General features: G+C 50.5%; 1 protein-coding gene across 3 annotated transcripts; it reads right to left on the bottom strand.

The window, feature by feature from the left end:
• Positions 1 to 61,488: 61,488 nt before the first annotated feature.
• Positions 61,489 to 66,747, bottom strand: LOC123137968 (uncharacterized). 3 transcript variants are annotated; one of them, XM_044557861.1, is made up of 4 exons: positions 64,829 to 66,746; positions 62,630 to 62,861; positions 62,438 to 62,468; positions 61,677 to 62,001 (listed from the first exon to the last, which is right to left on the bottom strand). In XM_044557861.1, exons 1-4 carry the CDS (start codon positions 66,656 to 66,658, stop codon positions 61,968 to 61,970), a joined length of 2,127 nt encoding a protein of 708 aa, XP_044413796.1. In that variant the 5' UTR covers positions 66,659 to 66,746; the 3' UTR covers positions 61,677 to 61,967. The 3 variants fall into 3 exon arrangements, with proteins under 3 accessions (XP_044413795.1, XP_044413796.1, XP_044413797.1); XM_044557860.1 differs by lacking the exon at positions 62,438 to 62,468 and having other exon boundaries at positions 61,489 to 62,001; positions 64,829 to 66,743; XM_044557862.1 differs by lacking the exons at positions 61,677 to 62,001; positions 62,438 to 62,468; positions 62,630 to 62,861 and adding an exon at positions 62,900 to 63,697 and having other exon boundaries at positions 64,829 to 66,747.
• Between the last annotated feature and the right edge of the window lie 4,683 nt (positions 66,748 to 71,430).

Raw genomic sequence — 71,430 nt, 5'->3', positions numbered from 1 at the left:
AGTTCCGGTTCATAAGAATATTTAAACCGGAGCACAACCCGCCAAATTAGTTCTTATGTTTATGTTGCAGATCAGTTTAACATGGATAAATCCAAATTAAACTGGGGGCTAATGTCAGGGATATACCCCGCGGTGTAAACTGGCCGGAAGTATAAATCGGTCGGACTTGGCGGTTTACTTGAGACCCGGCTGATACTTGGCGTTTCATTTGTAAAGCCACCCGAAGATTAGTCACTCACTAATGACCCGGCGGGCGGGTCAGACGGATGACAAGGCCCAAGTCCCAGAAGGCCGGTTCATACTATGGTGGGCCGATTTAAGAGGAAAGGTGTGAGGAATATTTGTTTTACAAGGAGGTAAGACCTGGACTTGTACCCGGTTTGTACTAGAGATAGACTAGTCCTAATCCTAATAGGATTCCACATGTAACCCGCCCCTTCAACATATATAAGGAGGGGTAGGGCTCCCCAAAGAGGGACAGGGCAAGAGGAAACAATCGCTAGGGCTAGACACAAAGAGCCGGTTTACCGGCGACTCCCTCATGATCATAATAAGACCTAGCCACAAACAGCATGTAGGGTTATTACCGGATGATGCTTCCTGGGGCCCGAAGCTGTCTAAATCCTTGTCTTGCGTCGCGTCTCTCTATTCCGCCCAACCCCTCTCAAGCTACCGCATAGACCCATGGTGAACCGGCATCTTTCAATCCGGCCTGGCATTGACTACAAGTCGCCAGAATGATCATCCGGTGTTTACAAATACCCGGTATGGCTTATTACGCACCAGCATAATGTGGTGAGTACCTTCCAACACCCAAAGTTTGGGTTTTCACCCTTACTAAACGAGTTGGTGGATCAACAAAAGTGATTTAATATCACAGGTATGATATGATTCATATTTTATAACCTTGGTTATGAGGATTCTGTTTCTATATTGGGTATCATAACCTGTACGACGGTAAACCGCCAGGACATGTTTAAGTATTTAACATGCAGAAAGAAGGACTTATACGGAATACCAAGGCAAATAAATCGAAGCATAGCAACATCATGCCGGATTACAGTGTCAAGTAGCATTGCACGATGGCACACAATCAAAGTATTTCATCTAGCCTATTACAAGGCGCTTTGATGCCCAAAAGAATAATTGTTTTGTTGATCACAACACATGACAATCAAACCAGCTGACGTATTATGATTCAGCACCAGGTTGACGTGACGTTGAAGGGTCATCTCGCGCCAGTTCAGCCTCCTCTTCTTCACCCAATGGCTGGAAGTCAAGGGTGGTCCAATCAATCCTGGTTAAGGCTTGAAATACAGCTCCGTCGCCTATAAGGTTGGACGGTTCAATATCAGGAGCATAAGTGTGCTTACGGATTGGCGGGATAAGATTTTGCACTTCTGTCATAGCAGTGTCAATCCGTTGGTTGTTTTCATCATAATAGGACCGATGAACAGTCAAGTTAGCCTCTTCCCCCAATTGGCTTGCCAGCGGACGCATCTCCTTTGTCAGGGCCTTGAGGGCTTCATTATCAAATGCTGACCCGTTTTCTTGTTCACCTGAAAGCCCTTGACGATATCAACTGGATCCAGGTCAGCTATCCACGCTTTGGCCCGGGTCAGAGCTAACAAAGCGCCAGCCCTGGCAGCAGATCATTTCATTTCTTCTATCTGCGCCGGCGTCATTGACAATTTGGCTAGTGTCTCCTTGATCAACATTGATGCCGGTTTGTTGTATGAGACTGCGCAGATAACTCTTCGGGCACCAGTATACAGTTGCTCAATCAACGTATATGCTGCCTTCAGTTTCATCCGCATATCAGAACCCAGATGAGCAACACGGCTACCTGTAATGGTTTAAGAATTCACTGTTAAACCGGATATTTTAGAGATGATTAATCAAGATCTGTACACAAGGTACGTACCAAATATCGCAGACGTCATAGCATTTATTTGATGTTTCAACCCGGTTAGCTCTTCTGCCACCGGTTTAAGAGCTGCCTCGGCGTCTTCAGCCCGCTTCAAGAAAGCAGCCTTTTCAGTTTCCTAGTTGGCACGTTCAGTCTTGAAACCGTCTTTCAGTTGTTCCATGGCTGTCAAAGTGCCTTTTAGTTCCTCTTTGGCTTTGGAGGTCTATGCTTGCTGGGACTTGATATTCTCTTGAAGATCAGAAATTTGGGAACCTTGGTTGTTTATATCAACCTGCAACAGTCAGATGATGAAGAGGTTAATATTTTTCTCAAAAGTCCCAAGCATATAACCAGTTATAAAATTGGCACTTGGGGGCTAATGTGGATTGCTTCTTTACTGCTGATTATTTGAAGTCCCAAAGCTCAATACAAGTATTAATCTTGGCACTTGGGGGCTAATGTGTGTTTGATCAGAAAATACACAGGCAAGGGAATTAACAAAATGCAGCATGGAACATAAAGTCCTGGTTTATCTTCAAAAGATAAACCGGCCCTTGGGGGCTACTGAGTTGAAGTGTTCTTATCCCAAAAGTCCCGGTTTATCTTCAAAAGACAAACCGGCCATTGGGGGCTACAATACAGAGGATATACAGCACAAAAAAGATTGAAGTGTTTTGAAGATTACCTCATAGCGCTCCTTCATCATATTCACCAAACCAGCTTCATAATCTCGGCTTGTGTATAGGCGGTTTAAGAATCCAGAATGAAGCTCCTGGGCAGTACGGTTAAGATAGCTGGATAAGTCTATTTTCTCTTTCCCCTTGCCCATAGCAGCAAATTCTTCCTTGGCAGTATGCTTTGATAAGGCAACCGGATTGCCTGGGACGGTGTGAGCAGTACCGGTGATAATAACATCATCATAGCCACCTTTGGACGGGCTCGGCGGATTAACAATATCTCTAACTGGGCTCGGCGGGTCAGCAGCTGGGCTCGGCGGATCAGCAGCTGGACTTGGAGGAGTAACATGCGGGCTTGACGGATCAACATGAGTAGCCGGATCAGCTTCCGGTGGATCAGCATCAGTATTTTGACCTTGTGGGGTAGAGTCATCCATGACAGTGTCAGTGTCTCTACCAGCACCTTCTGGGGTCCTCTCCGGTTCAACTTCATCAGTGGGGGTACTGGTTTTGGCTTTCTTGCTCAGTCGAGCTTTGGCACTACAATATCAAACAAAGGTTAGTATGGTAAACCGACGCATGAAGGAAAAAGCTGAAAGGCAGTATACTTACCCAGTGACGGTCTTGAGGGGAGGCAATTGCGTGGTTGATGAGTCGCCAGATGAAGAATTGGAAGTCACCTGATAATTCGAATCAGACGGATTAAGTGGGTATTGGAAGCAACCTGCCAAGGGATAAGGTTTATTAAAAGAGGAAGAGACCTCTGGACGACATTTCCAGGTTGGAGTGTCTGGTAAACCGGAGGAAGTGACTTGTTGACCGCTGTGCCGGGTTGTGCGACCTTCATGTTGCTGTGTCTTCAAAGGAAATTGTGGATCCAAATGAGCAAGAGGGTGAGAGTATTTTACTTTCCGAACTGCACGACGAAGTTTTTGAACCGGCACAAGATCTGAATCGGAGGAAAGGGAGAGTACCTCTACATGGTCGGCACGACTGGCTTCCGTATCATCCTGGTAATAGTTATTGTCAATAAGATGTACGAAAAATAAGCCAAGGGAGTCAAGTTCTACCTCTTGTTCCGATCCCTCGATATCTTCGGGCGGATCAGAGGACAAGGTTGTTTTCTTCTTGGCTGGTCACTTTGTGACTTTGCTTTTGGCGTGAGGGGCCCTCGCCGGTTTATCTTGAGCTTTCCTCTTCCAAAAGGAATCTTTGGCCTGTAAAATTAAACAAAGGATTATTATAGCAGTGTTAAAGCGGAGACGGATCAAAAAGCACAAGGTTGAAAATTTTGCCGCTGGCGGTTTGTTGGAGGTATAAAAAGGGCACAGCCCAGTTTTGCTGCATGCAGCGATTGGTTCGTCCAGCATCTTCTTCACAGATTCAGTGACTTCATCATTAGTCATTTTTATTTCATTAAACTGTTGAGGATCCTTGATGTCGCCGGTATACTCATGCATCAACCCGGAGCGGCGGCTTAAAGGTAGGATACTCCATGAAATCCAGCAGCGAACAAGATCAACACCGGTTAAACCGTTGGCTAGGAGAGCCCGGAGCTTGGCAAGTTGAGGTGCATAAGCTTGTCGTTCTTTGGCAGTGAGTCGTTGAGGTAATGGGTGGCCATTGCTAAGACGGTGAGCACGGTAACCCGGCAGAGGGTTTTCTTCAGCAGGAGCGGTATTCTGACAATAAAACCATGTTTGGTTCCAATCTTTGGGGTGGCTGTGATGTTTGGCATGAGGGAAATCAACTTCTTTCCTCTTCTGGATCGACACTCCACCAAGTTCAGTGTTGGGACCGTCAGAGAACTCAGTTTGGCAGTTTAGATGGAAAAAGTCTCGAAAAAGCTCAACAGATGGTTCTTCTTGAAGGTAAACTTCACAGAATACTTGGAAATTACATATGTTGGACACAGAATTCGGTCCAATATCTTGCGGATGGAGTTGGAAGCTAGCGAGTACGTCCCGGAAAAACTTTGATCCGGGAGGGCTAAATCCCCGGTCTAGATGCTGCATGAACATAATCACTTCTCCATCTTGAGGCTCAGGAGGGCATTCAGGGCCAGGGACTCACCAATGAAGGACATTTTTCGAGGCTAAAGCGCCAGTCACAACATATCCATTGATTTGTGTTTCTGTGATCCGGGAAGGAACCCAGTTGCAAGCGGCGAATTGCTTGGTCATTTTGGAACATAGACTATAAAGGAAAAGTGAAGGCCGGTTTACGATTGAAGGTTGATATGCACTAACCGGTGTTAAACCAGGGAATTTAATCAGGGCGTATATGTAATGTAAACCAGAAAGTACTACTCAAGTCAAGATGGCGGTTTAAGTGAGGGCTAATGGCATCTGGTGGATTATCAACTACTGAGGATTAAACCGCCTTTAATAGAAGAAGCAGATTTGAAATCTACTAAGTGTTGCAGAAACAAGTTTCACAAAATAGTGATATAATTTTGGATCTATCGTGGTTCAATAAAGATCTTTTTCTGAGCCCTACAATGGCGTTAAGCAGAACAGAGAAGGTCTAGATGGGATTTATCCAGGAACAGCAAAGTGCTATAGTACGGCAGATTAAAATCTAGGGATCTACCGCAAAAGGAAACTGTCAGGCCTAACTAAGATTCAGTAATATGCCAAGGGAAAAGTGGATAAGCATTGATGAACGTCGATGAACAGGGAAGAACATGAAGCCCTAATGGGGATCTAGGGTTACAGGAAGAAAGCTTACCGGATTCATAGGAGCAGCGGAGGAGAGTTGCGGATCTCTGGAAACGTTTAGGTTGATGCAGCGGCCTGAGATGAGGCAAACCTTCGAGGTCGACGGCGGCAGCGATGCTTGAGTTCTTCGGGTCGCAAGGAGGAAGACGATGCAAAGAGGCAAGGGGGAAAAATGGAAGGACCCCCCAGTCTTATTTATAAAGAAAAGGGGATAAACGGCAGGCGCGAGAATCGAGGGGCCTGAAGCGGCAAAAGGGGGCGCAGTTGTCGCCTCGATCTTCAGGAGCTAATTAAGAAAAGGGAATCTTCATAAATCTTTTTATGCAGAGATGACATCATGACGATTTACTGCAGAGTCAAAAGATGACGTCATGGCGGTTCACCAAAGTTTACAGAGAGATGACAACATGGCGGTTTACAAGAATCATTAGAAGACGCTCATGGAATTTTCTAAGTATTAAAGATTGACATGAACAGGTTCAAATCAATCTGGGGCCTAATGTTGAGGATATAACTACTGAGTGTAAACTGCCTAGGAGGGGACATTTCACGCTCAACTATGCTGAAGCCCATGAAGACAAGAAGATTGCGCTTTACTGATAAAGCTTAGAGGCCCAGAGCCCAAAGGCGGATTACGGCACATAGTGGTAAACCGCCATAGTTGTATAACTTGTATTGTAAGTTAGGGAAAGGGAGAAACCGAGCCGAACACTTGTATGAGTCGGCCTCGGGACTCTGTAAACCGGCCGGGCGTCAACCTGTGTATATAAAGGGAGGACCCGGCGGCGGTTTAGGGACAACAGACAACAATTCGAGGCCCAGGCAAAGCACATTTGCTCCCTGGTCATCGAAACCCCAATAATCCCATCACAACTAGACGTAGGCTTTTACCTTCATCGTAAGGGGCCGAACTAGTATAAAACTCTCGTGTCCCTTGTCCGGTTTAACCCCTTCAGGCTAATCTCGTTGCGATGGATCCACGACTAAGTCCTTCTGCTAGGACATCTGATGTGATATTTCCACGACAAAAGCTCCAAAGATAAAAAGACACACCTTCTGGTGGCGGTTAACAAATTCACAAAGTGGGTTGAGGCAGAGCCAGTTAGTAAGTGTGATGCAGCCACGGTGGTTCAATTCATGAGAAAGGTGTTGTTTCGTTTTGGCTTTCCACACAACATTATAACTGAGAATGGCACTAATCTGCCCAAGGGTGCCATCGAGGAGTTATGTCAACGTGAGAATATTCGGCTTGATGTTTCATCAGTAGCTCACCCCCAATCCAATGGTCAAGATGAAAGAGCCAATCAGGAAATCCTGAAAGGCATCAAGCCCTGGCTTATGGTTCCTTTACAACGGACACCGGGTTGTTGGGTGGAGGAGTTACCCTCTGTGATATGGAGCATCAATACCACCCCTAACAGGTCTACGGGTTACACGCCTTTCTTCATGGTTTACGAAGCCGAAGTGGTTCTCCCTAGTGACATCCGTCATGACTCGCCCCACATGGCGGCTTATGTTGAGGCTGATAATGAACAAGCACGTCAGGATGCACTTGACCTGTTAGATGAGAAGCGTGACTTGGCAGCAGCCCGCTCGGTAATTTACCAGCAGAACTTGCACCGTTATCACAGTCGTCGGGTTTAGTCCAGAACCTTTCAAGAAGGTGATTTGGTGCTCCGGCTCATCCAGGATCGAACTGATGCACACAAGTTGTCCCCACCTTGGGAAGGGCCCTTTGTAGTCAGCAAGAACTTGCACAACGGGTCATATTACCTCATCGATGTTCGAGAGCACAAAGACTCACGTAAGTCAGAGGAAGAGACCCGCCGGCCGTGGAATATCGCTCATCTTCGTCCTTACTATACTTGAGCCACCGGCACTGATGATGTACATATTTTGACGATGTATACATTATGATAAGTAATAAAACAGGATGACCTCTGTCCTTTTCATCCTCGATGATCATATGTCTTCATCATCATAATTTCAAAAGACCAATTGGGGGTTGAGCGTATTCGGATCATAGCTTAACCCCTTTTGGGTCCGACTTTGATTGTATTCGAATCAGAGTTGTTTAAAAAAACTCTCAAGGTCATTTGAGGGCTTCCTGTTCAAACATAGGTCATATTCGAACCAAAGAGAACATAGCTGTCGGTACCCTCTTGATCGGCACAATGCCAAACTCACTAGGGGGGCTTCTTGATCGTATTCGAATCATAGATTAACCCCTTTTGAGTCCGACTTTGATCGTATTCTAATCAGAGTCATTAAAAAAAGCTCTCAATGTCATTTGGGAGCTTACTGTTCAAACATAGGTCGTATTCGAACCAAAGAGAACATAGCTGTCGGTACCCTCTTGATCGGTGCAACGCCAAAGCCACTGGGGGCTACATGATCGTATTCAAATCCTAGCTTAACCCCTTTGGTCTAGTTTACTAATCGTATTCGAATTAGAAGCCTCAAATTTTTCTTTCTATTTGGTTTAAGTTTTTTTGAAAACAATCTTTGTTTTTGTCTTGAGGCTTTTGGTCTAGATTTAAGTATAAGTATGGTTTAAATTTAACCCGGCTTGGTTTTGGACGATCAGTCGCTAGTGTAGAACAATCATCATACAAGTGGAAGTGTTGGCTTCTAAAGGTTTGGGTTATCACCCTTACTATTCAGGTCACATGAACCGCTAGTGCAAATTAAAAATCACAGGTATGATATTATAGTTGTATTTCAAAGCTATAATTCATAACAAGCATACCTATGTCTCTTCTTTCAATAATAATGGTTGTATGTAAGATGTTATGACCCACCCTGCGGTAAGCCGCCAAGGGTTCTTGTGATCTATTTCTGTGTGCAGGACAGTTCAAAGAATTTCTTATGCATAAAGAAAACATATGGTAAGTTTAAAAAGGGGAGAATATAAAGGGGCGACTTAACAGTGTTGAGCACCAAAACGTGCATGATGGCACGACAAAGCAAAGTCATTTCTACCCTATTACATGACTCGCCGAGTCCAAATGATAAAATTGTTTCTCAACAAGGTACAAATATGAGCCGCCCAGCGGGTCAATTCTCTTGTTGGCCTGAAGCTTCCGGATCAACCCTTTCCGCTCCTCCGTCCTGTTCCCTGTCCTGGAAGGTTGATGATGACCAGTCAATGCCATTCAAAGCTTCAAATTCAGCTTCATCATCAATTAGTCCGGCCGGGTCAACTTCAGGGGCGAAGGTATGCTTACGGATTGGAGGGACCAGGCTAGTCACTTTATAATGCGGCATTGGAATCCTCCGATTCTCTGCGTCATAACCCGGCTGGTACCTGGTGAGATCCGCCTCATCGGCAATCAAGGTGGCCACAGAGCGTATTTCCTTCACACAAGCGGCGAATTCCTCCTGTTCAAATGATGTGCCATCCTCCTTAAAGCTTGGATATCCAATGGCGATGTCGGCCGGGTCTAACTCCGGTAGCCATGCCTTGGCCCGGCTTAAAGCAGCCATGGCTCTGGTTCTTGCAGATGACCGCCTTAATTCATTGAACCGCTGGGGTAGCATAGAAAGCCTCTTTAGAACATCCACCAGGAGTGTGTGGACTTCGTTTGACAGGGCAACTGCGGCCAAGGCACGCTGAGATCCAGTATAAAGTTGTTCCACGAGCGTGTAAACCGCCTTCAGCTTCACCAGCATGTCCTGGTTGAGGTTGGAGCTCCTGGGGCCTGCATAGCAATATCAGGTGAGTTAAATGACAAGTCATATGATCACTAGAAAGATTCAATATTTGACGCTCGCAGGGAAACTTACCAAAGATTGCTGAGACCATCTGAGATACATTGCGTTTTAAGCCGGACAATTCAGTAGTCACCTCTTCAAGAATTGTTTCTGTTGTTTCAGCTTGTTGGGTTAAGGCAATTTTTTCTTCAGCCCAGGCCTTCTTCTCAACCTCAAACTCGGATTTTAATTTCTCTTGTTCAGCCACACTGAATTCAAATTTGGAATTGGCCTTTTGAGTTTCAGTCTCCTGAGCCTCCAGGCGGTTCTTCAATTCAGATAGTTCTGATTGAAGTTGAGTAGTGGTGGCCTATACAAATACCGGGTCAAAAATCATGAATATTAGCATACAATATTAAGTCCCAAGCACTTTGCAAGCAAGAGTACTTGGCACTCGGGGGCTAATGTCTAATGAAGGTTTTATTTAAGTGGCGGTTCATGAGAGTAAGTCCCAAGCACTTTGCAAGCAAGAGTACTTGGCACTTGGGAGCTAATGCATATCACTGTTAGATCTACACAAGGACTATATTCTGCACAAGCATGTGAAGGACCAGCTCATTCATGTTGATTAAACCGGCCCTTGGGGACTACGGAGTAAGCCGGATTTTTTACAGGTTTGACCAAAGGATATTACTAATGCTTATACATCTATTCTAAGTCTACAGCATATTCATCATAACCAATAGACTTGGGGGCTGGCATAGTAAGGATAATTTAGAGAAGGGAAAGAGTTTATACCTCAAATTTTTGGTGCATTTGCTTCACCATATCAACTTCGAGGTCATGGCTGCTGTGTACTAGGCTAAGATATCCAGAAAAACTTCCCCAATGCTCATGTGAGTATAATCAGCAATGGCAAATCTAACCTTATGGCGTTCCAGGTGCTCTTCCTTGGCAGAACACTTGGCTAGCACAGTAGGTCTCCTAGGCTCAGTGTAGCCGGTCCTGGTAATTTTAACATCAGCATCTCATGGATCGTTTGTCTAGGCCAGGCTGGAAGCTTCAAGGGTTACAGAGCCGTCGGCGGCTTGATCAGCAGGCGGGTCAGCGGTTGGCGTTGGCATGTCATGAGCCGGTTCAAGCGGCGGCTTAGGAATAGAGGCTTCCGGTGTGGCCGTCTGGAGTTCTGGCTCATTGATGGAGGGCTCTTTGGCCGGCTTGCTCTTCTTCACCTTCTTGCTGGGCTTTGCTTTTCCGCTGCATAAAGATCAAAATATCAGTACAAATATAAAGAATTGAAATGAATACAGGATAAGTAAATTATCATTACCCTGGAGCGGTCTTAAAAGCCGGCATGTTGGACTGGAGTGGTCTTAAAAGCCGGCATGTTGGACTGGAGTGAGTCGCCGGAGGAAGGTGAAGTTTCCTGATAATTCGAGTCAGAAGAGTTGAGTGGTTGACGAGTGAGACCCGCCAAAGGATAAAAAGGAGTTAAATTGGAGGTGACCTTGTTTTGGCGCTTCCTTGGTGTATTTGGTAAGCCGGAGGAGAGTTCTGCGTCCTTGCTGATCCGGGTCTGCCTCCGACTCTCATGAATCTGTCGCTTGAAAAGAAATTGAGGATCTTGATAAGCTAAAGGATGTGAAAATCTTACTTTCCGGGTTACTCTTTGGATTTTCTGTCTTGGCAAAGGCTCGGAGTCGGAGGAAATAATAGTTACCTCTTCATCCACTCCGTAACTCGTTCCCGTGTCCTCCTGATGATAATCAGTGTCAATAAGGTGTTTAAAAAAAGGAGCCTAGAGAGTCAAGAGCTACCTCCAACTCAGACCTATTGTCGGGGGTTGGGTGTGACATATGCCAAGGGATGGCTTATCATGGTGGGAGCGAGTAGAACGTCGCTGATACCCGGAAGCAGGATGAGACGTAGACATGAATGTCGGCGTACTTTACCCAGGTTCGGGGCTCTCCTAGGAGATAACACCCATAGTCCTGCTCTGCGGGGTCTCCGCATGATCACTAAGGCACTAGTGAGTACAATGGTGCTCCTCGAGCTGTATGCTAGAGGTAGAAGAAAGCAGGGCTAGCTCTCTCCTCTCTCTATGTGTGAGTCTAGGTCTAACTGGTTGGGAACCCTTTGCATGGGCACCCTAGGGGGTTTATATAGGCCTACCCCCCTAGGGGTACAATGGTAATCTGGCCGGGTGTAGGACCGGGCTGTCAGCGTCTTTGGCCGCCGGCTTCTCCGCCGGATGCTGGGGTCCGCCACCTGGGGGGCCCGCCGACTGGTCTGGTACGGGGCCGACAGGCCGCTCCCGCCGCTCCTGGGTCTTGTCGGTTGCTTGTTACTGTAGCTGTAATGCTAATGATGCACGCTTGGTCGGGGAGGCATGGCTACAGTCCAGCCGTCTGGTGGGAGATCATTGTAGCCACACCGTGTCTCATCTGGTTAATGGTGCACGGACACCGAGGGAAGAGTGGGCCGCCTGCTAGAGGCTGGCCTCCCTTGGGTTCGACTGGTCAGGCTCCGCCGCCTTCCGGGCTCTCACTGCCTGGTAGGGCCTGCCGCCTGCAGGCCGTACCGACAGGCCGTCATGGGAGCAGGGCTCCGCCTGACATGAGTGACGTCAAGGGTGGAGTGGCAACAGTGTCGCGTCGTGCGGAGATCTCCGCCTGTATGGGGCACTGTGGCCACGTTGTGCCCTGGATATGGAGGTGATGGGCTACACTGTAGCCACATCCTGTCTTGTCTTCTTTATGGGGGCGCAGACTTCATGGGCGCCGTGGGCCGCCTGCTAGGAGCCGGCCTCTCTGGAGGCTGCCTGCTAGGAGTCAGTCCGTCTCGGGCCCACCCTCTGGCGCTTGCCGTCTTCTGGCAGCCGGCCACTTGATCTAGCCGGCCACCAGAAGGCGGCGCTTCATCCTTGATGCTAGAGGGGCGCAGCCGGCCCCGATATCTTGAAACACTCTGGGACTCGGGTTAGGCTACCCGTGGCCCATTACTCCGACAGTAGTCCCCGAAGCTGGTGAGGCGTCGCGGCTGATAAGTCGAGGTGCCTTAGCAGTTTTCTTCTCCGAGTGCTCTTGTTGAACGCTTTGTCCTTCTCCTGTTATGCCCCCTGATGGGAGCCGGCCGTGACCAGGCGGGCTCGTTTGATAATTTTGAAACGCCAAGGGGGGAACCAGGTGGCGTGATTGCTAGGCCTCTAGACCCGTCGCCTGCTGCAAGCACGCCACGTGGTGCCAGCTAGTTCGGCCAGCCTGCCAGCCCACGCGCGTGATGGGACGCTACAGCAGGCTGGGCCCACCACTACCGGGCCTCGGCGCGCGGGTGGATCCGCTGCGGCCGAGGCAGACGGTTGTGATTCCATGCGGAGTTACTGCGCGCAGTAACTCGCGCAATAATTGCGGGGTCGTGTGGTCGTGGGTGCAGTTAATCCCACGAACCCACGCCCCTCCCCCTCGGCTTCGCAGCCCAGGGGCTATAAGTAGGAAGAGGAGGGGGAGCGGCAGAGCATGCGCGCCCTCCTCTCCCTTTGTCATTTTCGTCCCCCTTCTCTTCTTGCTGCTGTCGCACCTCTATGCTCTGCCGAGGCGCTGCCGCAGCTCGTCGCCGTCGATCTCCTCCACCCCAAACCTCTCGCTTTGCCACGGTCTTCGCCTCCACCGCTGCGCCATTTCTCCATCCAACTCGGTCTTCATGGCGCGTGAGAAGGGAGGTGATAGGGACGGCTCGGTCGTGAACAACGACTAAGGGAGTCCTGGACTAGGGGATGTCCGGATAGCCGGACTATTATCATCGGCCGGACTCCAAGACTATGAAGATACAAGATTGAAGACTTCGTCCCATGTCTGGATGGGACTTTCCTTGGCGTGGAAGGCAAGCTTGGCGATACGGATATGTAGATCTCCTACCATTGTAACCGACTCTGTGTAACCCTAGCCCTCTCCGGTGTCTATATAAACCGGAGGGTTTTAGTCCGTAGGACGAACAACCATTACAACAATCATACCATAGGCTAGCTTCTAGGGTTTAGCCTCCTTGATCTCGTGGTAGATCCACTCTTGTACTACCCATATCATCAATATCAATCAAGCAGGAGTAGGGTTTTACCTCCATCGAGAGGGCCCGAACCTGGGTAAAAACATCGTGTCCCTTGTCTCCTGTTACCATCCGCCTAGACGCACTGTTCGGGACCCCCTGCCCGTGTCACAGCCCTAGAGTTTGCTTGTAACTAGTGGCATAGCATCCATGCATCATGTTTAAATTTTATGAAACTTGAAATGGGGATTGCCTAAACCCTGGCATCAAAGGAATTCACTAGGTTCAACTAAAATATTTTCAGTGAATTCCAAATGGCTTTCAAAAATGTTCATCATTTCTTGAAAATGCTAGAACCATAACCAGAGGTGTTGCACATTTTTCCATGACATATTTGGTCACTGAATTAAATCATATGCTATTTGCAATTGGGCATTTAAATGCTATATAATATTTTAAATGCTCAATTAATTCTGAACTTAAGTGAGGGTTGTTGGGAATATTCCAAACAGAGCCCACAATTATTTTCAGGATTTTTGAAAACGTTTTGGTATTTTAAATAAAGCCCAGAAGTTACATAAAAATAGAAAACAGAAACAGAAAGCAGAGAGAGAGAGAGTTTTACCTGGCGCTCACCTGGCCTGGCCTAGCACAGCCCAGCCCATTGGCATGTGCTAGTCATCGTTGTCCTCTCGCCAGTCGGACAGGGCGCGTGCCCGACGCGCGCGTGCGCCCCGCGCGCCACGCGAGCTCCCTGCTTGCCTGCGTCCCCGTCGCCCTTGATGCCTCCGCGCACGCCACGCAGCCTCCCCGACCGCCCCTCACTCTCTCTCGAGCTCTTCCCCTCCTCTGCTCCCTCTCCCTCTCCTGTCCGATCGCAGCCGTCGTCGCCGCCCGTCGTTACCGCGGCCACAGCCACCGCCTCACCTCCCCGACGCGTCCCAAAGCTCCGCCTCGACCTACTCTCCCTCCTCACCGCGCCAAGCGACGCCGGGAGCCCTGCAGTGACACCGACGCCGTCGTCTTCAACCTTCGGCTCCGAGATCTCCGGAGATGCTCCGACGCCGTCCGGTCTTCCCCGAGCACGCTGAGCTACTCATCGACCTCGCCGTGAGCTCCTCTGCCGGACCCCTCTCTCCCCGTGCTCTATTTCCCTCTGTAGCCGCCGTTTCCACCGCACCCGAAAGCACCCCGCCGCCGGCCATGGCGCCGTCGTGGCTACAGCCACAGTGGCTTGAAGCCAAGCTCACCGTTGTGCTCAGGGCAGCACCAGGAGCCCGTAGCCACCACCAGCTCCTCCTCCCGTGCACCGTAGTGTCGAACCCAACCCCGTCTGAACTCCGGCCGCCGCATTCGTGCTCGCCGCCGTCAACCCAGACCACCCCAGCCCCTCCCTCTTGGCCTACCAGATGCGCGCGAGCCGCAGCTACGCGTAGGACCAAACCGCGGTCGATTTGGTCGACCGTGGGCAAATTTCGAGCCCCTCCGCCGTCGCCCGTGGTCGTCGCCGGCGCAACTCTGGTGAGCTGACGTGGCGGCGTCATTAGCCACTAACAGTCCCACTAATTAAGCTTAGTGACACTGACAGCTGGGCCCCACCACCTAATTAAACGTAGCTTAGTTGCTGTTTAGCTTTAATAAACCTCAGTGGGCCCACGCGTCAACTTTGACCAAGCTGACGTGGCCGTTGACTAGCCCCACAAGTTAGCGACACTAACCAGCCCCAGCCACTGACCAGTGGACCCCACTGGTCAGGTTTGACCTGGACGACCCTGCTGACCTGTTGACGTCACGATGACGTCATACTGACGCAGTAAATCCTTTTTTGGATTTATTCTTATATAGGAAATTCCATAAAATAGCACAAACTTCTAAAATTCATAGTAAATCAACCGTAACTCCAAATGAAACAAATTATATATGAAAAATGATCAGAAAAATCCAATCTATCCATCTGTACCAGTTTTATGCATGTTAAAACAATTTAACCTTGCTGTTTAGGTGAAACAAGTTAATGCACCTTTATGACTTCATATAATGGGTTTGCATTTGAATCTTTGGCTCAAATGGACTCATTTCAATCTGTTCTAGCTTGCATTAGCCCAAAACACATTCATATTGCCATGTCATAGCATGCATCATATTGTGCATTGCATTGATCGTGTTTCTTCTCTGTTTGTCGGTGTTGTTCCCCCTCGGCAGATGTTGTACCGACGTTGTGATCGTTGACACTGATGAAGACTCAATGCTATCTTCAGAAGTGCCAGGCAAGCAAAAACCCCTTGTTCATTCCGATACAAACCCACTCTCTCGCCCTGCTCTCTTTTACTGCATTAGGACAACAACGATTCATCTGTTACTTGTTGCGGTAGCTGAACCCCTTTATCCTCTGCATGACCTGTCATTGCCATAGTAAATAGATGAAACCCACTAGCATGAGTAGGAGTTGTTTGAGCCCTGTTGTGCCTACTCATTCATGCTTGTTCGTCATGCCTGCTACTGCTTAGAGTTGAGTCAGGTCTGATTCATCGGGAATGAATCAGAGGTGCGTGAACATGTCCTACCGTGTGTGAGCTAAGTGTGTGAACACGATTTGGTAAAGGTAGCAGTGAGAGGCCATGTAGGAGTACATGGTGGGTTGTCTCATTGCAGCCGTCCTCAGGAACTGAGTTCTGTGTTTGTGATCCATGATTCAGCTACTACAATGCATTGGGCCCTGAAATATGACCCCGCTCGACTTCTTAATCACCCTTGTCCTATGTCCAAGAGTTGCAAGTAGTTTCTGGTGTTTGTAGTATGCTGGAGGCCGTGCGCAGCGCTGACCGAAGGGGTGGGCTGTGATGCGGTAGGCACGTGGCACCGTGTACCGGGCACCCCTTTGGTGTCTCGGGAACCCTGCACACATCGTTTGGGGTTGTGAGCGAAACTCCGGCCGGATCTCCTCGCGGATGGAACCCGAATAGGCGATAAACCTGGACTAGAGACTTGAGTGTTTAGGTAGGTCGTGGTCTACACCCACGTCGGCTTTCGCTTGAAGTCTGCCGAGCACATGTCGTGTGTAGACGCTAAGTGGTGGAAACATGTATGAAGAAGTACACCCCTGCAGGGTTAATATGATCTATTCGAATAGCCGTGTCCGCGGTAAAGGACTTCTGGGTTGCCTATAACAGTTCATAGACAAGTGAAAGTGGATACTCTAAAATGCGCAAGATAAGCGTGAGTGCTATGGATGGCGTTCTCGTAGGGAGACGGGAGCAGATCCATAGTGGTGTATTGATATGGTGAATATGTGGACTCGTGTGCGCCACCTCAAAAGAGTTACTTGCAGTCGTAGTTTAGGATAGCCACCGAGTCAAAGCTAGCTTGCTGCTGTTAAACTCCACCATCCCCTTTGTTGATAATGATGCATATGTAGTTAGTTCTGATGTAAGTCTTGCTGGGTACATTTGTACTCACGTTTGCCCATTTTATGTTTTTGCAGAGAGACCTCGGTCTCGCTAGTAGTTCCGCGTGGACTTCGACGTTTAGCTTGTTACCTCAGCTACGATCTTGTGCCCTCGGCAGGATCTGGTAGATAGTCAGGCTTTCAAGCCTTTTTCATTTGTAGATGTCTGTACTCAGACATGTTAAGCTTCCGTTTGTGCTTGACTTGTATGCTCTGAATGTTGGGTCGTGAGACCCATGTTTGTAATATCTCGCTCCTCGGAGCCTAATGAATAAATACTTGAGTCGTAGAGTCATGTTGTGATGCCATGTTGTATTTGCACATATTGAGCATATTGTGTGAATGTTATTGAAATGCTTGGTATGTGTGGGATCTGACTATCTAGTTGTTTATCCTTAGTAGCCTCTCTTACCGGGAAATGTCTCCTGGTGCTTCCACTGAGCCATGGTAGCTTGCTACTGCTCCGGAACACTTAGGCTGGCCGGCATGTGTCCTTCTTCGTTCTTGTGTCTGTCCCTTCGGGGAAATGTCACGCGATGAATACCGGAGTCCTGTTAGCCCGCTATAGCCCGGTTCACCGGAGTCCTGCTAGCCCAGTGCTACAGCCTGGATTCACTCGCTGATGACTGACACGTTTGATGTTGGGTCATGGATGCATGTCCCTGTAAGTTTGTGCCACTTTGGGTTTACGACTAGCCATGTCAGCCCGGGCTCCTTATCATATGGATGCTAGCGACACTATCATATATGTGTGCCATAAGGCGCAAACGGTCCCGGGCAAAGGTAAGGCGACACCCGTGGGAATACCGTGCGTGAGGCCACAAAGTGATATGAGGTGTTACATGCTAGATCGATGTGGCATTGAGTCGGGGTCCTGACAGCTTTGGTATCAGAGCCTGACTGCCTGTAGGATTACCAAGCCAAACTGGTCGAAGTTGTGTCTAGAAATGCTTTAGTTATGTAAGGAATTGATTGTGGGATGGAACGTAAGGCTCTTTTTACTCCTTTACCTTATGACCTTCTGATCTGAGTCATCCTATCATTCCTATGGGGTTAAGGAGCTAGGCTATCTCCTCTTTCTATCAGGATCACGTGTTACTAATCTGTAGACTTGTAAGATTGTTGGACTTAAGCCTCGTTTCAGTTCCTATTACTTCTGTATGTTAACTGTTGATCTCGAAACCTTGATATTGTGCTTCTGAGTGGCTATGCCACCATTTCTGTAGTATGTATCCAAACTTCTGAGCATTTATAGCCGTTATGCTGTTCGAGTCATCCCAGGTTTCTAAACAATCTGATGCACTTGCAAATCCTTTTCCTCTGGTTTTTATGTTCCTTTGGGCTAGGTTAATCACACTAATTGCTGAGTTGAGGTATTCTATTGCCTCGACATATATGTTGGAATTATTATTATGACCCTAAGTGTCCTAGGGGATCATCTAGTAATATAGCCATGATTTGTGTCCCAGTGTGATGATTTTGGCCTTTATTCTTGAAAGCATCCCGTGATGCCACTTATTAGTAGGTATTCTACTTCTGGGTTTCTGAACCCGAGATTCACCCTACTTACTTCATGTTGATAGTGCTTGCTTGTTCCTTTAGGTTATTAGTAACCTTTGCATTAGTCCTCGAGGCCCGTGGTATTTCCTCCTTCCAAATACTATGAACCGCTTATGGAGAAGTTCCTCACTGAACCGAAGGATCACAATCAGAGTACTCTTGAGGAGTTCTCCATTCATAATTGTGAATCTGCCAGTTCTACCCTTTCCGCATGGGTTATCCGGAAGAAATGTTGAGCTTCGCTCGACATACTAATCTATGCATCCACAACTCAGAAAGTTATATGTTCCTTTGAGTTGTTCTCTTTAGTTGTGTCCTGACCCTCGTCTATCAATTGATAGTCAAGAGTAGGCATGCATTCGTTTATCGATGCCTATTACTCTTGTGGTCCGTCAAGCCATTCTATCCGGAATGACTTGGAGAAACAAACTCCAGTACCTCATCCATATCCAGGATTGGGTCAAAGCAATTGCAATCCGCAAATCAAATGCCAATCCAGCTTTTGATTCTGTTCTACCTCGGAGTATTACCCCCTTTATGTCAGGATTGTCATGAGAATTGCACTATTTCTCATGAATTCTTGATGTAGTGATACTTCTCGCTATCATTATTCATTCCTCGGCCCGTGTTATTGTAACCAGAATGCTAACAAGTGAACTGTGATGTGTGAAATTGATACTTCCAGCAACCTCGTTGCTTGGTAGTAAATGGACAATATTCTCATTGTTAGCGTGTTGGTTATTGAATCATCATCCTAAGATTGATCGTGCTACCTAGTCCTTATTTATGGTGCACTCTTCAATCAATAGTTAGGATTATTTAGTCCCTTGCATATTTGATCATATTGTCTTGCCCTGAAAAGCAAGATTGTTCACGAGCTTAGTAACATATTGGTGGGTCGTGATGTTCCGAATATCTTCTCGGAAGTATTACCAGGGTGTCACCTGACCACTATGTTGAGTTCGTGATCATGTTGGTTTTCCTCCATACCACCCATTCTCCAAGAATCTGTGTTGGGTATCCCAAAGCTAATTGGGTAAGCTGAACAACAACTTGGAGAGTTGGGAGATAAAAGCTGCCTGACTTAGTTCATGTTAAGGGATATCTTGTGTGTGTGTTGAATAAAGATGATATCCTCATCGATTGGTCCTCGTGATCAGTTGTTGGATCTACTGCGTTGTCAAAACTTTGACTTGAGTATGGGCTATTGTCAAGTCATATCAGAACCAATGATGTGCATAATGTTGTCTTACTCGTGGTTGATCCCTCGGGCATACACCATTATATCCTTGGTCTGACCAATACTATCACCTTGTTCACATAGTTATGGAATTCCATCTCCATGGGAATCTGGATGAATTGTTGTTGAGCCCATCGACGACATCCTTATCTTCTCCATAATCTTGTCGAACATTAAGCTAGTATTGGAAACTTTTGAATGCGTTTCTTCATGCTAGCTCATGAAGCATATGTTCGGATGAAAGAAGTGACTCTCTCTCTAACTCATGTGCATTTGAAGCAAGTTGCCTCCATGAGTTCGAGACAGATTGTTTTTGTTTCCTCTGGAACCATCCCAAGTCAGTCATGCATGTGCAAAGTATGCTATGGTTTGACAGGCTCGCTACCTCCATTCCACATGTATCTCCTAGTACACCAAGCCACTGGTTGATTTGTTCAAGGAGAAGAAGCTCCTTCTTAAGAGTATACCTTATGTAAGGACTTTGATATCCTCGATGATGGTTCCCCACCTGAACTCGTTAGTGTTTTATTATAAGACTACTATGTGGTCATGCTTGTCTGAGACAGCGTGTTCACATATGTGCAGCAGAACCAGCTCATGTTTTGGAGCTTGCTATCGTAGTTCATTTCTTGAGAATCTCGCTACGTCATCTCGTCGATTTGTATTGCAAACTTTCGTTTTTCCCTCTAGACTTGATGAGTCTGGAATACTCTGACGCCAACCAGATCTGAATCTGAGGCAGATATGATGGATGGAACATCTCCCAAGAACTATAATATTGGTTTCTCGATAACCGGTAAAGAGGATGTCGTGGCCAACACACCCAGCTGGAAGACCTATTATTGTAGTATCTTGATTGAGGAAGTTGGCCATCTCCCCATAAGGATTTCGAGGGATTTACTCCCTAGTTGTCCCTTATGGATTTTTGTGTTTCCGAAGTCTGACCTTTACTTGATGTTCTAGATACCAGACCATTTCAATGAATGGGATATGCTAGTACATCAAGGAGAACATTAGAAGTGGAGTGCTAAATGTCTCTCGGTCGATCATCCAGATTTCGTCTCCTTGGCCTCGCTAAGGTGAAATCTGAGAAAGTGTTATCTTCCTTTGCATCTGCATCGTCCATCGCTATTCATCATGGTAGTATGTTGTGTTGTCAGCACCCTTGACATGGATGTTGGAAAAACCTTGATGATTATGGAAATGCTCAAGTTCTTGAGAGCACGCACAAGCACTAAGTATTATCAACAACACTAACTGGGATTGCTCCTAGTCTTTCGGTTATGCTATAACCACTCCAACAGTGGAATCACTCTCTACTGCTGAGCCTCTCCCCAGTGACCAGAATCATTTCCAGCATTTGTGTTTTGTTCCTAGCTTGCACCATCATTGTGCCATCCTATCTTGGTCCCATCCACTTCCGATGATAAGCAAAATCATCCCTTGTGTTGTCTTAAACAAGGTAATCCACATCATCTATACTAGTCCGAGTATACCATTCTACCCAACCCCTCCAAACGATTGCTCAAGAATTGCCTTAGGCTGGTATAAAGAGCTTCAATGATCTCTGAATCAAAGGTAATTCTTTTGCCACCTAAGGTAATAATCTACGAATCACCCTCCTCCAGGATGTCTCGTTGTGGTATCATGGCAACTATTTTCCTTGCTACTTTGAAACCTCATCAAATTGTTTCTTCCGTCCTTCATGATGTGTGTTTTGCCTCTCAGCTCAAGAGATGTTCTACATCTCATTCCGTGAGTTGATCTTGTGATCATTAAAATGATTCGTCCTTGTAGAGTGTTTCTGTCCTCGTGTTGGATGAAGATCTCAAAAGCAAAGACGTCAAGATCAATTGGAGCACTGAATCAGCATCCTCGAGAAGGACAATTCGATCGTGAAGTTTGAGCTGGCTTAGTGTCCCCTTGTCTTCTTACCTCACGTCTTGAATCTCGGGACGAGATTCTTGTTTAGTGGGGGTGAGTTGTCACAGCCCTAGAGTTTGCTTGTAACTAGTGGCATAGCATCCATGCATCATGTTTCAATTTTATGAAACTTGAAATGGGGATTGCCTAAACCCTAGCATCAAAGGAATTCACTAGCTTCAACTAAACTATTTTCAGTGAATTCCAAATGGCTTTCAAAAATGTTCATCATTTCTGGAAAATGCTAGAACCGTAACCAGAGGTGTTGCACATTTTTCCATGACATATTTGGTCACTGAATTAAATCATATGCTATTTGCAATTGGGCATTTAAATGCTATATAATATTTTAAATGCTCAATTAATGCTGAACTTGAGTGAGGGCTGTTGGGAATATTCCAAACAGAGCCCACAATTATTTTCAGGATTTTTGAAAACGTTTTGGTATTTTAAATAAAGCCCAGAAGTTACATAAAAATAGAAAACAGAAATAGAAAGCAGAGAGAGAGAGTTTTACCTGGCGCTCACCTGGCCTGGCCTAGCACAGCCCAGCCCATTGGCCTGTGCCAGTCATCATTGTCCTCTCGCCAGTCGGACAGGGCGCGTGCCCGACGCGCGCGTGTGCTCCGCGCGCCACGCGAGCTCCCTGCCTGCATGCGTCCCCGTCGCCCTGGATGCCTCCGCGCACGCCACGCAGCCTCCCCGACCACCCCTCACTCTCTCTCGAGCTCTTTCCCTCCTCTGCTCCCTCTTCCTCTCCTGCCCGAGCGCAGCCGTCGCCGCCGCCCGTCGTTACCACGGCCACAGCCACCGCCTCACCTCCCTGACGCGTCCCAAAGCTCCGCCTCGACCTACTCTCCCTCCTCACCGCGCCAAGCGACGCCGGGAGCCCTGCAGTGACGCCGACGCCGTCGTCTTCAACCTTCGGCTCCGAGATCGCCGGAGATGCTCCGACGCCGTCCGGCCTTCCCCGAGCACGCTGAGCTACTCATCGACCTCGCTGTGAGCTCCTCTGCCGAACCCCTCTCTCCCCGTGCTCTATTTTCCTCCGTAGCCGCCGTTTCCACCGCACTCGAAAGCACCCCGCCGCCGGCCATGGCGCCGTCGTGGCTAGAGCCACAGTGGCTCGAAGCCAAGCTCACCGTTGTGCTTAGTGCAGCACCAGGAGCCCGTAGCCACCACCAGCTCCTCCTCCCGTGCACCGTAGCGTCGAACCCAACCCCGTCCGAACTCCGGCCGCCGCATTCGTGCTTGCCGCCGTCGACCCAGACCACCCCAGCCCCTCCCGCTTGGCCTACCAGATGCGCGCGAGCCCCAGCTACACGTAGGACCCAACCGCGGTTGATTTGGTCGACCGTGGGCAAATTCCGAGCCCCTCCGCCGTCGCCCGTGGTCGTCGCCGGCGCAACTCCGGTGAGCTGACGTGGCGGCATCATTAGCCACTAACAGTCCCACTAATTAAGCTTAGTGACACTGACAGCTGGGCCCCACCATCTAATTAAACGTAGCTTAGTTGCTGTTTAGCTTTAATAAACCTCAGTGGGCCCACGCGTCAACTTTGACCAAGCTGACGTGGCCGTTGACTGGCCCCACAAGTCAGCGACACTAACCAGCCCCAGCCACTGACCAGTGGACCCCACTGGTCAGGTTTGACCTGGACGACCCTGCTGACCTGTTGACGTCACGATGACGTCATACTGACGCAGTAAATCCTTTTTTGGATTTATTCTTATATAGGAAATTCCAGAAAATAGCACAAACTTCTAAAATTCATAGTAAATCAACCGTAACTCCAAATGAAACAAATTATATATGAAAAATGATCAGAAAAATCCAATCTATCCATCTGTACCAGTTTTATGCATGTTAAAACAATTTAACCTTGCTGTTTAGGTGAAACAAGTTAATGCACCTTTATGACTTCATATAATGGGTTTGCATTTGAATCTTTGGCTCAAATGGACTCATTTCAATCTGTTCTAGCTTGCATTAGCCCAAAACACATTCATATTGCCATGTCATAGCATGCATCATATTGTGCATTGCATTGATCGTGTTTCTTCTCTGTTTGTCGGTGTTGTTCCCCCTCGGTAGACGTTGTACCGACGTTGTGATTGTTGACACTGATGAAGACTCAATGCTATCTTCAGAAGTGCCAGGCCAGCAAAACCCCCTTGTTCATTCCGATACAAACCCACTCTCTCGCCCTGCTCTCTTTTACTGCATTAGGACAACAACGATTCATCTGTTACTTGCTGCGGTAGCTGAACCCCTTTATCCTCTGCATGACCTGTCATTGCCACAGTAAATAGATGAAACCCACTAGCATGAGTAGGAGTTGTTTGAGCCCTGTTGTGCCTACTCATTCATGCTTGTTCGTCATGCCTGCTACTGCTTAGAGTTGAGTCAGGTCTGATTCATCAGGAATGAATCAGAGGTGCGTGAACATGTCCTACCGTGTGTGAGCTAAGTGTGTGAATATGATTTGGTAAAGGTAGCGGTGAGAGGCCATGTAGTTGTCTCATTGCAGCCATCCTCAGGAACTGAGTTCTGTGTTTGTGATCCATGATTCAGCTACTACCATGCATTGGGCCCTGAAATATGACCCCGCTCGACTTCTTAATCACCCTTGTCCTCTGTCCAGGAGTTGCAAGTAGTTTCTGGTGTTTGTAGTATGCTGGAGGCCGTGCGCAGCGCTGACCGAAGGGGTGGGCTGTGATGCGGTAGGCACGTGGCACCGTGTACCGGGTGCCCGTTTGGTGTCTCGGGAACCCTGCACACATCGTTTGGGGCTGTGAGCGAAACTCCGGCCGGATCTCCTCGCGGATGGAACCCGAATAGGCAATAAACCTGGACTGGAGACTTGAGTGTTTAGGTAGGTCGTGGTCTACACCCACGTCGGCTTTCGCTTGAAGTCTGCCGAGCACATGTCGTGTGCAGACGCTAAGTGGTGGAAACATGTATGAAGAAGTACACCCCTGCAGGGTTAATATGATCTATTTGAATAGCCATGTCCGCGGTAAAGGACTTCTGGGTTGCCTATAACAGTTCATAGACAAGTAAAAGTGGATACTCTAAAATGCGCAAGATAAGCGTGAGTGCTATGGATGGCGTTCTCGTAGGGAGACGGGAGCGGATCCATAGTGGTGTATTGATATGGTGAATATGTGGACTCGTGTGCGCCACCTCAAAAGAGTTACTTGCATTCGTAGTTTGGGATAGCCACCGAGTCAAAGCTAGCTTGCTGCTGTTAAACTCCACCATCCCCTTTGTTGATAATGATGCATATGTAGTTAGTTCTGATGTAAGTCTTGCTGGGTACATTTGTACTCACGTTTGCCCATTTTATGTTTTTGCAGAGAGACCTCGGTCTCGCTAGTAGTTCCGCGTGGACTTCGACGTTTAGCTTGTTACCTCAGCTACGATCTTGTGCCCTCGGCAGGATCTGGTAGATAGTCAGGCTTTCAAGCCTTTTTCATTTGTAGATGTCTGTACTCAGACATGTTAAGCTTCCGTTTGTGCTTGACTTGTATGCTCTGAATGTTGGGTCGTGAGACCCATGTTTGTAATATCTCGCTCCTCGGAGCCTAATGAATAAATACTTGAGTCGTAGAGTCATGTTGTGATGCCATGTTGTATTTGCACATATTGAGCATATTGTGTGAATGTTATTGAAATGCTTGGTATGTGTGGGATCTGACTATCTAGTTGTTTATCCTTAGTAGCCTCTCTTATCGGGAAATGTCTCCTGGTGCTTCCACTGAGCCATGGTAGCTTGCTACTGCTCCGGAACACTTAGGCTGGCCGGCATGTGTCCTTCTTCGTTCTTGTGTCTGTCCCTTCGGGGAAATGTCACGCGATGAATACCGGAGTCCTGTTAGCCCGCTATAGCCCGGTTCACCGGAGTCCTGCTAGCCCAGTGCTACAGCCTGGATTCACTCGCTGATGACTGACACGTTTGATGTTGGGTCATGGATGCATGTCCCTGTAAGTTTGTGCCACTTTGGGTTTACGACTAGCCATGTCAGCCCGGGCTCCTTATCATATGGATGCTAGCGACACTATCATATACGTGTGCCAAAAGGCGCAAACGGTCCCGGGCAAAGGTAAGGCGACACCCGTGGGAATACCGTGCGTGAGGCCACAAAGTGATATGAGGTGTTACATGCTAGATTGATGTGGCATTGAGTCGGGGTCCTGACAACCCGAGATCCGCCGGTTTTGACACCAACATTGGTGCTTTCATTGAGAGTTCCTCTATGTCGTCACCGATAGGATTGATGGCTTCTTTAATCAACAACAACGCCGTCCAGGGTGAGACTTTTCTCCCCGGACAGATCTTCGTGTTCGGCGGCTTTGCACTGCGGGCCAATTCACTTGGCTATCTGGAGCAGATCGAAAGCTACGCCCCTGGCCCTCAGGTCAGGTTTGGAAGCCTAAACTTCACGGCTGACATCCGCGGAGACTTGATCTTCGATGGATTCGAGCCACAACCGAGCGTGCCGCGCTGTCACGGTGGGCATGACTTAACTCTGCCGCCGGACAGTACCCTGGAGGCCGCACACAAGTCCGCTCCGACCCATAGTTCGGAGCCGACCGCGCAGATCGAGGACAGGTGGTTGGACACCGCCTCGGGAGCTGCAACTTCTACGGCGATAGAGCCGAATACCGACCTTGTCCCTTGCAAAGCTTGTGACTCCGAGGTGCCGGACTCCTTGCTGGACTCCGAACCTCCGGCGCCCCTGCCGATCGAATCCGATTGGGCGCCGATCATGGAGTTCACCGCCGCGGACATCTTTCAGCACTAACCCTTTGGCAACATCCTGAATTTGCTAAAGTATCTCTCGTTATCAGAAGAGCCCTGGCCGGATTGCGGTCAGGATGGTTGGGATGCGGACGACGAAGAAATTCGAAGCCCACCCACCACCCACTTTGTAGCCACTGTCGATGATCTAACCGACATGCTAGACTACGACTCTGAAGACATCGATGGTATGGACGACGATGCCGGAGACGATCAAGAACCAGCGCCTACAGGGCACTGTAAGACCACCTTGTCATACGACATATACATGGTGGACACCCCAAAGGATGGGGATGGCGAAGAAGCAGCAGAGGCAGATTCCTCTAAGAAACAGCCCAAGCGCCGACGTTAGCGGCGCCGCTCTAAATCCCGCCACAGCAAGAATGGAGATTCCGGCACCGGAGATAATAACACCCCAGAGAGTGCCGAAGACAACCCCCTCCAGCACGATTCAACACAGGAGGACGGAGTGGCCAGCCCTCAGGAGAGAGCGGCAAACGAGGAGGATGAAAATTACATGCCTCCCTCCGGAGATGAGGCAAGCCTCAATGACGACGAATTCGTCATGCCCGAGGATCCCGTCGAACAAGAGCGTTTTAAACGCAGGATAATGGCCACGGCGAACAGCCCAAAGAAAAAGCAGCAACAGCTTCAAGCTGATCAAGACCTGCTGGCCGACAGATGGACCGAGGTCCTCGCGGCCGAAGAGTATGAACTCGAACGCCCCTCCAAAAGCTACCCAAAACGCAAGTTGCTCCCCCGACTAGAGGAGGAAGCATACAAACCTTCATCACCAACGCACAATACGGCAGACCGACCACCTCGTGGCCGCGATAGAGAGGCATCCAGGCCCTCCGCCAGAGCCGTACCCCGGCACCGCTCGAAAAGCACAAAGCCACGGGGGAACGCGCCGGACTTGCGGGATATATTGGAGGATAAGGCAAGACAAACAAGATCTATCTACGGATCACGCGGGCGCCCCACGACCCACGACGACTACCGTCGCGCCGGATACAACAACCCCGGCCGGGCCGAACACAGCAGACAAAGCTCTCTTGAGCTACGTCGTGATATTGCTCAATATAGAGGCGCCGCACATCCACTATGCTTCACAGATGAAGTAATGGATCATCAAATCCGTGAAGGGTTTAAACCCGTGAACATTGAATCCTACGATGGCACAACAGACCCCGCGGTTTGGATCGAAGATTATCTCCTTCATATCCATATGGCCCGCGGTGACGATCTCCACGCCATCAAGTATCTCCCACTCAAGCTTAAAGGACCAGCTCGGCATTGGCTTAACAGCTTGCCAGCAGAGTCAATTGGGTGTTGGGAGGACCTCGAAGCCGCATTCCTTGACAACTTCCAGGGCACATATGTGCGACCACTAGACGCCGATGACCTAAGCCATATAATTCAGCAGCCAGACGAATCGGCTAGACAGTTCTGGACACGGTTCTTAACAAAGAAAAATCAAATCGTCGACTGTCCGGATGCAGAGGCCCTCGCAGCCTTCAAACATAACATCCGCGATGAATGGCTGGCCTGGCACCTAGGACAAGAAAAGCCGAAATTCATGGCAGCCCTCACATCACTCATGATCCGCTTCTATGCGGGAGAGGACAGCTGGCTAGCTCGCAGTAACAACCTCAGCAAAAATTCTGGCAGTCTGGACAGCAAGGACCGCAATGGCAGGTCGCGTCGTAGCAAAAACAAACGCCGTGTCAACGGCGACAACACTGAGGATACGGCAGTTAACGCCGGATTAAAAGGCTCTAAACCCGGTCAGCGGAAGAAGCCATTCAAAAGAACCACTCGGGGTCCATCCAATTTGGACCGAATACTCGACCGCTCTTGCCAGATACATGGCACACCCGAAAAGCCAGCTAACCACACCAACAGGGATTGTTGGGTATTCAAGCAGGCAGGCAAGTTAATTGCCGAAAACAATGACAAGGGGCTGCATAGCGATGACGAGGAGGAGACCCAGCCGCCGAACAGTAGAGGACAGAAGGGTTTCCCCCCACAAGTACGGACGGTAAACATGATATACGCAACCCACATACCCAAGAGGGAGCGGAAGCGTGCACTTAGGGACGTATATGCGATGGAGCCAGTCGCCCCGAAGTTCAATCCATGGTCCTCTTGCCCGATCACTTTCGATCGAAGGGACCACCCCACCAGTATCCGCCATGGCGGATTCGCCGCATTGGTTTTAGATCCAATCATCGATGGATTTCACCTCACTAGAGTCCTCATGGACGGTGGCAGCAGCCTGAACCTGCTTTATCAGGATACATTGCGCAAGATGGGCATAGACCCCTCAAGGATTAAACCTACAAAGACGACCTTCAAAGGTGTCATACCAGGTGTCGAGGCCAATTGTATAGGCTCGATCACACTGGAAGTGGTCTTCGGATCCCCGGATAATTTCCGAAGCGAGGAGTTAATCTTCGACATAGTCCCGTTCCGCAGTGGCTATCACGCCCTGCTCGGACAAACCGCATTTGCAAAGTTCAACGCGGTGCCGCATTATGCATACCTCAAGCTCAAGATGCCAGGCCCTCGAGGAGTCATCACGGTCAATGGAAACACTGAACGCTCCCTCCGAACGGAGGAACACACAGCGGCTCTCGCGGCAGAAGTACAGAGCAGCCTCTTAAGGCAATCTTCAAGTCCGGCCGTTAAAAGACCGGACATGATTAAACGCGCCCGGAGTAACATACATCAAGACCACCTGGCACGTTCCGAGCATGCGTAGCAATGCGGCCCCAACCCCAGCCCTTGCATGATTGCAAGACAAGCTCTCCGCGTACATCATTACGCTCTTGAGATACCTTGGGCATAGGGGGAGGGGCACGACCACGACAGGCCCAGAGTGCGGCTCAACCACACCAGGGGCTCCCAAGTGTGTCGCTCTTTTTCTTTTCCTTTTTTATTTTATCCACGGGACTCCGTTTACCAGAGGCCCTGTCCGGCAGTAGATCTGCCGAACTCACGATGCAACAGCCAGGGAGGAACAATGGCTACGACGAACACTCAGGTGGTCTCCATTACGAGCATTAAATCTGTTTATTACACCATTCCGCAGCCTACCCCTAGAGGGGGACATGTCTAATAGTCCAAACCCTTGCTTACCACACTACTTGTATTGTTCTGCACTCATAGCAGAATTCCTTGAATAAACAATGCATCATTTTTCGCTTATAATTGCATTCCTTTTCTTTATATATATGTTCATTTATGACATCTTGCATCCGTACAATTTGGTACGGCCGAATACACCAGGGGCTTATGTTCCCCGCATTATGGTGTGAAGTCCGAACACTTTCACAAGTGCGGCACCCCGAACTTATAGCACTATATGCATCAGCTCCGAATCATGTCTTGGGTCAATAGTTGGGTTTGCCCGGCTCCCATGTTTTGGTACCTTACGTTCCGTTCTATCGGCTAAGGTAGCACTGGGAGAACCACTGCGATTGCGCCCCGGTTGAGCTGGGCGAGCGCCTCAGTGGAGAAAGCTAAAACTGACCGTCATGATAAGGCGAGAGCTGGTCACTATTCGAGAGGTCTTTTCGAGTCCCTAAAGACTTATGCCGCTTAGAGCGAGGAACCGGCTGTGTCCGGCCCAGGCGTGGATAGCGCCCCGAACTCGGTCTTCCGCACACTAGGGGCTTCGCCGAAATTTAAAATTATAGAATTCTATGGCTAAGTGAGAGTGTTCAAGCATTATAAGTCCGGTTGCCTTGTTCGTTGTGTTGAGCGCCTCCCTAGATGGACCCAAAAATGGGAACAAGAGCGCTCAAGTTTATCCTGAACACCCCAGCACTCGTGGCATGGGGGCTGAAGCCGACGACTTGCCATCTCTCATATTTGATAAACGGCCACACAGAAGGTAATATTTTAAATCAAATAAGCGTTGCTTAGCGCATATGAGCAAAGTTTTCAGCACACAGGATAACACATTGCGAGTCTACTTAAAAATTACATCTCTGGGGCACTCATCCGCAATCTTGCAGGCACCCTTCAGGACAGTCTTATAGTACATTTCGGGCGTACGATACTCCTTGCCCACCGGCGGCGCGTCCGTCAGAAGCCTCTCAGCATCCAGCCTGCCCCAGTGCACCTTTGCGCGGGCAAGGGCCCGACGGGCACCTTCAATGCAGGCAGAGCGCTTGATGACCTCCACCCAAGGCACGCATCCACCAGCCGCCGCACGAGGCCGAAGTAGCTCCCAGGCATGGCCTCCCCAGGCCACAGCCGGACTATGAGGCCCTTCATGGCCTGCTCGGCTACCTTATGGAGCTCGACCAGCTGCTTCAGCTGGTCGCTAGGGGGCACCGGATGTCCGGCCTCAGCATACTGAGACCAGAAGACCTTCTCCGTCGAACTCCCCTCCTCAGCTCGGTAGAATGCGGCGGCATCGGATACGCGGCGAGGCAGATCTGCAAACGCTCCTGGAGAGCTCCGAATCCGGGTAAGTAACAGGTAATTTACATTCACAGGCTTGCTTTGCATGAAAAATGCCTTACCCGCTGCTATTTTCTTCACCGCCTCAATCTCCTGGAGGGCCTTATGGGCATCGGCCTTAGCGGCTTTGGCACTTTCAAGAGCCGAGGCAAGCTCGGACTCTCGAGTCTTCGAGTCGCGCTCCAAACCCTCATACTTTTCCATGAGAGCCTGGAGCTCTTGCCGCACCTCCGCCACCCACGCCTCCTGCTTCTCTCGCTCCGCTCGTTCCGCGGCCGCATTGCGTTCGGCCACGGACACGGCCTCCTTCAGGGTCGCCACCTCGTCCGTAGCCCCTGCAGTACCCATGTTATCCTTGTTATTTCTATTGCAACCAAAATCCTTTTCTGTAAGGTACAAATTTATTACGGTGTTCCTCACCTTCTTTGTCCTCGAGCTGCTTCTTGGCAAGACCGAGCTCGTTCTTGGTCCGCTCGAGGTCCTGCTTCAAAGCACCGAGCTCCGCAGTCAATGCGGCAGAGGTCAGCAGCGCAGCCTGCAAACCCATATTGACATAATTTTTAGAACTCCTGCGTATATCTTTTTAGATCCTAAGTCCGGCTTTTCTTTCCGAACACCGAACCGAGCATCAGGGGCTACTATCTATGCGGTATTACATTGCATATTTTAAAACTTCTTACCTCAAAGCCTGTTAGAAGGCTGCTGCAAGCTTCGGTCAGCCTGCTCTTGGCAAGCTGAACCTTCTGAATCACCGCACTCATAATAGTGCAGTGCTCTTCCTCGATGGAAGCGCCGTTGAGCGCCTCCAACAAGTTGACCAGCGCCTCCGGTTGGACGGAGGCTGTCGGTGTCACGTTCTTGCCCTTCTTACGAAGGGGCCGCCTGCCGGACTCCGGAACCACTGCGGGTTCCGGCACGGAGTCCGGCACGAAGTCCGGGAGGTTGCCTTGTGGCACCTCTGGAGCCTCCCCCTCCGGGCGGGTCCCCTCCTGGGATCCCACCTCGGCGTCCTCAGCATCGCGAGGGGTGGAGGTGGTCAGAATGGAATCGACATCCGATGGAGCCAAGGACCCGCTGGATGAAGCGGGAAGATCCTCCTCGGTCGGGCTACAGGTAGTATGCGGTATTAGAGGGACGCTACATGGCACAAAAGAGAAATTGCAAATCACTCAGGAATCCGGATACTTACGATCTTGCCAAGGGCTTGGCCCTTGAGGGCCACTCCTCGTCGCCGTCATTGGCGTTGGCGAAGTTGTCCGGAGGAAGGGTCCTTCCCCTCTTGGACCCTTCGGCCTCCCCCGTTGGGGAAGCCTTCCTCTTCCTCTCTCCCCCCTCCTAGGGAGAGTCTTCTTTCTCCTCCTTGCCTTCGGGGGAGGAGTCTGCCTTGGAGTCATCGGACGATGAGTCCGATACCACCTGGCGCCGGGAACTCCTTCGGGTTCCCATGGCCTTCTTCTTGGCCTTCTTCTCCGGCACCACATAAAGTGCTGGGACTAGCAGCCCTGTTAAACGGGCATCCGCTGGTTCTTCGGGGAGGGGAGCCGGACATTTAACCTGTCCGGACGTCCTCTACTAGTCCTGTTAAAGGCATTGGGAATTTTAGATCCCACATAGAGTCAAACTATGAAAGAAATACGTGTCCCATAAAGGATAACTTACCGCACCGGCCGGGCGTTTCGTGCTGAATCCGCGATCTTCAGTCGCGAATGCAGGGGCTTCTCCCCCCTTGAACAGCACCCTCCAGTCAGCTTCGTACGTTGTGTCGAAGAGCCCGCTAAGGGTCCGGTGCTGTCCCGGATCGAACTCCCACAAATTGAAGGCCCGTTGTTCGCAGGGGAGAATTCGGCGGACGACCATGACCTGGATCACGTTGACAAGCTTGAGCTTCTTGTTCACCAAGGACTGGAGACAGGACTGGAATCTGGTCAGCTCTTCCGAACTGCCCCATAGCAAGCCCTTCTCTTTCCAAGAGGTGAGCTGCATGGGGGAACCAGATCTAAACTCGGGGGCCACGACCCATTTAGGGTCACGCGGCTCGGTGATGTAGAACCACCCCGATTGCCACCCTTTGATGGTTTCCACAAAGGCGCCCTCGAGCCAGAGGACGTTGGGCATCTTGCCCACCATGGCGCCTCCGCACTCCGCTTGGACACCCTTCACTACCTTCGGCTTGACATTGAAGGTTTTCAGCCACAAGCCGAAGTGGGGCTGGATGCAGAGGAAGGCCTCACACACGACGATAAACGCCGAGATGTTGAGGATGAAGTTTGGCGCCAGATCGTGGAAGTCCAGGCCATAGTAGTACATGAGCCCCCGGACGAAGGAATGAAGGGGGAAGCCCAGTCCACGGAGGAAGTGGGGAGGGAATACGACCCTCTCATGGGGCCTGGGGGTGGGGATGAGCTGCCCCTTGTCGGGCAGCCGGTGCGTGATGTCGCTGGATAGGTATCCGGCGCCGCGCAACTTCTCGATGTGCTCCTCCATAACGGAGGAGATCATCCACTTGCCTCCCGCTCCGGACATAGCTAGAGAAGGTTGAGATGAGGTGTGCGGGCTTGGGCGTTGGAGCTCGAGTGCGCGAAGACGGATAAGCAAAGGAGGAAGAAGGCGTAGGTAAAAGAGGTGGATCTTTATCCCCTTATATATGGGCGGACGAAAACTATGCGTCCCCACCGGCCTGGTAAAACTCGCTTATCTCCCAAGCGCCACCATCACTGGCGCGGTTGGGTTACCCACATCCATATTGATGAGGATCCCGGAATAAGGGGAACACGATCTCTGCTTCGACAAGACGTGCCAAGGAAACTGCTTCGCTAAACGCGCTGAGGTGGTATAATAAAAAACGATTCAAGTAAAGCTTGGTGGTGGTGTGATGTCACGCCACAAAACATGTCAGCAGATTGAACTTGTGTATATATTATTCTCTCTACGGTGGAATGTGGAATTTATTTTGTAGAGCCGGACACTATCCTGGTGTCCACAATCTTCTATGGATTATTCGGAGGAGGAACCCGCCTTGCAATGCCGAACAATATGCGTGCCGGACTCATCGTCATTGAGGCCTAGTTCAGGGGCTACTGAGGGAGTCCTGGACTAGGGGGTGTCCGGATAGCCGGACTATTATCATCGGCCGGACTCCAAGACTATGAAGATACAAGATTGAAGACTTCGTCCCGTGTCCGGATGGGACTTTCCTTGGCGTGGAAGGCAAGCTTGGCGATACGGATATGTAGATCTCCTACCATTGTAACCGACTCTGTGTAACCCTAGCCCTCTCCGGTATCTATATAAACCGGAGGGTTTTAGTCCGTAGGACGAACAACCATTACAACAATCATACCATAGGCTAGCTTCTAGGGTTTAGCCTCCTTGTTCTCGTGGTAGATCCACTCTTGTACTACCCATATCATCAATATCAATCAAGCAGGAGTAGGGTTTTACCTCCATCGAGAGGGCCCGAACCTGGGTAAAAACATCGTGTCCCTTGTCTCCTGTTACCATCCGCCTAGACGCAGAGTTCGGGACCCCCTACCCGAGATCCGCCGGTTTTGACACCGACAACGACCATCTCGCCTTCCTTCGTGCCACACGGCGGCTGCCCGGCGCAGGCTTCGTCAAGGTGCGCGTGCCACCAGAGAAGGAGATCTCGCCGGCGCCGAAGGGAGGCAAGCAGGTTATCTTCCACTCGCACTTCCTCCGCGGCTTCGGCATGCCGGCAAGTGGGTTCCTCCGTTCCTTCCTCGACTTCTACCGTCTTCAACCACATCATCTGACGCCCAACACCATGACGTTGTTGTCCGCCTTTGTCATGATGTGTGAGGGCTACCTTGGCATCCTACCCACCAAAGAGTTGTGGGGAGCGTTCTTCTACACCAAACTGGGCACCTCCGCCAAGGAGAAGGCGGCCCAGTGCGGCGCCTTCGTCGCGGTGCGCCGTTCGTCTGCAAAGAATGCCTTCCCCGCTGTCAAGCTGTCACAGTCGGTCAAACTGTGGCAGAAATCATATTTCTACGTGGAGAACGTCGACCCGGCCATCGACTTCATCAACCTACCGCCCTACAAAGATGGCCCTCCGGCCGAACCTCGGGCCAACTGGGGCTACAAGCCGAAACCCATGTCGGCCGACGCCACCGCTGCCGTCAACTGGCTCCGGGTGCTAACTGATGCGGAAGGCCTCAAGGTGTCTGACCTGCTGGTCGCCTTTGTCGTGCACCGGGTTCTCCCGCTCCAAGGCCGGCCTCATCGGATCTGTCGGATGAGCAGGCACCGTGACCCGAGCCGGATGTGTACGAGGGACATGCCGACTGCCGAGGTTGCCCGTATAGTGAACGAGATCTCCAACCTCAAGCTGTCGGAAGGGTCTTGGCGCTTCGGCAAGCGGCCATACTCCCGTGTCAACCTGTCGCCTACTGTAAGTTCCTCAACTCTTTTGTGTTTAGTACTCGTCTTGGTCTTGGACTTGCCGTCTTGAATAGTCGGTCCTTTGAACGCAGATCTACATGTCTCCGGCGATAGCCGCCATTGTGGGGTCGGGTGGAGGCTACCAGCCGGATTGGGGGTGAGCGATGTGGATGACCCAGACTTGGGGGCGGCCGCCCTGGAGGACGACGCCATAGGCGGCAGCGACGGAGCAGGCGGCTCCGAAGATGAAGGCGGCGGCGTGACCTGGCCCGATGATGAGGAGGAGGACGAGCCGCGCCATGCGCGAGGCGCCGGCAGGGCGAACGTAGGCCCTTCCACCGAGCCGGCTGTTCAAGTCGGCACGCACAAGAGCAAACAAGGCTCCGTCTTGTTTGGCAGCGTGCCAAAGAAGACAAAGAACCTGACCGTCGTGACCAGGTGGAAGGAGGCCGTCGTGAAGGCGACCAAGTTCCAGAAGCTTCCGAAGGTGCCTCCTATGGTGTCGGCGTAAGTATCTTTTTCTTGTGCTTTCCTTTCTTGTTGATTCTATCTGAGCTTCTATTCTTTATTTTTCTTGACTCAGGGCCCCACTCTCTCTTGAGAAGTCGGCCACCGCCTCCGTCATTGGGTCGGCGGAGACCTCCACCACCACTCGGCGAATCGACCCTGCAGCCGACCTCCGGGAGGCGCAGGAACGAAATGCACTGGAGGCGTGTGCGGAGTGGGAAGCCGCCCGTAAGGAGAAGGTAGAGGCGGACAAGGCGGAGGCAGCCGCGTTGAAGAAGCTGGCAGACGCTGAGGCCGACGCTGCGGCGAAGAAGCTGGTTGAAGAAGTCGCGCGCCGTCAGGCGCCGCTATTCATTGTCCCCCTGAACTCCGCACCGCCGCCACCAGATTTCACAGTGCCAGCTGGGGGAACCGGCGACGAGCATCCGGTCATGGAGAGGGAAGGCGGCGATGTCGTCATGCCGGAGGCAGACGTGCCTCCGCGACCGCCGCCTGGAGGAGCGCGGGACAAACAGCCGGCTGCCCCGCCGGTGCTGCCAGCCAGAAACAAGGTGGTGACGGGCCCGACTCCTGAAGCCCGTACACCATCGCGCCGCTGAGGCGCGAAGGCGACTTCGGCGCCACGACCGCTTGAAGCCGGCGTTGTGAGCTTGTCGGTCCGGAATGCCGAAGCAACCAGCACCGCACCCACTGAATGGGTGCGTGTAGATGGGATGGGCGCTTTAAACAAAGCGATCCTAGACGTCTAGGCCAAACTCCATGCTGAGGCCACCGCTCTTCAATAGTGCAACAGGGTGTTCTTGGATTCGCGAGTGGCCATTCGGGTATGTTTCTTACTTCTTCGTCTTTGATTCTTGAATTTCTCTGTGGGGCACGCTAGCGCACCCACTGGGTGTAGCCCCCGAGTTTCGCAGCAGCCGGCTCGGAACTTTAATTGGCAAGCTCCGAGTGCTAACTTTATCTGCTATCTCCATTATATGACTATCATAACCTTCGCGCGATCACCTTCAACTCCAACGTCAGAGATCTAGACCGACGGACCACCGACTTGTTGGAAATCCGGAGTAAGTCCTCATTTTCTTTCTCTGTGGGGGCGCGCCAGTGCACCGCGGGCTGTAGCCCCCGAGATTCAGGCCGACTGCTGAGCAGTCGGGCCGGATCTTCCGGCAACTACGCTTCCTTTTTTGTTGATTGTTGATAACTTCTTTCTCTGCGGGGGCGCGATAGCATGCGCGGGCTATAGCCCCCAAGATTCGGGCCGACTGCTGAGCAATCGGCTAGATCTCCCCGGCAACTGCACTTCTTCTTTGTTGATCGTTGCGTCTTTCCCTTTTTCTATTTTTGCAGAGGTCAACGCTGCCCTGCAGCAGCAGCTGGGTGAAGTCAACAACGTGTTGCACGCCAAGGAGGCAGAGTGCAACGAGCTGGATCAGGAGAGTGACTGACTGGTCGAGCAACTGGCAGAGCAGGCGGAGCTTCTCCAGAATGCCCGGAAGGAGGCGAAGGTGAAAGAGTCCAATCTCTATGCTGCGTTCGAGACGGAACGCTCCACCTGGACCGGTAAGGAGGCGCTGCTGACCGCCGGCTTCGGCAGGATTGAAGACATGGTTGATGGTAAGCTCTCTTCTTTTTCTTTCTTTCAGCTGCCAGCTACTGATCGAGCCGGCTTCTAGCTTCTGACTTCTTTGCTTTTTGCCTGAGCAGACTTCTTTCCTAGCCACTCTGGCGCCGCCAACCAGGCTATTGAGGCTTATCATGAAGAAGGCGGAAGGTGCGCAGATCGCCGCCAATGCCCCCCGGACCCTTAGCGAACAGCTTCTCAGCATCCAGGCCCATCTTCGGCCGGCTAATCGAATGTTGCGCCGTCTTTAGCGTGTCGGGCCCAAGCGATCTCCACCCTATGTCCAGACATGCCGGCTCCATGCACTCCCAATCGGACTGCCGACTGGCTGGAGGTGGCGGCCGGCCGACTCGAGGCTTGGAAGGGTTCCTCCGCCAGGGCTGGAGCGTGCCGGGCCTTGGAGTTTGTCAAGGCGTGGTATCCTGGGCTAAATCTAGCCCAGTTGACCACGTTTCGGCAGGAGGCCCAGGAGGAGCTGGTGGCGGTGGAGCGCGATCTTGTCAGGCGAGCGGCAGCGATTGCCGAGTATACCAACACCAGTGTCTTTGTTCCTGAGCTGGCCGAGAATGGTGCCGAGGCACCAGCGGAGTGGTTCGGGCTGAACCCGGAGGACGATGAAGACTTGGCCGAGATGATCGACTCCAGTGATGAGGGAGAAGATGAGGAGGATGAGGAAGGCAAAGAAGGTGTGCTGGAGGTCGGAACGAACGGTCAGCCTCAGCTTGACCGTGCCTGAAACAACGAGCCGCGCTCAAGTGCGCCGACTGCTGCTGGAGGCGGCCAAGAGGAGACTGACCAGTCGTCCACTCCACCAACCGGCACCGCTGACTCTGCCAACCAGCCGGACCCCTCTACTGCTCCCTAGGCCGCCGACTTATCTTTATTTTTCCTATTTTATCAGTCTCGACAAACTTTGTTAAATTTGCACAATTCCACCCGCGGGGTGTATTTCAAACTCTGTTGAATGCTGGACAAGGGCCTTTGATATGTAAATATTCCTCCACATAAGTTGTGCTTTTGCCGAGTTCTGACTTTTCTTGCTTTCTGCCTCTTGGCTTTTTTTCCTTTGCCGCCCTCCCTTGACTGTCGTCTTGCCAGCCAAACAGCCGCTCTGCGAACTGTGGCTGGGTCAAGTACTTAGCTACTTTCCGGGGAGCAAGTACTAAGCCGACTAGAGCGTTAGCAAGTTTAAGTAGAAGCCGGCCGGTCGGCTGCTCAACAGCCGGTCGATGAGGCGGGAACCCGGCCTGAACTATGTGCATGCTTTGGGTCCTTAGCCATTTTTCGTGTGGACACCTTTTCTACCTTTAACTCCTGCCCACCGGACAGTCGCTCTGCGAGCTGCGGCTTCTGGCAGGAGAAGGTTTAGGTGCCAACACACTACTTGTCCGACTGCAGGAAGCACCACATAGTACAAGGCGGCGAGCCCCCGGGCCGACTGGTCGAACCCGATGCCAGGCGGAATAATGAAATAACACATTCATAGGTATAATACTTATCATATAGATAAAAGAGGGTATCCCCCGAGCTCTTCTCAGGGGACCCGGAGTCTTCGTACTTAATACAAAAGGTAGCGTGGTACATACTGCATCAACTGTAAAATCTTCGAAGGAGGTTTGCATTCCACGGCCGCTCTGTCTCCTTGCCGGAGTCATCTCTCTTGCGTGCTCTAGGCTTCTGAGCATCGATCAGGTAGTAGGAGTCGTTGCCCAAAACTTTGCTGATGATAAAGGGGCCTTCCCAAGGTGCCAAGAGCTTGTGCTGGCCGGCTGTTCGCTGGATCAGCCGGAGCACAAGGTCTCCCTCTTGGAAGGATCTTGGCTTGACCTTCCGATTGTAGTATCAGCGTAGACTCTGTTGGTAGATGGTGGACCGGCTGAGTGCCAATAGCCGGCCTTCTTCCAGCAGATCGATGCCGTCTTCTCGTGCTTCTTTTGCCTCCTCCTCAGTGTACATGGTGACTCGAGGGGAGTCGAATTCTATGTCCGTCAGGATGACGGCTTCGGCACCGTAGACGAGGAAGAAAGGCGTGAAGCCGGTTGACTTGTTCGGAGTTGTGCGCAGTCTCCAGAGGACGGCCGGCAGCTCATCGAGCCAACAGCCGGCCGAACGCTCCAAAGGCTCGACCAGTCGGGGCTTGATGCCCGACAAAATGAGGTTGTTTGCCCGCTCCACTTGGCCGTTTGACTGCAAATGGGCAACGGACGCTAAGTCTAGTCGGATGCCCTGCGTCGCCTAGAAACGAGCCAAGGCGCCTTTGGCAAAGTTTGTGCTGTTGTCGGTGATGATGCTGTGCGGTATGCCATACCGGGTGGTGACGTCTGCAATGAAAGTCATAGTAGTCGGACGATTCAACTTCTTTATTGGCTTTGCTTCTATCCACTTGGTGAATTTGTCCACGGCGACAAGCAGATGAGTCATGCCGTTGTGTGCTGTCTTGAATGGTCCCACCATGTCCAGCCCCCAGACGGCAAAGGGCCAGGCAATGGGGATGGTCTTGAGTGCAGAAGCTAGCAAATGTGGCTTGGAGCGGAACTTCTGGCATCCCTTACATTTCTGGACCAGGTCTTTGGCGTCTTCTAGAGCAGTCGGCCAGAAAAAACCATGGCGTAAAGCTTTGGCAACAAGTGATCTTGAAGACGAGTGGTGACCACACTCACCTTGGTGGATATCTTTGAGGATTTCTTGGCCTTTCTCCGGCTCCATGCAGCGCTGGTACACACCAGTGACACTGTGCCTCACAAGTTCTCTATTGACGATGGTGTATGTTGCTGCTTGACGTTGCACTTGTCGAGCAGAGATTTCATCAGTCGGCAGCTCCTTGTTCACCAGAAAGTTTAAGATGGGCTGCGCCCATGAAGGTGCTGCTATTTCTTCGACTGCCGGGACTGCTACTTGCACGAGGGCGGTTGGGCTGGGAGGCAGTGGGTTGGAGTCTGGTGCCTCTTGCTATGTTGATGAAGTCCCCGGGCCGACTGCTGCAGTCCCCGGGCCGAGCTCTGAAGTCTGTGGGCCGGGTGCGACTGTTGCAGCCCCCGAGCTGCCTGCCGAAGTCCGAGAGCCGACTGCTACAGTCCCCAAGTCAGATCCGACTGCTTCAGGAGCAGCCGGCACGAAGATGGAATCTGATTCTGGTGATGGCTTCACAGACGGCTTGAGGAGGCGTTGTAGGGTGACGCCGGCTGGTATTTCTTGCAGGGTGGAGTCGATCCGTGCTAAAGCATTTGCTTGCTCGTTGTCATTTCGCGGTACATGGAGGAACTCACACCCTTCAAAGTATCCACAGAGTTGCTGGACGAGGAAGCGGTAGCTTGCCATGTTTGCATCCTTGGCGTCCCAGTCGCCTGACGACTGTTGGACCACCAAGTCGGAATCACCATAGCACAGGATTCGGTGAATGCCGAGTTCCTTGGCAAGCCGGAGCCCGTGTATGAGTGCTTCGTATTTAGCTATGTTTTTGGAGGCGGCAAAGTGAATTTGCAACACATATCTGAGTTTGTCGCCCTTGGGAGAGGTGAGGACGATGCTGGCTCCCAAACCAGTGTGCATCTTGGAACCATCAAAATGCATCCACCAATGGGTGGAGTCCGGCGCTGGCGGCAGGTACTGGGTCTCGGCCCAGTCGACGAGGAAGTCGGCCAGTGCTTGGGACTTGATGGTGGTCCAGGGCTGGTAGTAGATGGTGTAAGGGGCCAAATCTATGGCCCATTTTGCCACTCGACCCGAAGCATCTCGGCTTCCAATGATCTCGGCAAGTGGAGCAGTGCAGATAATAGTGATTGGGTGCTCTTGAAAGTATGGCTTCAGCTTCTTGGCGGCGAAATGCACGCCGTAGCACATCTTCTGATAGTGGGGGTAGTTCTACTTGGAGGCGGACAACACTTCACTCAGGTAATACACCGGCCTCTGGACTAGTAGTGATTTGCCGTCTTCTTTCCGCTCGACAACTATGACTGTGCTGACCACCCGGCTGGTGGCGGCGATGTAGAGAAGCATGGGCTCCTTAGCAGTCGGAGCCGCCAGGACAGGCGGAGTGGTCAACATCTTCTTGAGCTGGAGAAAAGCTTCATCCGCCTTGTCATTCCAATCGAAAAAAGTGGTCTTCTTCATGAGCTGGTACAGGGGAAGAGCCTTCTCGCCCAGCTAACTAATGAAACGGCTGATGGTTGCCAAGCAGCCGGTGAATTTTTGCACATCCAGCAGTTGGGTAGGTACCTCCATCCTCTCGATGGCCTTGATCTTCACAGGGTTGCACTCTATGCCGTGCTCTGAGACCAGGAAACCAAGAAGCTGGCCGGCTGGTATTCCGAAGACGCATTTCTCCGGGTTGAGCTTGATTTGGAAGCGGCGCAAGTTTTCAAAGGTCTCCTTGAGGTCTTCTAACAAAGTGCCACGCTTCTCCATCTTCACCACAATGTCGTCCACATAGACGTGTGGGTTTTTGCCGAGTTGCTTGAGGAGACACTTCTGCATGCAACGCTGAAATGTGGCGTCGGCATTCCTCAAGCCGAACGTCATGGTCAGGTAACAGAAGGCTCCGAATGGTGTGATGAAGGCGGTCTTCAGTCTGTCGGCCGGGTTCAGCTTGATTGATGATACCCTGAGTATGCATCCAAAAAACTCAACAGCTCGCATCCGGCTATGGAGTCTATCACTTGGTCAATTCTTGGCAAAGCAAATGGATCTTTGGGGCAAGCTTTGTCGAGGCTGGTGTAATCAATACACATGCGCCACTGCTTATTCTTCTTCAGCACAAGGACTGGGTTGGCTAACCACTCTGGGAAGAACACTTCCATAATGAAGCCGGCTGCTAGAAGCCGGGCTATCTCTTCTCCAATGACTCTTCTCTTCTCTTCTGATAGGCGGCACAAGGGCTGCCTGACCGGCTTGGCATCAGGTCAGACATGTAGCTTGTGCTCGACGAAATCCGTCGGAACACCCGACATGTCCTTAGGAGACCATGCGAAGATGTCCCGATTCTCACGGAGGAAATTGACGAGCTCGCTTTCCTATTTGCTATCAAGGTTTGCACCTATGACAGCGTGCCTCTTCGGGTGCTCCGGGTCCAAGGGTATCTTCTTCATTTCTTTTGCCGTCTTGAACGAGCCCTCGGCTTTCTACTCCTTGGGGTTTGGCGACATTTCCGGCTGCTTGCCTGCCATTGCCACAACCAGGTCAAGGAGCCGCTTCTTTGCTGCAATCACGAGGGACTCAGCTAGCCGGCTGCTGTCTGCTGCACAAGCGGACGACTTCTTGTAGTCCCCGACTATGGTTAGGATTCCCTTGGTACTTGGCATCTTCATCTTGAGGTAAGCGTAGTGGGGGACCGCCATGAACTTGGCCAGAGCAGGCTGGCCAAGTAGCGCATGATAGGGGCTCTCAAGGTCCACCACCTCAAACCAGACTGGCTCTCGGCGGAAGTGATCTTTGTCTCCAAAGAGGACTTCTATCTGGATCTTGCTGATTGGTGACCAGGAAAGTCCAGGGACTATGCCATGCAATACAGTCCGACTGGGCTGAAGCTACCTCTGCTTGATTCCCAACTTCTCCATAGTGTCACGGTATAGGATGTTGATGCTGCTGCCGCCATCTATCAGCACTTGGGAGAAACGAGCAGCCCGCCTCTCTGCCGCGAAGGTGGCTTCCAAGACCAGGGCATAAGAACCAGGAGAGGGCATTACCTCCGGGTGGTCAGCCCTACTCCAACTGATAGGCTTCTTAGACTAATGCATGAACTCTGGGGTCTCTGATGCTACTGCATGTACTTCTTGTTGCCGCTGACGTCTGTTGTGCCTGTCGTTGGCCACGCTGGTGAAAACGACGTAAGCTCCATGCTCTTCAGGATATTCATCTTGTATTGCACCGACTGGCCGAGTGGCAACAAGGAGAGCCGGGGAGGAGGAGGCGGCGGGCCGGCAGGCGGAGGAGGCAGGAGTCCATCGCCCTTGGCGATCCTGGTGAGCTAGTGGCACTTTCGAGTGGTGTGGTTGGATGGCTTCGCACTGCTGTGAAACTTGCAGGGTCCATCGAGAGTCTGCTCGTATGAGAAGGTGGGCAACCAGTTGGGCTTGACGCCCTTCTGACGCTTGGGAGGAGGTTGCCCTTCCGGCTGCTGGTCTTCAACTGTCGCCACCTGTCGGCTTGTGGAAGCCGGCTATGGCGCCTTGCGCTTGTTGTCGTTTTGCTGCTGCCGCCGACTGGTGTCACCAGCCGGGGTCCGAGGAGCTTGAGGAGCCACCTTGCCAGATGCGTCAACTTGAATCTCCGCCTTCATGGAGGAGTCAGCTGTGGCGTACTTGTCTGCTATGATCAGTAGTTCGTCGAGGGTCGCCGGCTCATCGCATAGAAGCTGGTGCTTGAGGAGGGTGCCTTCTCGGCACCCGACGGTGAAGTACTCGATGGCCTGTACCTCATGCACGCCCTCGCAAGAGTTTTGCAGCTTAGCCCAGCGAGTGAGGTAGTCGCGAGTCAACTCGTTGGGGCCTTGAACGCACAAGGAGAGTTGGCGGGGCTTGGGAGGCCGCTTGTACGTGCTGGTGAAGTTGCGGACGAAAGCCTCGGTGAAATCAACCCAGCTGTTGATGCTGCGGGGCTTCAGGCTGTTCAGCCATGTCCGGGCGGTGCCTTGGAGCATGAGCGGAACATACTTCACAGCAACGCGCTTGTTGCCGTTTGCTATGCTGACGGCGTGGAGTAGTCGACCAACCAGTCTTCCGGCTTTATGGAGCCGGTATACTTGGGCGTATCTCTTGGGAGCGTGAACCCTTTGGGGAAGGGCTCATCACGGATGCGGGGGCCAAAGCAAGGCGGTCCCAATGCGTCTTCCTCTTGTAGCGCTAGGGATCGATTGAGATGATTGATCCGGTGGCGGGCATCATTCTCTCTGATTCCTTCTCAGGGACCAAGCCGGCCACCGAGACTCGGGTGATCAACAGGCGGCGGAGAAACGCGCTTGTCTCTGCGCTGGGGAGGCTGGTAGTCGCCTGGTCGTTCCACCGCTCATGGGCGGCCGTCTTGGTCATGCTCAATGGTGATGTACGTCCGACCGCGGCTAGCAGCTGGCTCCTTGTCCCGCAATCCTCGGTTGCCGCTAGCCGGCGTCCGAGAGGTCGCGCCATGCTCTCAGCGAGGCGGCTGATTCTCATCTTGCAAGACGGGCTCTACCACTCGGCGGCCGGCCTCTTGCTGAGTGGTAGCCGCGTCAAGGAGCTGCTGCACTCGCTCCATCATGCAGCGACGCTCATCGCCCTCCAAGTGCTCCAGCTCTAGTATCGCCGCCTGGGCGGCTCGTATGTTCTCCTGAGGTGTGGCATAAGTCGGGCGATCGTCCCCCAGCATGCTGGCGATGGTAGCCCCGCGTTGCCGAACGGCGGCTATGTGACTGGGCTCGCCAGCAACCGGCGTGCCACCAATGGCGCGGTCGACCTCGCGCTGATAGGCCTTGGAAAGGCGCCTCATCATGGCCAGCTTTTGGGCGCTGTCATAGAGCGCCTTGCGATGCGCCTCCAGTGCCTCGCCATCGGCGTCTTCGGGTATGGGTGCGGCCAGGTCCCGCAATGCCGCCTGCAGTGGATCCTGGCCACCTCCGCCAGAGTGCTCGCCATGGCTGATGACAAGCACCTCCGTGACAGTGCTTCCGCCATTGTCCGCGCGAGGAAGCGGTTCGTCGTAGACCACCACGTTGGTAGGGAATGCGTCGAGCGGCGCCGTGTCGAAATCGACAAGCATTGGGTCGGTAGAACCAACCGACTCCAAGTCCACAACCGGCTCGTTGACGATGTGGAGCTGGTTGAGGAGGCTGATGAGGCGTCTCTCAGGGCCATCTGTGCCCGCTTCAGACACGGGCTCGTCGGAGAGGTGAATCTCGCCAACAAGATCGGGGAGGCAGCTCACTGCGCAGCGCGTCAGTGCAAACGCCGTCTGGCATGCCGGGCTGGCTGCGCTCGCCAGGAAGGAACATGGTTCCCGTCCAGAACATGTCTCCGGACGACGGTGCACCTCACCCGCCAGTGGGTGCCAAATGTCGGGGTTGGGTGCGACATATGCCAAGGGATGGCTTATCATGGTGGGAGCGAGTAGAACGTCACCAGTGCCCGGAAGCGGGATGAGGCGTAGAAACAAATGCCGGTGTACTTTACCCAGGTTCGGGGCTCTCCTAGGAGATAACACCCCTAGTCCTGCTCTGCGGGGTCTCCGCATGATCACTAAGTCACTAGTGAGTACAATGGTGCTCCTCGAGCTGTATGCTAGAGGTAGAAGAAAGCAGGGTTAGCTCTCTCCTCTCTCTATGTGTGAGTCTAGGTCTAATTGGCTGGGAACCCTTTGCATGGGCGCCCTGGGGTGTTTATATAGGCCTACCCCCCAGGGGTACAATGGTAATCTGGCCGGGTGTAGGACCCGACTATCAGCGTCTCTGGCCGCCGGCTTCTCCGCCGGATGCTAGGGCCCGCCGCCTGGTGGGCCCCGCTGACTGGTCTGGTACGGGGCCAACAGGCCGCTCCCACCGCTCGCGGGTTTTGCTGGCTACTTGTTACTGTAGTCGTAATGCTAATGACGCATGCTTGGTCGGGGGGCGTGGCTACGGTCCCGCCGTCTGGTGGGAGATCACTGTAGCCACACTGTGTCTCATCTGGTTAATGGTGCACGGACACCGAGGGAGGAGTGGGCCGCCTGCTAGAGGCCGGCCTCCCTTGGGTCCGACTGGTCAGGTTCCGCTGCCTTCCGGGCTCTCGCTGTCTGGTAGGGCCTGCCGCCTGCAGGCCGTACCGACAGGCCATCGTGGGAGCAGGGCTCCGCCTGACAGGAGTGGCGTCAAGGGTGGAGTTGTGGGGAGCGTTCTTCTACACCAAACTGGGCACCTCCGCCAAGGAGAAGGCGGCCCAGTGCGGCGCCTTCGTCGCGGTGCGCCGTTCGTCTGCAAAGAATGCCTTCCCTGCTGTCAAGCTGTCACAGTCGGTCAAACTGTGGCAGAAATCATATTTCTACATGGAGAACGTCGACCCCGCCATCGACTTCATCAACCTACCGCCCTACAAAGATGGCCCTCCGGCCGAACCTCGGGCCAACTGGGGCTACAAGCCGAAACCCATGTCGGCCGACGCCACCGCTGCCGTCAACTGGCTCCGGGTGCTAACTGATGCGGAAGGCCTCAAGGTGTCTGACCTGCTGGTCGCCTTTGTCGTGCGCCGGGTTCTCCCGCTCCAAGGCCGGCCTCATCGGATCTGTCAGATGAGCAGGCACCGTGACCCGAGCCGGATGTGTACGAGGGACATGCCGACTGCCGAGGTTGCCCGTATGGTGAACGAGATCTCCAACCTCAAGCTGTCGGAAGGGTCTTGGCGGTTCGGCAAGCGGCCATACTCCCGTGCCAACCTGTCGCCTACTGTAAGTTCCTCAACTCTTTTGTGTTTAGTACTCGTCTTGGTCTTGGACTTGCCGTCTTGAATAGTCGGTCCTTTGAACGCAGATCTACATGTCTCCGGCGATAGCCGCCATTGTGGGGTCGGGTGGAGGCTACCAGCCGGATTGGGGGGTGAGCGATGTGGATGACCCAGACTTGGGGGCGGCCGCCCTGGAGGACGACGCCATAGGCGGCGGCGACGGAGCAGGCCGCTCCGAAGATGAAGGCGGCGGCGTGACCTGACCCGATGATGAGGAGGAGGACGAGCCGCGCCATGCGCGAGGCGCCGGCAGGGCGAACGTAGGCCCTTCCACCGAGCCGGCTGTTCAAGTCGGCACGCACAAGCGCAAACAAGGCTCCGTCTTGTTTGGCAGCGTGCCGAAGAAGACAAAGAACCTGACCGCCGTGACCAGGTGGAAGGAGGCCGTCGTGAAGGCGACCAAGTTCCAGAAGCTTCCGAAGGTGCCTCCTATGGTGTCGGCGTAAGTATCTTTTTCTTGTGCTTTCCTTTCTTGTTGATTCTATCTGAGCTTCTATTCTTTATTTTTCTTGACTCAGGGCCCCACTCTCTCTTGAGAAGTCGGCCACCGCCTCCGTCATTGGGTCGGCGGAGACCTCCACCACCACTCGGCGAATCGACCCTGCAGCCGACCTCCGGGAGGCGCAGGAACGAAATGCACTGGAGGCGTGTGCGGAGTGGGAAGCCGCCCGTAAGGAGAAGGTAGAGGCGGACAAGGCGGAGGCAGCCGCGTTGAAGAAGCTGGCAGACGCTGAGGCCGACGCCGCGGCGAAGAAGCTGGTTGAAGAAGTCGCGCGCCGTCAGGCGCCGCTATTCATTGTCCCCCTGAACTCCGCACCGCCGCCACCAGATTTCACAGTGCCAGCTGGGGGAACCGGCGACGAGCATCCGGTCATGGAGAGGGAAGGCGGCGATGTCGTCATGCCGGAGGCAGACGTGCCTCCGCCACCGCTGCCTGGAGGAGCGCGGGACAAACAGCCGGCTGCCCCGCCGGTGCCGCCAGCCAGAAACAAGGTGGTGACGGGCCCGACTCCTGAAGCCCGTACACCATCGCGCCGCCGAGGCGCGAAGGCGACTTCGGCGCCACGACCGCTTGAAGCCGGCGTTGTGAGCTTGTCGGTCCGAAATGTCGAAGCAACCAGCACCGCACCCACTGAATGGGTGCGTGTAGATGGGATGGGCGCTTTAAACAAAGCGATCCTAGACGTCTAGGCCAAACTCCATGCTGAGGCCACCGCTCTTCAGTAGTGCAACAGGGTGTTCTTGGATTCGCGAGTGGCCATTCGGGTATGTTTCTTACTTCTTCGTCTTTGATTCTTGAATTTCTCTGTGGGGCACGCTAGCGCACCCACTGGGTGTAGCCCCCAAGTTTCGCAGCAGCCGGCTCGGAACTTTAATTGGCAAGCTCCGAGTGCTAACTTTATCTGCTATCTCCATTATATGACTATCATAACCTTCGCGCGATCACCTTCAACTCCAACGTCAGAGATCTAGACCGACGGACCACCGACTTGTTGGAAAGCCGGAGTAAGTCCTCATTTTCTTTCTCTGTGGGGGCGCGCCAGTGCACCGCGGGCTGTAGCCCCCGAGATTCAGGCCGACTGCTGAGCAGTCGGGCCGGATCTTCCGGCAACTATGCTTCCTTTTTTGTTGATTGTTGATAACTTCTTTCTCTGCGGGGGCGCGATAGCACGCGCGGGCTATATCCCCCAAGATTCGGGCCGACTGCTGAGCAATCGGGCCAGATCTCCCCGGCAACTGCACTTCTTCTTTGTTGATCGTTGCGTCTTTCCCTTTTTCTATTTTTGCAGAGGTCAACGCTGCCCTGCAGCAGCAGCTGGGTGAAGTCAACACCGTGTTGCACGCCAAGGAGGCAGAGTGCAATGAGCTGGATCAGGAGAGTGACTGACTGGTCGAGCAACTAGCAGAGCAGGCGGAGCTTCTCCAGAATGCCCGGAAGGAGGCGAAGGTGAAAGAGTCCAATCTCCATGCTGCGTTCGAGACGGAACGCTCCACCTGGACCGGTAAGGAGGCGCTGCTGACCGCCGGCTTCGGCAGGATTGAAGACATGGTTGATGGTAAGCTTTCTTCTTTTTCTTTCTTTCAGCTGCCAGCTACTGATCGAGCCGGCTTCTAGCTTCTGACTTCTTTGCTTTTTGCCTGAGCAGACTTCTTTCCTAGCCACTCTGGCGCCGCCAACCAGGCTATTGAGGCTTATCATGAAGAAGGCGGAAGGTGCGCAGATCGCCGCCAATGCCCCCCGGACCCTTAGCGAACAGCTTCTCAGCATCCAGGCCCATCTTCGGCCGGCTAATCGAATGTTGCGCCGTCTTTAGCGTGTCGGGCCCAAGCGATCTCCACCCTGTGTCCAGACATGCCGGCTCCATGCACTCCCAATCGGACTGCCGACTGGCTGGAGGTGGCGGCCGGCCGACTCGAGGCTTGGAAGGGTTCCTCGGCCAGGGCTGGAGCATGCCGGGCCTTGGAGTTTGTCAAGGCGTGGTATCCTGGGCTAAATCTAGCCTAGTTGACCATGTTTCGGCAGGAGGCCCAGGAGGAGCTGGTGGCGGTGGAGCGCGATCTTGTCAGGCGAGCGGCAGCGATTGCCGAGTATACCAACACCAGCGTCTTTGTTCCTGAGCTGGCCGAGAATGGTGCCGAGGCACCAGCGGAGTGGTTCGGGCTGAACCCGGAGGACGACGAAGACTTGGCCGAGATGATCGACTCCAGTGATGAGGGAGAAGATGAGGAGGATGAGGAAGGCAAAGAAGGTGTGCTGGAGGTCGGAACGAACGGTCAGCCTCAGCTTGACCGTGCCTGAAACAACGAGCCGCTCTCAAGTGCGCCGACTGCTGCTGGAGGCGACCAAGAGGAGACTGACCAGCCGTCCACTCCACCAACCGGCACCGCTGACTCTGCCAACCAGCCGGACCCCTCTACTGCTCCCTAGGCCGCCGACTTATCTTTATTTTTCCTGTTTTATCAGTCTCGACAAACTTTGTTAAATTTGCACAATTCCACCCGCGGGGTGTATTTCAAACTCTGTTGAATGCTGGACAAGGGCCTTTGATATGTAAATATTCCTCCACATAAGTTGTGCTTTTGCCGAGTTCTGACTTTTCTTGCTTTCTGCCTCTTGGCTTTTTTTCCTTTGCCGCCCTCCCTTGACTGTCGTCTTGCCAGCCAAACAGCCGCTCTGCGAACTGTGCCTGGGTCAAGTACTTAGCTACTTTCCGGAGAGCAAGTACTAAGCCGACTAGAGCGTTAGCAAGTTTAAGTAGAAGCCAGCCGGTCGGCTGCTCAACAGCCGGTCGATGAGGCGGGAACCTGGCCTGAACTATGTGCATGCTTTGGGTCCTTAGCCATTTTTCGTGTGGACACCTTTTCTACCTTTAACTCCTGCCCACCGGACAGTCGCTCTGCGAGCTGCGGCTTCTGGCAGGAGAAGGTTTAGGTGCCAACACACTACTTGTCCGACTGCAGGAAGCACCACATAGTACAAGGCGGCGAGCCCCCGGGCCGACTGGTCGAACCCGGTGCCAGGCGGAATAATGAAATAACACATTCATAGGTATAATACTTATCATATAGATAAAAGAGGGTATCCCCCGAGCTCTTCTCAGGGGACCCGGAGTCTTCGTACTTAATACAAAAGGTAGCGTGGTACATACTGCATCAACTGTAAAATCTTCGAAGGAGGTTTGCATTCCACGGCCACTCTGTCTCCTTGCCGGAGTCGTCTCTCTTGCGTGCTCTAGGCTTCTGAGCATCGATCAGGTAGTAGGAGTCGTTGCCCAAAACTTTGCTGATGATAAAGGGGCCTTCCCAAGGTGCCAAGAGCTTGTGCTGGCCGGCTGTTCGCTGGATCAGCCGGAGCACAAGGTCTCCCTCTTGGAAGGATCTTGGCTTGACCTTCCGATTGTAGTATCAGCGTAGACTCTGTTGGTAGATGGTGGACCGACTGAGTGCCAATAGCCGGCCTTCTTCCAGCAGATCGATGTCGTCTTCTCGTGCTTCTTTTGCCTCCTCCTCAGTGTACATGGTGACTCGAGGGGAGTCGAATTCTATGTCCGTCAGGATGACGGCTTCGGCACCGTAGACGAGGAAGAAAGGCGTGAAGCCGGTTGACTTGTTCGGAGTTGTGCGCAGTCTCCAGAGGACGGCCGGCAGCTCATCGAGCCAACAGCCGGCCGAACGCTCCAAAGGCTCGACCAGTCGGGGCTTGATGCCCGACAAAATGAGGTTGTTTGCCCGCTCCACTTGGTCGTTTGACTGCAAATGGGCAACGGACACTAAGTCTAGTCGGATGCCCTGCGGTCGCCTAGAAACGAGCCAAGGCGCCTTTGGCAAAGTTTGTGCTGTTGTCGGTGATGATGCTATGCGGTATGCCATACCGGGTGGTGACGTCTGCAATGAAAGTCATAGTAGTCGGACGATTCAACTTCTTTATTGGCTTTGCTTCTATCCACTTGGTGAATTTGTCCACGGCGACAAGCAGATGAGTCATGCCGTTGTGTGCTGTCTTGAATGGTCCCACCATGTCCAGCCCCCAGACGGCAAAGGGCCAGGCAATGGGGATGGTCTTGAGTGCAGAAGCTAGCAAATGTGGCTTGGAGCGGAACTTCTGGCATCCCTTACATTTCTGGACCAGGTCTTTGGCGTCTTCTAGAGCAGTCGGCCAGAAAAAACCATGGCGTAAAGCTTTGGCAACAAGTGATCTTGAAGACGAGTGGTGACCACACTCACCTTGGTGGATATCTTTGAGGATTTCTTGGCCTTTCTCCGGCTCCATGCAGCGCTGGTACACACCAGTGACACTGTGCCTCACAAGTTCTCTATTGACGATGGTGTATGTTGCTGCTTGACGTTGCACTTGTCGAGCGGAGATTTCATCAGTCGGCAGCTCCTTGTTCACCAGAAAGTTTAAGATGGGCTGCGCCCATGAAGGTGCTGCTATTTCTTCGACTGCCGGGACTGCTACTTGCACGAGGGCGGTTGGGATGGGAGGCAGTGGGTTGGAGTCTGGTGCCTCTTGCTATGTTGATGAAGTCCCCGGGCCGACTGCTGCAGTCCCCGGGCCGAGCTCTGAAGTCTGTGGGCCGGGTGCGACTGCTGCAGCCCCCGAGCTGCCTGCCGAAGTCCGAGAGCCGACTGCTACAGTCCCCAAGTCAGATCCGACTGCTTCAGGAGCAGCCGGCACGAAGATGGAATCTGATTCTGGTGATGGCTTCACAGACGGCTTGAGGAGGCGTTGTAGGGTGACGTCGGCTGGTATTTCTTGCAGGGTGGAGTCGATCCGTGCTAAAGCATTTGCTTGCTCGTTGTCATTTCGCGGTATATGGAGGAACTCGCACCCTTCAAAGTATCCACAGAGTTGCTGGACGAGGAAGCGGTAGCTTGCCATGTTTGCATCCTTGGCGTCCCAGTCGCCTGACGACTGTTGGACCACCAAGTCGGAATCACCATAGCACAGGATTCGGTGAATGCCGAGTTCCTTGGCAAGCCGGAGCCCGTGTATGAGTGCTTCGTATTTAGCTACATTTTTGGAGGCGGCAAAGTGAATTTGCAACACATATCTGAGTTTGTCGCCCTTGGGAGAGGTGAGGATGACGCTGGCTCCCAAACCAGTGTGCATCTTGGAACCATCAAAATGCATCCACCAATGGGTGGAGTCCGGCGCTGGCGGCAGGTACTGGGTCTCGGCCCAGTCGACGAGGAAGTCGGCCAGTGCTTGGGACTTGATGGTGGTCCAGGGCTGGTAGTAGATGGTGTAAGGGGCCAAATCTATGGCCCATTTTGCCACTCGACCCGAAGCATCTCGGCTTCCAATGATCTCGGCAAGTGGAGCAGTGCAGATAACAGTGATTGGGTGCTCTTGAAAGTATGGCTTCAGCTTCTTGGCGGCGAAATGCACGCCGTAGCACATCTTCTGATAGTGGGGGTAGTTCTACTTGGAGGCGGACAACACTTCACTCAGGTAATACACCGGCCTCTGGACTAGTAGTGATTTGCCGTCTTCTTTCCGCTCGACAACTATGACTGTGCTGACCACCCGGTTGGTGGCGGCGATGTAGAGAAGCATGGGCTCCTTAGCAGTCGGAGCCGCCAGGACAGGCGGAGTGGTCAACATCTTCTTGAGCTGGAGAAAAGCTTCATCCGCCTTGTCATTCCAATCGAAAAAAGTGGTCTTCTTCATGAGCTGGTACAGGGGAAGAGCCTTCTCGCCCAGCTAACTAATGAAACGGCTGATGGTTGCCAAGCAGCCGGTGAATTTTTGCACATCCAGCAGTCGGGTAGGTACCTCCATCCTCTCGATGGCCTTGATCTTCACAGGGTTGCACTCTATGCCGTGCTCTGAGACCAGGAAACCAAGAAGCTGGCCGGCTGGTATTCCGAAGACGCATTTCTCCGGGTTGAGCTTGATTTGGAAGCGGCGCAAGTTTTCAAAGGTCTCCTTGAGGTCTTCTAACAAAGTGCCACGCTTCTCCATCTTCACCACAATGTCGTCCACATAGACGTGTGGGTTTTTGCCGAGTTGCTTGAGGAGACACTTCTGCATGCAACGCTGAAATGTGGCGTCGGCATTCCTCAAGCCGAACGTCATGGTCAGGTAACAGAAGGCTCCGAATGGTGTGATGAAGGCGGTCTTCAGTCTGTCGGCCGGGTTCAGCTTGATTGATGATACCCTGAGTATGCATCCAAAAAACTCAACAGCTCGCATCCGGCTATGGAGTCTATCACTTGGTCAATTCTTGGCAAAGCAAATGGATCTTTGGGGCAAGCTTTGTCGAGGCTGGTGTAATCAATACACATGCGCCACTGCTTATTCTTCTTCAGCACAAGGACTGGGTTGGCTAACCACTCTGGGAAGAACACTTCCATAATGAAGCCGGCTGCTAGAAGCCGGGCTATCTCTTCTCCAATGACTCTTCTCTTCTCTTCTGATAGGCGGCACAAGGGCTGCCTGACCGGCTTGGCATCAGGTCAGACATGTAGCTTGTGCTCGACGAAATCCGTCGGAACACCCGACATGTCCTTAGGAGACCATGCGAAGATGTCCCGATTCTCACGGAGGAAATTGACGAGCTCGCTTTCCTATTTGCTATCAAGGTTTGCACCTATGACAGCGTGCCTCTTCGGGTGCTCCGGGTCCAAGGGTATCTTCTTCATTTCTTTTGCCGTCTTGAACGAGCCCTCAGCTTTCGACTCCTTGGGGTTTGGCGACATTTCCGGCTGCTTGCCTGCCATTGCCACAACCAGGTCAAGGAGCCGCTTCTTTGCTGCAATCACGAGGGACTCAGCTAGCCGGCTGCTGTCTGCTGCACAAGCGGACGACTTCTTGTAGTCCCCGACTATGGTTAGGATTCCCTTGGTACTTGGCATCTTCATCTTGAGGTAAGCGTAGTGGGGGACCGCCATGAACTTGGCCAGAGCAGGCTGGCCAAGTAGCGCATGATAGGGGCTCTCAAGGTCCACCACCTCAAACCAGACTGGCTCTCGGCGGAAGTGATCTTTGTCTCCAAAGAGGACGTCTATCTGGATCTTGCTGATTGGTGACCAGGAAAGTCCAGGGACTATGCCATGCAATACAGTCCGACTGGGCTGAAGCTACCTCTGCTTGATTCCCAACTTCTCCATAGTGTCACGGTATAGGATGTTGATGCTGCTGCCGCCATCTATCAGCACTCGGGAGAAACGAGCAGCCCGCCTCTCTGCCGCGAAGGTGGCTTCCAAGACCAGGGCATAAGAACCAGGAGAGGGCATTACCTCCGGGTGGTCAGCCCTACTCCAACTGATAGGCTTCTTAGACTAATGCATGAACTCTGGGGTCTCTGATGCTACTGCATGTACTTCTTGTTGCCGCTGACGTCTGTTGTGCCTGTCGTTGGCCACGCTGGTGAAAACGACGTAAGCTCCATGCTCTTCAGGATATTCATCTTGTATTGCACCGACTGGCCGAGTGGCAACAAGGAGAGCTGGGGAGGAGGAGGCGGCGGGCCGGCATGAGGAGGAGGCAGGAGTCCATCGCCCTTGGCGATCCTGGTGAGCTAGTGGCACTTCCGAGTGGTGTGGTTGGATGGCTTCGCACTGCTGTGAAACTTGCAGGGTCCACCGAGAGTCTGCTCGTATGAGAAGGCGGGCAACCAGTTGGGCTTGACGCCCTTCTGACGCTTGGGAGGAGGTTGCCCTTCCGGCTGCTGGTCTTCAACTGTCGCCACCTGTCGGCTTGTGGAAGCCGGCTATGGCGCCTTGCGCTTGTTGTCGTTTTGCTGCTGCCGCCGACTGGTGTCACCAGCCGGGGTCCGAGGAGCTTGAGGAGCCACCTTGCCAGATGCATCAACTTCAATCTCCGCCTTCATGGAGGAGTCAGCTGTGGCGTACTTGTCTGCTATGATCAGTAGTTCGTCGAGGGTCGCCGGCTCATCGCATAGAAGCTGGTGCTTGAGGAGGGTGCCTTCTCGGCACCCGACGGTGAAGTACTCGATGGCCTGCACCTCGTGCACGCCCTCACAAGAGTTTTGCAGCTTAGCCCAGCGAGTGAGGTAGTCGCGAGTCAACTCGTTGGGGCCTTGAACGCACAAGGAGAGCTGGCGGGGCTTGGGAGGCCGCTTGTACGTGCTGGTGAAGTTGCGGACGAAAGCCTCGGTGAAATCAACCCAGCTGTTGATGCTGCGGGGCATCAGGCTGTTCAGCCATGTCCGGGCGGTGCCTTGGAGCATGAGCGGAACATACTTCACAGCAACGCGCTTGTTGCCGTTTGCTATGCTGACGGCGTGGAGTAGTCGACCAACCAGTCTTCCGGCTTTATGGAGCCGGTATACTTGGGCGTATCTCTTGGGAGCGTGAACCCTTTGGGGAAGGGCTCATCACGGATGCGGGGGCCAAAGCAAGGCGGTCCCAATGCGTCTTCCTCTTCTAGCGCTAGGGATCGATTGAGATGATTGATCCGGTGGCGGGCATCATTCTCTCTGATTCCTTCTCAGGGACCAAGCCGGCCACCGAGACTCGGGTGATCAACAGGCGGCGGAGAAACGCGCTTGTCTCTGCGCTGGGGAGGCTGGTAGTCGCCTGGTCGTTCCACCGCTCGTGGGCGGCCGTCTTGGTCGTGCTCAATGGTGATGTACGTCCGACCGCGGCTAGCAGCTGGCTCCTTGTCCCGCAATCCTCGGTTGCCGCTAGCCAGCGTCCGGGAGGTCGCGCCATGCTCTCAGCGAGGCGGCTGATTCTCATCTTGCAAGACGGGCTCTACCACTCGGCGGCCGGCCTCTTGCTGAGTGGTAGCCGCGTCAAGGAGCTGCTGCACTCGCTCCATCATGCAGCGACGCTCATCGCCCTCCAAGTGCTCCAGCTCTAGTATCGCCGCCTGGGCGGCTCATATGTTCTCCTGAGGTGTGGCATAAGTCGGGCGATCGTCCCCCAGCATGCTGGCGATGGTAGCCCCGCGTTGCCGAACGGCGGCTATGTGACTGGGCTCGCCAGCAACCGGCGTGCCACCAATGGCGCGGTCGACCTCGCGCTGATAGGCCTTGGAAAGGCGCCTCATCATGGCCAGCTTTTGGGCGCTGTCATAGAGCGCCTTGCGATGCGCCTCCAGTGCCTCGCCATCAGCGTCTTCGGGTATGGGTGCGGCCAGGTCCCGCAATGCCGCCTGCAGCGGATCCTGGCCACCTCCGCCAGAGTGCTCGCCATGGCTGATGACAAGCACCTCCGTGACAGTGCTTCCGCCATTGTCCGCGCGAGGAAGCGGTTCGTCGTAGACCACCACGTTGGTAGGGAATGCGTCGAGCGGCGCCGTGTCGAAATCGACAAGCATTGGGTCGGTAGAACCAACCGACTCCAAGTCCACAACCGGCTCGTTGACGATGTGGAGCTGGTTGAGGAGGCTGATGAGGCGTCTCTCAGGGCCATCTGTGCCCGCTTCAGACACGGGCTCGTCGGAGAGGTGAATCTCGCCAACAAGATCGAGGAGGCAGCTCACTGCGCAGCGCGTCGGTGCAAACGCCGTCTGGCGTGCCGGGCTGGCTGCGCTCGCCAGGAAGGAACATGGTTCCCGTCCAGAACATGTCTCCGGACGACGGTGCACCTCGCCCGCCAGTGGGTGCCAAATGTCGGGGTTGGGTGCGACATATGCCAAGGGATGGCTTATCATGGTGGGAGCGAGTAGAACGTCACCAGTGCCCGAAAGCGGGATGAGGCGTAGAAACAAATGCCGGTGTACTTTACCCAGGTTCGGGGCTCTCCTAGGAGATAACACCCCTAGTCCTGCTCTGCGGGGTCTCCGCATGATCACTAAGTCACTAGTGAGTACAATGGTGCTCCTCGAGCTGTATGCTAGAGGTAGAAGAAAGCAGGGTTAGCTCTCTCCTCTCTCTATGTGTGAGTCTAGGTCTAATTGGCTGGGAACCCTTTGCATGGGCGCCCTGGGGTGTTTATATAGGCCTACCCCCCAGGGGTACAATGGTAATCTGGCCGGGTGTAGGACCCGACTATCAGCGTCTCTGGCCGCCGGCTTCTCCGCCGGATGCTAGGGCCCGCCGCCTGGTGGGCCCCGCTGACTGGTCTGGTACGGGGCCAACAGGCCGCTCCCGCCGCTCGCGGGTTTTGCTGGCTACTTGTTACTGTAGTCGTAATGCTAATGACGCATGCTTGGTCGTGGGGCGTGGCTACGGTCCCGCCGTCTGGTGGGAGATCACTGTAGCCACACTGTGTCTCATCTGGTTAATGGTGCACGGACACCGAGGGAGGAGTGGGCCGCCTGCTAGAGGCCGGCCTCCCTTGGGTCCGACTGGTCAGGTTCCGCTGCCTTCCGGGCTCTCGCTGTCTGGTAGGGCCTGCCGCCTGCAGGCCGTACCGACAGGCCATCGTGGGAGCAGGGCTCCGCCTGACAGGAGTGGCGTCAAGGGTGGAGTTGCAACAGTGTCGCGTCATGCGGAGATCTCTGCCTGTACGGGGCACTGTGGCCGCGTCGTGCCCTGGATATGAGGGTGATGGGCTACACTGTAGCCACATCATGTCTTGTCTTCTTTATGGGGGCGCAGACTTCGTGGGCGTCGTGGGCCACCTGCTAGGAGCCGGCCTCTCTGGAGGCTGCCTGCTGCCCGTCTCGGGGCCGCCCTCTGGCGCTTGCCGTCTTCTGGCAGCCGGCCGCTTGATCCAGCCGGTCACCAGAAGGCGGCGCTTCATCCTTGATGTTGGAGGGGCGCATCCGGCCCTGATGTCTTCAAACGCTGAGGGACTCGGGTTAGGCTACCCGTGGCCCATTACTCCGACAGGTATCTTCTAGTCGAAGCAAGTCTGAGGCGCTCGTCTTGTTTCCTTTCTTCTTGGCGGCGGTTTTCCTGGCGGCTCTCTTGGCCTTCCTGGCTCTCTTTGCAGCTTCATCATCGTACTTTGTCTTCCAAATTTTGTCATTAGCCTATGAAAATCAGCAAAAGTCTAAGTAAAGACAAAACATCAAGGATGAAGGTTAAAATGCTTTGGCGGCTTACCGCTAGAGTCGGGTTAGCTTTGCAGAAAGGGCTTAAGCCCACCTTGCCACAGTCTGCTAGGCTTTCATTCAAGAGCGACTTTGTCATATCATCAATGACGTCGTCAGGTAAATTGTCAGGGTTGTGCAGTAGAGGATCATTCTTCTCGCCATTGTAGGTGCACATCAAACCAGAACGGCCTCTCAATGGAATGATCCGCCAGGCAAGCCAAACCCGGACCAAGTCGATACCACTTAAACCATTCCCCAAAAGAGCCTTGATTTTAGCCATGGTGGGGGCGAGTTTCTGGCGATCAGCAGCGGACAACTTATCTGGTAGAGGATGATTAGACTCGAGGCGCAGGGCGCGAAAGCTGAGCAGAGGGTTCTCATCAGCCGGAGAAGTGTCTTGGCAATAGAACCATGTCTGGTTCCAGTCTTTGGGGTGACTTGGTGGATTTGCATAAGGGAAAATGGCGTGTCTCCGTCATTGGATTGAGACCCCCACCAAGCTCCAAGCTAGGCCCATTGGCACATTCATTTGGCGGTTTAAATAAAATAACTCTCTGAAGAGTAGCAAGCTGGGCTCTTCTCCAAGATACACCTCACAGAACACTTGAAAGTTGCAAATATTAGACACGGAGTTGGGTCCGATGTCTTGAGGACGGAGGTCAAAAAAGTGTAGGACGTCTCTAAAAAACTTTGAGCCAGGTGGGGAAAAGCCCTGGTTCATGTGGTTAGTGAAGACGATGACTTCCCCCTCTTTAGGCTGAGGCTTTTCCTCGGTTGGATCCGGTGCACGGTAGGACATGATTTTCTTCTTTGGTAGATAGCCAGTCTTCACAAAGTTGTCAAGTGTACTATCTGTGACGATGGATTTGACCCAATTGCATGAAGTGGGTGTTTGGGGCAGCATTGTGAAGACGGAAGCCTAACAAAGAGTAAAATTGCCGGTTCAAACTTTAGCCGGAGAGAAAAAATATTACAGTGTGTATTCAAAATGGCGGCTTATAAAGGGGCCTAATGGTATATGACTAATTATGTCAGGTTACGTAAACCGCCATGAGCAGTGCAAGTATTTAAGTCGCCATGATAAGTTGGATGATATCTGTTGAGCATTGCAATTTAAGTCGGCAATTTGAGCCGCCATGGCTAGATGGATCTAACAAATGCAGTTTTTGCCTAAGTGTTACATAAACAAGTTTCACAGATTGCAGCTATTATTTTGGATCAACAGCTGTTCAGGAAAAGAAAAATAAATCTAGACCTAAAAACCAATACATATGAGTTCAGCTTTCACAAGATCTTTTCTTCCAGGAACGGGGATCTACTGATATCAAAAGTGGAAACAAAACAGCTACCGCATTGGTTGTACACCGTTTTCAAATCAAAAAAGCTCGCGGTACGAGCATGGAAGTTGAACTACAGTCAACTACGAGGAACACAGAGAAACTCGCAAACCCTAATGCGGATCTGAGGTATGGGAAGGCAGAAACTTACAGCTGCAGATCTACTACGGAGGGTTGCCGCCGTTCTCTGGATCGACTCGGGTTGATGAAGACGAGGTGCTCTGCGGCGGCGGCGGAGCTCGAGCGGCAGAAGGGTTACGAGAGGAAGAAGACGCTGGAAAGGGGGAGAATGAGGGAAGACCGGTCGTGCTTATTTATAAGGGAAGGCTCTTAAGTGGGCGCAAAAAACGAGGAGGCCGAAAATATGGTTATCCAGCTAGTAGGACGCCTCGATTTTTGGGATGGTCATTAAGATAAGGATCCTTTGAGATATGTTGGATAAAGTGTGAAGTAATGACAGATGACATCATGGCGGGTTATCGTAAATCCAAAAGATGACATCATGGCGGATTATAAATTCTTGCACAATGAAGAGCAGAAGATTTTTTGTAAGTGTGTAAGATTGACACGAACCAATTCAAATCAATCTAGGGCCTAATGTTGGGGATATAACTATTAGGAATGACCCGCCCAGAAGGGGCTGGGTTATACCTATGGCGATTCATGAAGCCCAAGACAGCTTTGGAAGATGGCGGTGCAGTCAAGGGCCCAAGGCCCAATGGCGACTCAAGGCCCGTAGAGATAAACCGCCATAAGTACATAACTTGTATTGTAAGGCAGAGATAGTTAGAGACCGAGTCGGACACTGTTTATGAGTCGGTCGGGACTCTGTGAGCCGCTGGGCGTCGAACTCTGTATATAAAGGGGCGGCCAGGCGGCGGTTCAGGACAAGATCAGATCGAAAGCTAGGTCAATCGGATTCGCTCCCTAGTAATCGAAACATAAGCAATATCACCTCAAACTGGATTAGGCCTTTACCTTCACCGCAAGGGGCCGAACCAGTATAAACCCTCGTGTCCTTTGTCCCGTTTTAACCCCTTTAAGCTTCCTAGTTGCGATGGCTCCACGATTAAGTCCTTTTACTAGGACATCTGCCGTGACAATTCAACGACAGGAAGCAAATAAGGTGGCTCATGAAATTGCTAGGCTAGCAAAATTTTCAGCCACTACAGACTGGTTTGAGGAGCCTATGAGAGATATTGTTCATTTACTTATTGACGATGTAACTATTATTTCTAATTAATAAAGTACATGTTTATTTCAAATAAAAATTTGCAACTTCTTACGAATCTGCTTTCCTGGGAACACTCTTTGGTACAGATTACAGAAGTTAGAAGTTAAAGTCCAACCAAACATAGCCTAAAAGGTATACGTAGCTATCGTGATCACGTTGGTTACTATAGGAGATTTATTAAAGATTTCTCAGAAAAATTAGACCTCTTACTAATCTTTTGTGAGAAAATGTTCCTTTTCTTTTTTATGATGATTGTAGAAAACCCTTTAAAAAATAAATGATTTAATCTCTGCACACATAGTTCAACCTCTTGATCGGAATTTGCCTTTGAAATTACGTGTAATGCTATTGATTATGTTGTTGGTGTTGTTCTTAGCAAATAGTTGATAAGAAACTGAAGTTATTCATTATGCTAGTGAAATTTGGACAACCTTAAAAAAAATATGCTACTACTGAAAGAAAAAAACTTTTATCTTTGCTTGTGATAAATTCAGATAGTATATTGTTTATTTTAAAGTTACAATTCATACTAATCATGTTGCTATTAAGTATCTTGTGGAGAAGAGAAATGTTAAGCATAGGTGTATGTTGATGGGCTGGAGGCATTTTGGAAAATTCAAAATGAAATACAAACAAAAGTAGACTTAGGAATATTTCAAAGAATTTAAAACTTTCTTTTTTGCGAAAGTCAAAGAGTTAAAAACTGACAGTAGCATATTGTTATGAAAGATTGTTTTTGTTTTTTTTTTTTTGATTTCAAGAAGCTGATGGTGGCATATTTGGATTAACCCTATTACTCAAGGAGGGCTTAACGTGTGTCTATACCTTTTGTTTGCTTGGGCCAATATTTCCCAAACCGATTCCTGCAAGCCTGACACAGTTAGTAAATGCTACTCCCAGTATTTCTTTACAGAGAGAGTAGCATTTACTAACGGCGCGCTCTTATATTTTTTTACGGAGGAAGTATTTGGTTATGAGGCATTTTGGTCGAAAAACATACTGCAATACACAACCAAAAGACCTTACAACAGTGTTGAACGCAACCACCTGACATATATGTTCATAACCAAGTCCACAGCAATAACTCAGACACACACACACACACACACACACACACACACACAAGTGCATGCAGAACTCAGTACCACGCAAGCCCACATCAGCTAAAGCAAGGATAGTTGCTCAATATAAACAATTACACCTTCCAGAAAGGGACCGCACCACCAAAACCGGCACCGGTTCTAGCTCTGGTATTCCTCTGGGACCAAGGAGACTTCTCTCTGGCTCTGGGCTTCTTAGGGGATGAAGAAGAAGACGCCTCTGATACAATCTTTGAAAACTCGTCATCATTTTCATGATCGAAGTATATGAAGTCGGATTCGAGCATTCCACCTAAATCAGACCCCCACTTATGGTGTACCGGAAAGCCATACTGAGCGTTGTTGCCCGTGAAATAGACATTCCCACAAGATGGATGTGCAATCTTACATGAAGTACGGTCGCAAATGATGCAGCGAACTGTTCATAAAATCAAAATATGAGATGCTCATAAACATGGGACATGCATAAATAAATACATACGTACATACATGTCAAAAATAAAAATCAAATTGTAATCCCTCTTCAACTGTGTTGAAGTGATAATAGTTAATTCAGGAGTTAAGACCAAACAACCAGAAATCCAGAATGGTGCCTCCTTTTAACTATGACCAACCAGAAGAGTAACATTTTTCAAAATGTAATTATGTGTAGAGAATTGCAAATTTACAAGTAACTATTTCTCGTCTTAGTATGTTTCAGTCTGAAATAAAATAAGTAACTTTGCGCTGATGAACATATTATGCGCATATTCCCCGATGATATGCTTTTCATATTGAAGTACAGTATTCTACACCATATGGTGATGCATAATTTTTTTCCCTGTGATTTCTGCAGAAAGCTCAGAGTTCAATACCTGTGGCACATCCTTATCCTAGTACTCCATACTACATAAAGTAAGAGACTAATCAAAGTATGTAAAACAAGTAAAACCAACTTCTTTTATGTTCAAATGTTAGGGTTCTTAGATATGCCCTTGTACATTCTCTCTTTGTCAAAGTTGTGTAAAGTAAAAGAAGTTTAATGGCTGATGCTGATGAGGGCTTACTAGAATACGCATTGATGGAATCTTTCACAGGGCAGCAGAAAGGCACATTTGTTGACTGCTCAACTTTACTATCAACTATGCTCCAGAATTCGGCAAAGAAGAGTGCCCACGATCTGGTAGAATCATTTGGGACATCCGTGCTCGCCAGAAAGTTTACATGGTAGCAAGTTGGGTAGAAGCCATATCTGGCTGTCGTCACTCCACAAACAATACCAAGCCTGTAGAAGTGTCCCTAAAGCAAGCAATGAGGTGGAAAGTTAACCAGGCTTGTAACGACAACCGACGACGGCAATTAATTTACAGGTCAAAAGTATCTACCTATTACTCCCTCCGTCCCAAAATAAGTGTCTCAACTTCAATACAAAATTGTACTAAAGTTGAGACACTTATTTTGAGACGTAGGAAGTATATTATATTTAAAATATATATAATAGATAACAAAGCTACGACGTTCATCCACATGGGCTAAAATTATTTAAGCCATTAGATACTAATAATAACGGTCTAGATTAAAAGTTCTGTGCATAATATATAAGAGCATATATTATCCCGTCACATTTAAACATGTATAAGGAACGAAGAGACAGATAAGGAACGAACACACATGTAATCAGCAAAACGTATAGGAGACGGATACCTCCAAGGCTACAGCTGACCATGTCACGTATTTGCACATGCATACTAACGAAAAAAGGAATCAGAAAAAAAAAACAGAAAACGAGGTAATCTATAACTAGTCTAGAATCTGCAACGGACACAGGTATAAATGGATAAAAGAAAACTACACATGCGCTTTCATATAATTGTTAAATTTCTGAATAATACATCAGTTAGTTTTATATGTTTCATTGGATATAGAATACAACTCTTTTGTAAGTAGCTAACTTTCGAAATTAATGACAATAAAAAATTGAAAATGAAAATGAGTGTTGTCGGGAAGAAAAAACAAGCAGGCCTATCACATGGAAGAAGCAAAGTGATTGTTTTCTCCATAGCCAGCAGTAAGAATTTTTGGAATTAAATGAGAGCAGACTTATCGCAAAGAAGCAAAGTGATGGCATAGCACATCTGCAAGTATTGTGAAAAACATGCATAAGTCGTCTTAATCATGCCATAACATATAGGTTTGACGCAAAAAAGATATTTGTATGAAAATTAGCTATTGCATGACGTGGGATAAAAATTAAGAGGAAGACAGCAGTCTGATTTTCATTCAATATCATGCTATCTGTGATGAGCACTAGAGAAGAGAACCGAGTAGAGAGATGCACAAACTGATGGTCACGCAGGTTTCACGCCAACTTGAAGTAACGGGAAAGTGTATGCAAGTACAATAATCCAATAAGCACAAGGCATGCCTGATAATAGGTGGCATGCCTGATAATAGGTAAGGAGGAACCGACAGGTCAATGCCAGCTAACATGCTATGTGTGCTAACGAGCATATTGTACAAATGTTGTGGAATGGTTTTATCGTTGGAATGGAACAGATTTGAAGCAACAAGTCATGTCAGTGTGCTAAAGTTTATATGCGATGCAAAACAAGAAGGGTATATCAGAATGAACAAAAGTTAAACCGATAGTAGCAAGACCAATGTGTTGGCAACTTTTGATGACTATGCACCGAAGATTGCATTGTCTTAAATAAGCAATCAACATATATTATTAGAGCAAATATGGGCATGCAAGAAACCATCTAGAGAACAGAGGCGTGAAATTGGACAAAAACTACTTTACAACAACGATGTGTCTGATAAAGAAAGAGAGATTTAGTAGGAGACATCAATAGATATAACAATTTACTTCTTAATTAATTTTTCTTCAAGATTATTGATTAAAATAAAACCAAGGCTGAAAAATGTAAAAGAAAACAAGATATTATTACGAAAGTCCGATTTTGTATGGCAGGCCATTGATCATACGCCAATGCCCTTACCAAAGATTTCATACATCTAACAAATTATGTATTTTATAAATACGATCATGTACAATCAAATTAAATAAACATTCACATATACTAAAGCAAATTACCTCACGAAGAAGTAAACTAAAATTCATATTTGCATGATCAATTTCATCTACGAGCTTTTCCATAATTCTAATGTCTATCTAATAACATTTCAAATATATCATATACAAAATAATAATAAGTGATAAATCAAGCCACGCAAGTGCACGGGACACCATGCTACTTTAATACCTTATCGTGGCCGTAGTCAAGTAGCAACTTCTGCAACTTTGTGCGAACATAATCCTGCTCAGACTTGAAGGTCTCCCTCCTAGCGGACAGTGTCTTCAAGGCAGATTGGCCCAGATCAGGAGTCATACTTTGCACTGCTGCTGCTGCTGCAACGCATGCTGTCGCGTTGGTCGCCATCTTCTTTAGCTGCACCAATGTATCATCAGAGAGAACATGGCGCAGACCTCTGTCGGATATAAGGGAGCGCAAGCGAACAAGTTTAGCTGGGGTCAGTGAATTGAGGAAATCCCCAAAGGCAGCAGGCTGTGGGTGTTTGGCAACCAGTGCCGCAGAAGCCAAGTTAAGGAATATCTTCTCTGAGCCCTGCAACATGTATGAGAGGTTGAAGCGATGTTGGCAAAGCAGTACCACTGCTTCTTGCTCCGAGATTGAGTAGGTGTAGCAGACAAAGGCGACAAAGCCGTCGAGCGAACGAGATTCAACACGGGTCATGGAGCGAGCATCAAGAATGTCAGCTGCTCCAATTTGATTGGAGACATCATCCGAGAGCGGGAAGACAGCGTCGTACCAGATGGAGTTGAGTATGATGTTTGACACAGGGTCCAAGGGGCCATAGCAGTGTCCAGCTGTGAGGACGGCGCGGAGGAGGTGGCTGTCCCGTAACGCATGACTGGGAAGCATGCCCAGCGCATCGATGTAGAAGCCATGCACGGTGTCGAGAAAAGACATCTTCAACAGTGGGAGGAAATCAGGGTTCTCCCGCCAGAAGCAGACTCTACTGTTCACACTGGAGGATATGTCTGTGGCTAATTCCGTTGAGATATGAACACCGTCGTCTTGAGTGCAGTCATCATTGCTCGGACAAGTTGAGGTGATTGTGGCTGTCGGAACATGGTCTTTAGATACTGTGGTTGTGACGAAAACGTCTTTTCTGATCTTGGTGATTGTGGTGACGTTCCCACTGTTGTCCCGATAAATGCCAGGAATTGGGGCAGGGATTGGCTGCGGCGGCCACGAACAGCGCAGCAGGTCACATATCTTGTAGATGCAGTCGGCGGTAAGCTGTTCCCCCCCGCGCAAATCATCCAGAACAGGGTCGAGGAGGTGACGAGGGTACCTCCACGTCATGAGCCGCACGAGGCCATCGATATTGGAGCAGTTCGCGGCCTGCTGTAAAGCGGTCTTGGTCCTGGCAGCATCCGGCTGCAGCAGTGGAACCACCTCCGAGCCCCAGCGGCCCACCTCGATGAGGTGGACGGCGAGGGGGAGGTGGTGGCCGGCCATGTCGAGGCATTTCTCGGCCTGATCCTCTGTGAGGTTGCGGAAGTAGCACAGCAAGAAGTCGATGAGGCCAGTGCGGGAGTCGCGAGCGCCGACGACGAAGGTGGTCTTCTTGCTGATTTTCTCTAGCGCATCATCTGGCTTTAGGGGCCGGACGTAGGACGGTCTCTTGGCGAAAGCGTTGATGGTGGTGAGGACGATGTTGGTGACGGGGTCGGCGAGGCCCACGGCGAGGCCGCTGATGGAGATGCAGTCGGCGAGGTACGGGATGTCGGCGATGGGGAGGCGGCGGGCCGCCTCGAGGTAGAACTCGGCGAGGTCGTGGTAGTACGCCGGGGCGTGGGCGTCCGTGGGCCTGGGACGCCACTCGCCGCCCGCGGAGGTCCAGATGGAGTAGCCCTCGTTCTTCGTGGTGGAGGTTGAGAGGCCCCAGTTGGTGGAGGTCGAGGCGGCCAAGAGGCTCTGGTTCCTCTGCATATTCCAGAAGGACCAGCCGCCACGGAAACGGTCGCCGGCGCCAGCGCCGGCCGGATCCGCCGTCACGAACATGACGTGGGGACGCTCTAGGGTTTCGATTTCGATTTGGGGACACGACTATCGGCCGACATTTGCCTCCCCAGTTTGGGGTAGATATCTGGTTTTTTTTTCTTTAGGGGTTGGAGGAAATATCCCGCTACCGTCTTTTTGGTGATATAAAATATCCAAAACAATAAACTACGCATCAAGGACGTTTCCTCGCGACTGACAATATTTGAGAAAGAAATTTGAGGAAGAAATTGATCTGCTTTCGTAATGGTTGCTTTCGAAAGCAGATCAATTTCTTCCTCAAATTTTGGAACAGAACATAGTATTATTTTGTGCGAGGTAGGATTTTCTCATTTTTCAGTTGGTCTTCAACGATTTTCATATGTATGTGCTACAGGGAGCAGGAATTATGGGTCAAGTGAAATGAAATTGAGATGCTTTGATATGAATTTGCATAGGTGGTATTCGATTTCTAAATGCAGAAACAAAGGCATCTAACCGCAATGCTCTGCTTCAGGAGCAGGACCTAAGATTTTTTTGTTGTTTGCACACATCGGGAACACCTGGTTGACTGAGACCATCTACGGTTAAGTAAAAACAGTTTTTTTTTACTTCATGCAATTTGCGATAAAAATGTACACGCGTCAAGATGCATAGTTCACTTATGCAAAAACCGTGCTTTTTCTTCAACTCGTTAGCCCGAGCCAAAAGAAGGATCATTTGAAGCAGTGGCGAATCTAGCACAAAGCTGAAGGGTAGGCTCATAACATCAAGTTTGCAAGTCCAATTAGCAAATGCATTGCAATTTACATGTTAAACACCTCAGTATAATTATCAAATAGTATGTTTAGCTGAAATAAGATTTCTGGAGGGTAGGCTTAAGCCTATTGAAGCCTCCCTAGTGGAATCGCCACTGATTTGAAGGGATAATGCAGATTATAAATGCGATCTTAAAGCAATCTTGCTCTGTCTTGGTGAAATCTCCTGTTATGTTTCTAAGCAAATACGCGGGTGTACTCGATGCGCGCTTCTGATGGATCGGCGCCTTCGCCTGTTATAGTTTGTTCACCAGATGATATGCCAAATACATCATTCATGTTTTTGTCAATAAATTCAAGAAAGCGTTGAGCCTCCAGGTTGATTATGCTTGAATCTACATCAAATCTGTCCATTAGGTACGCTTGATGTCAAGCACTCCATCAAAACCAGTTTCCCTAACAAGCTGGTGTTTACTTGTTATTTTCCGAAAAGGCACATGTGGCCTCTGAATGCTGTTGTGATTTAAGACGTACAATGCTTATTTGTAAACTGATGGTTAGTTTGGGTTGCAATCAAATATCCATTGCACCAAATACTCTTTACAGGGCCGGTGTTATTTACTTGTTTTTTGTTTACTTGATTTTAGAGACTAAATGTAATCTTGGTGAAATAATATTCCATGATATATATTTTTGTCTGGTCAAACATTACTTTTGTAATGCCTTGATGTATCGTCCTAAAACAAGTATCCTAATACAAAATTTATATGATCAATAACTTTCTGTGTGGGTGTAATTTTTTTCTAATAATTCCTCCTTCTCCAACCGCACTTTATCTCCCATGTGATTTGGCTATTCCTAATCTTAGTGGCTGACATGTCTCAAATTTTCATTAGGCAAGGCTACTAACGTAAAGGAGCAAACTGGAAATTCCACATGCATATTTTAGGTAATTATGTCATCCTTTTTAAACCCTTCGTGCGCATATGGTTGGCATGAACTTGTCCCTGCAGCTCATGATAAGAGTAAGACCTTCAATTCGCCAGAATGAGTTCTTATTTTGATTATCTATAAAGTCTTGTTTTGTTTATCTTTCACTTTAGTCTAAGAAAATAAATCTGGAAGCTATTTGCAGTTTAAAGCTTAAGAAGTTGCAGAATGAGTTTGTTCCCTTTTCACTATATATATATAGGACGCCCATATGGGACACCTAGGTGCCTGGGCATCTTGCCTAGAAACTGTTGGATGACATTAAGATGTGTGCACGTGTAATTAGTATTAGCATTAATTGATAATTAGTATTAGGAAAAAATTATTGCTAATTATTGCTTGATATGAGCACTGAATACCAACCCAAATTAAGCCCATGCATGTCTCATACCTCACATAGCCGGGTATTTTTTGCGTATCATGGAGGTCGTATTTGTTTTGTGTGCTCAACTTTTTTTTCACCGAGTATCTAATACCTCGGATAAATCACTGGGTATATATATACATAACCCAAAATATCTTAGATATGTTTTTGTAGTTTATACATAGCCATATTTTACTTTAGATACATACACCAATTGGTTATGTAAAATATTTCCAAGCATTTTCGCACAGCCGAGTATACAAGTATGCAAGTATGCAGACACCTTGGGTATTTCCACTTGAAGTATATTATTGGATGTATAATATTTTCCTACATTTTTCACATAGCTGGGTATATACATCGATCAGGTATGTACAATCATTTCCTACCCTTTTTCATATAGGTGGTTATATACGTCGACTGGGTATTACAATATTTTCGTCAATAGGTATTGTATAACTGTAGATAGTTCGGAAACAAAAATAAATGCAATTAGTCCAAAAAATATTGTGTATATACATACCCGCGTACATACATTCTTTCGTTAGTAAGTTATGATACCCATTTTAGAGAATTAGGAAACAAAAAATGTAATAGTTCAAAAAATAAATTATTGAATATATACGTACATGCGTATGTCTATAATTTCATTGGTAGGTTTTAGATACCCGTATTAGATAGTTAGAAACAAAAATACGCGTATTATATACCTGCAACAATTCAAACAAAATCAACATTAATACGTTTTATTATATGGCAAGTCTTGCATGCCTAATACTTAGAGCCAAAAAATAAAACGTAAGTATGGAAAGTCTTGCATGAAGAATAGTTAGAAAACAAATTAAATATGTCACGGTTTCCAAAACGATCAAGGTGCCTATATATATATATATATATATATATATATATATATATATATATATATATATATATATATATATATATATATATATATATATAAAAGCATCGTGCATTTTCCATCCTCAAAACAGGTTGCACAATTCCTTAATTTTATGGCTAATGGTGGTGTATGGTGCAATCTAAGCTGGAGTTCAAGTTGTATGCTCATTTATATCCCTCCTGTTGCTAATCTTCTTGAAGACATTCTATCTTATATTTTTGTTGCCTAAAGAAACAAATGAAGCTAGCGATTTTCCCTGATAATCTATTAGTGATGGTGTTGGTTGTTGTTATTTGGAGTGTACATTGAAATGCTTTAGATTTTGTGCCACATGAAAGAACACAGTTATGTTATGAAATCAAACTTTTCTATTTCTAAAAAGGTTAAGTCTGTTAGCTGCTAATAATTGTGTTTATAAATAAATTCTATTGTTGTTTATTATATATGCATGTTGATTTGAACAATGTATAAGTGTTTGTGCCAGATGTGTTCTGAAAGGAAATATGCCCTAGAGGCAATAATAAAGTTGTTATATATATTTTCTTATATCATGATAAATGTTTATTATTCATGCTAGAATTGTATTAACCGAAAACTTGATACGTGTGTGGATACGTAGACAAAACACAGTGTCTCTAGTAAGCCTCTACTAGACTAGCTCGTTAATCAAAGATGGTTAAGTTTCCTAACCATAGACATGTGTTGCCATTTGATGAACGGGATCACATCATTAGGAGAATGATGTGATGGACAAGACCCATCCGTTATCTTAGCATAATGATCGTTAAGTTTTATTGCTATTGCTTTCTTCATGACTTATACATATTCCTTTGACTATGAGATTTTGCAACTCCCGAATACCGGAGGAACACCTTGTGTGCTATCAAATGTCACAACGTAACTGAGTGATTATAAAGATATTGTACAGGTGTCTCTGAAGGTGTTTGTTGAGTTGGCATAGATCGAGATTAGGATTTGTCACTCCGAGTATCGGAGGTATCTCTGGGCCTTCTCGGTAATGCACATCATGATAAGCCTTGCAAGCAATGTGACTAATGAGTTAGTTGTGGGATGATGCATTATGGAACGAGTAAAGAGACTTGCCGGTAATGAGATTGAACTAGGTATGAAGATACCGATGACCGAATCTCGGGCAAGTAACATACGGATGACAAAGGGAATAACGTATGTTGTCATTGCAGTTTGACCGATAAAGATTTTCATAGAATATGTAGGAACTAATATGAGCATCCAGGTTCCGCTGTTGGTTATTGACCGGAGATGTTTCTCGGTCATGTCTACATAGTTCTCGAACTCGTAGGGTCCGCACGCTTAACGTTCGATGACGATTTATATTATGAGTTATTGACCGGATGAGGTCACGGACATGACGAGGAGTCTCGAAATGGTCGAGAAGTAAAGATTGATATATTGGACGATAGTATTCGGATACCTGAATGGTTTCAGAGTGTTTCAGATATTTATCAAAGTACCGAGGGGTTACCAGAACCCCCGGGGGAAAGTAATGGGCCTACATGGGCCATAGGGGAGAGAGAGGGCAGCCCACAAGGGGTGGCGCCCCCCCCCCCCCATGGGCAGTCCGAATTGGACAAGGGGAGGGGCGCGACCCCCCTTTCCTTCTCCCTCTCCCTCTCCTTCCCCTTTCCCCCTCCGAAAGAAGGAAGGGGGGCGACTAGGACTAGGAGTCCTAGTAGGACTCCCCCCACTTGGCGTGCCCCCTAGGGCCGGCCTCCTCCCCTCTCCTCCTTTATATACGGGGGCA

This window comes from Triticum aestivum, chromosome 6B, assembly GCF_018294505.1.
Source record: "Triticum aestivum cultivar Chinese Spring chromosome 6B, IWGSC CS RefSeq v2.1, whole genome shotgun sequence".
Lineage (NCBI taxonomy): Eukaryota > Viridiplantae > Streptophyta > Magnoliopsida > Poales > Poaceae > Triticum > Triticum aestivum.
The sequence above is the reverse complement of the archived record's forward strand: the minus strand, read 5'-3'. Positions and strand labels throughout refer to the sequence as shown.

Bases quoted from the DNA above. Each gene is read 5' to 3' on its own strand.
- LOC123137968 (XM_044557860.1), bottom strand. From the start codon at position 66,658: ATGTTCGTGACGGCGGATCCGGCCGGCGCTGGCGCCGGCGACCGTTTC. The intron at 62,862-64,828 runs GTATTAAAGTAG...TGCTTGCTTTAG, and splicing joins TTGACTACGGCCACGATAAG to GGACACTTCTACAGGCTTGG. The intron at 62,002-62,629 runs GTAAGCCCTCAT...TTTTATGAACAG, and splicing joins TTCCATCAATGCGTATTCTA to TTCGCTGCATCATTTGCGAC.